General features: G+C 41.4%; 1 protein-coding gene across 1 annotated transcript; it reads left to right on the forward strand.

Moving 5' to 3' along the window:
- Positions 1-488: 488 nt before the first annotated feature.
- SNX18 (sorting nexin 18) lies at positions 489-25,067 on the forward strand. Its single transcript, XM_063086080.1, has 2 exons — positions 489-2,167; positions 23,034-25,067. The coding sequence occupies exons 1-2, from the start codon at positions 550-552 to the stop codon at positions 23,285-23,287; spliced, it is 1,872 nt and encodes a 623-aa protein (XP_062942150.1). The 5' UTR covers positions 489-549; the 3' UTR covers positions 23,288-25,067.
- Positions 25,068-72,089: the final 47,022 nt, after the last annotated feature.

Below are 72,089 nucleotides of genomic sequence, written 5' to 3' on the forward strand. Positions count from 1 at the left end.
AGCCCCCGGCCCAGGCATGCTTTCTTCTGCAATCGCTAACATTCACGGCAAAATCCTTTATGACATGCGCGGAGTAAGTCATTTTAGGAGCACTCAGTGAACGCTCAGAGAGGGAACGTTTATCAGGCATGCAAATACTAACTTACTTTCTAGGAAATGTTTTTTTAACTTAAAAAGGCTTAAAAACGCTCAGATCATTCACTGCTGACTAGAAACCTCTATCCTCAACGCTCTCACCCTGGCGCCCCTCTTCGCAGCACCAACCACCAGGGGGCAGTGGCGGCCGCGGAGACGAGCCGTTCCAGGCTGCGGGCGCGGCGACTCGGCCATCGCTTGCTTTCGCCTGGCACGCGGCTCTCGGCCGTGGATTAGCGCAGCTGGGGACGTCGGAGGCCGCGGGCCCCGCCCCGTCCGGCGGCGGCGTCCCAGCCCTGCAGTCAGCGCTGAGAGCGGAGCGGCGCGGAGGGCGCGACCGGCGGGCAGGGGCTGGGGGGTGCGCGCTGCCTTCGGGGCTCTAGTACGCGCTCCAGGGTTCGGGGCGCCGGGACCATGGCGCTGCGCGCCCGGGCGCTGTACGACTTCAGATCGGAGAACCCGGGCGAGATCTCGCTGCGGGAGCACGAGGTGCTGAGCCTGTGCAGCGAGCAGGACATCGAGGGCTGGCTCGAGGGGGTCAACAGCCGCGGCGACCGCGGCCTCTTCCCGGCTTCGTATGTGCAGGTGATCCGCGTCCCCGAGCCCGGCCCGGCGGGCGACGGCGGCCCGGGCGCCCCGGCCCGCTACGCCAACGTGCCGCCTGGCGGCTTCGATCCCCTGCCCGCCGCGCCGCCCGCCTCCTTCAAGCCGCCCGACACCTTCCAACCGCTGCTGCAACCGCAGCAGGCGCCGCCGCCGAGCACCTTCCAGCCGCCGGGCGCCGGTTTCCCGTACGGCGGGGGCGCCCTGCAGCCGTCGCCGCAGCCGCTCTACGGCGGCTACCAGGCCAGCCAGGGCAGCGACGATGACTGGGACGATGAGTGGGACGACAGCTCCACGGTGGCCGACGAGCCCGGCGCGCTGGGCAGCGGCGCGTACCCGGACCTCGACGGCTCGTCGTCGGCGGGCGGCGTCGCGTCTGGCCGCTACCGCCTGTCCACGCGCTCGGAACTGTCGCTGGGCTCCCGCGGCGGCTCGGCGCCAACGCAGCACCACGCGTCGGGAGCCAAGAGCTCGGCCACCGTGAGCCGCAACCTCAACCGCTTCTCCACCTTCGTCAAGTCGGGCGGGGAGGCCTTCGTGCTCGGCGAGGCGTCGGGCTTCGTGAAGGACGGGGACAAGCTGTGCGTGGTGCTGGGGCCCTACGGCCCCGAGTGGCAGGAGAACCCCTACCCCTTCCAGTGTACCATCGACGACCCCACCAAGCAGACCAAGTTCAAGGGCATGAAGAGCTACATCTCTTACAAGCTGGTGCCCACGCACACGCAGGTGCCAGTGCACCGGCGCTACAAGCACTTCGACTGGCTGTATGCGCGCCTGGCCGAGAAGTTCCCGGTCATCTCGGTGCCCCACCTGCCCGAGAAGCAGGCCACGGGCCGCTTCGAGGAGGACTTCATCTCCAAGCGCCGGAAGGGCCTGATCTGGTGGATGAACCACATGGCCAGCCACCCCGTGCTGGCGCAGTGCGACGTCTTCCAGCACTTCCTGACGTGCCCCAGCAGCACCGACGAGAAGGCCTGGAAGCAGGGCAAGAGGAAGGCCGAGAAGGACGAGATGGTGGGCGCCAACTTCTTCCTGACCCTGAGCACGCCCCCCGCCGCCGCCCTGGACCTGCAGGAGGTGGAGAGCAAGATCGACGGCTTCAAGAGCTTCACCAAGAAGATGGACGACAGCGCGCTGCAGCTCAACCACACGGCCAACGAGTTCGCGCGCAAGCAGGTGACGGGCTTCAAGAAGGAGTACCAGAAGGTGGGCCAGTCCTTCCGCGGCCTCAGCCAGGCCTTTGAGCTGGACCAGCAGGCCTTCTCGGCAGGCCTGAACCAGGCGATCGCCTTCACCGGAGATGCCTATGACGCCATCGGTGAGCTTTTTGCCGAGCAGCCCAGGCAGGACCTGGACCCCGTCATGGACCTGTTAGCGCTGTATCAGGGGCACCTGGCCAACTTCCCGGACATCATCCACGTTCAGAAAGGTAAAGCCTGGCCTTTAGAACACATGGGATGGATTGTATTGTTCAGTCTGAAAGAGATGACTTTGACAGGAGTAGCACAAGCCGGCAATGTGGATGGCTAGGTAGGTTCCCTAGAGAGTAGGGTGGATTGTGGGACAGGTGGCTTTCTCCTCGGCCTGTCTTCCAATCAGGCGGTGAGTACTCTTTAGAGAAGGTTCTGAGAGTGCTTTTTGTGATAGTGCTTCCATTTTAGAGTTTGAATTGTTGGCTAAGGAGCTGCTCAGATCTGTAATTTTGTAAGTAGGGTAGAATCAGAAGGGGTCCCAAACTACGTTAGGCATCCTTTGGAGCAGTGCAGTGCCACTTAGCGATGGGTCTCAGAAAGCAAGGAAATAATGGGAAGAACGAATGTCTGCAAATAAAGGTAAGTCCTGCTTTCATCCTCTAGACCTCCAATCCCTGCTTTGGTTGAGGAATTAGGATCAATTCTCTGGGCTGGGGCAGCTTAAGGACTTAAGGTTGCAAGCAAGAAGCCTTTGTAAAATGAGGTAAAGGCTAACTCTAAATTCAGGAAAAGCTCGGTCATTTTGAGTTTGGAATCTATTAACCAACTGAAATTACGAATATTATTTAGGAAAACGGTGTAGAAACTATGTAGAAAGTATAGCGTCTGAGTATTGTATCTGAGAGCATTGTTTCTGTATCCTAGTGAGTTAGCGGTACAGCTGTCAGTTTGTTTTATTAGTAGTTGTTAGTGTCCCCAACTTTTGTTAGAATTTGCAAATTTTTAAAAAAATAAAATAGTAGCAGTAATGCCTGTCCTAACGTTACTAAGATGTATTCTGATATTTTGCCTTATATTGAGGGAGAATGGGACGGTGCTGGAGTTAGGGAGGTGGTCTTGCCTGTGAAAATCCAGTGTAGGGGGAGGGTGGGAAGAGGGAGTCATCTAATCCAATTTCGTGTGCCAGTGGAAACGTCCTTGGATAATCAGATCTGGCCTTCAGTGATGAGATGCTTACCTTTCTAGGTGGGCCAATTATGAACAACCCTGATCTTTGATACGTTCTTTCTTGCATTGAGCTACGTTTGCCTCCCTTGATTGTCTTCTGTTCCCCGGAACTGCACAAAATAAATCAATATGCCAGGCATTTCAGACATTTGGACACAGCAGTCTCTCTTCCTTCCTCTCTGCTTCTATCCTTCCCCTTACAAGTGTGTGACTAGTCGTCTGACTCTTAGCCTGGGGAAGGGGGTGTGGGAGTGTTTGCAAACGTCTTGAATCTGTCGGTGCTGCTGCTTAAATACAGTACCCTTAAGATCTGTCCTACTAATTTTAGTAGAGAATAGTAACTTTCTTGGCAACTTGCAATTTGTAAATGTAGTGTAAGATTGAATTACCTTTTTGATCAGTCATATTGCTATTGGCCTATATTGAACCTGTATCTACATTTCCTAGCCTTTTTTTTTTTTTTTTTTTTTTTATGAATCCTTGACTTTTTGGCCTGTGCTGGTGGAACTGACTTTTTGAGCCTTTAATGCAGGAACTTAGCATTTAAATTCCATTGTGTTACATCGTTCTGGACCCATGCTGGCTGCCTTTTTACACATTTCTGTGAGTTTGTGCAAATTATTGGTAAGTAGTTAAAAGAGGGCCAAACCAAGTACAGACACCTACAGCCCTGTGCAGGTGACTACTCCAGGTTGGCATCAGTTCATCCACTGGTTTTACTGTCATTCAGGCCATGCACTCAGCCTTTGTCAAGTGCCTTGCTGTTGAAATTATGCATTAGAAAAGGTATGGTGTTTGTCCTAAGGTCTATTTCCAGTTTACAGCAGTAGTCTGCTTAGTCTATTAAACCATCTAGTTTTTTAAATTCTAGAACTGGAACTATCTCCTGTTGCTTGGGATTTGAGAAACCTTCTTTAACACCAGTGTCATTTTGTGTGGTTTAAACAGATTCAAGGGCACTAAACATAATCTCAGAAAGAACACCAGTTGATATTCAATGTACTCTACTTTGTTTCTGCTGTACCCTTGGTATGTAATATACAGGGAGCCTGTGTCCCTAGATGACATGTCTTTAGAATGTACTGCCATTTAAAGCTATAGTGTGCAATACATAAGGCTAAAAGCATTTGCTTACAACCAGGGTTTATCAAGGATGCTAGTGTTGGCGATTTTTAGAACAAAAGAGATGAATATCATAAGCGAGGGTAAAGCATTTTGAGCATATTCAGGACTTGCGGTTGTAAAGAGCTGCCCCGCCCCCCTGCCACTACGCAGTTCCTGCTGGAATGAATCTTTTTTAGTCTGAGCACTTGGGGATTTTGTTTACTCGTTGATTCTTTTCTCCAAGGTTTCCAAAGCATAATCACATCAAAGGTCTTACTGTGACTTTTGAGAAGAAAACAACAACAACAAAAGACAAAAATCTTTAAGCAGTTTAACCAAACTTTTGTTGTAAGTATTTAGTCTAAAGATTATGTTCCAACTTAGGGAGAAATTTAAAAATTCAAAATAATTATTTTCATCTTTCAAGTTCTCATTGTTTAAGAGAAAAGCAGTTTCACTACTTTGACATTTTACGTGTTCTAACGGTATATTAGGAGGTCCACATTGAGATGAGATAGAACATGATTAAAAAGCGCCTTTTAATTACTAAAGCAGTTAAGGAGAGTTAGGCTTTTTTTTTTTTTTTCCCCTTAATTCCTGGGGGAAAGGAAAACAACATTAGGCACCTCTGAGCTTTTTTCTGACTGCTGTGGTCATTCAGCTTTTAAAGTGTTCTAGACCTGTACGGTTTGATGCTGTATCCATGAGCCACATGTGGCTATTGAAAAAGAATTAAAAACCTAGTTCCTCAGCCATACTAACTGTATTTCAAGTGCTTAATAGCAAGTGGCTATTGGACATCATATTGACAATAGAGATATGAAGCATTTCCGTCATAGCTGAAAGTTCTGTTGGACAGGATTGTGTTAGAACAGATGGCTATAGTTTAACGATCAACCCTTTCATAAGTTTCTCTAGCAAATTGGTTATCTTTGAATGTATTTTCCTAACAGTTTGCCTTTTACTTGGTCATCTCATGGCATCTCCTCCTTTCCATATAGGTTTAATGAATAAAAACTGGGAGGGGAAGCAGGTCTTGCTAGTTTCTTCTTCATATTTCTTCCCAGACACTCAGTGGTATGAGCACGTACATCTGCTTCAACCTGTCTTCATGTCCCATTCAGAAAACATGCTGGTCTCTGGATGGACATCTGAGGCCATCCTGGTCAGGAGCCAGCTACAGAATGAGAATGGAGAACCCAAATACTTTTAAATATGGTGGTCTGGCATTTTTCTGACTAGACTCAATACTGACACCATTGCTTAGGCTAATAATGGTTTTAGCGTAAATACTTTCTGCAGAAGTGAAGAAAGCCATATGGTCCTTCAGCTAAAAGAGAATTCTAGAATTCTAATTTTTTCATCAATTAATGGAGTCTTAGATAAACTGACCTATTTAGGTTAATGGAGTCAGGTGAAGGAAGAAGGCAGTTTGCTGTAGTCTGCAGTACATTGGATGGAAATTCAGAATCTGTTTGAATTTTATTTGTATTTTGCTTTGACTTAACAGGAGCCACTTAAATTCTTTGTTCATAGGCAGCTCATTGATCCCTGACTAGGCAGTATGCACTTGTTTATTACTGATTGGTAACTCCTGTGGTCTTGATTTGCTTTTCTTGAAATGGTTTTATCTTCTTCCTCTTTATCATTCCTGCCTCCAGTATGCCTTTATCAGGCTGATGTTGGTGAGTTCGGGGTAGTACGTAGAACATATTTCATTATCAGTTTCTTAGCATATTCAGTTTTGTTTCCAAAGATATGCTTAATTTCTGATGTTTAATAAAGCTAAACCTGGATGATAACAAGTCATTGTGGTTTAAAAGCTTTACACTTTATTTCTTGGGGCCTGTCATGAAAGAGAAAGACGGTGATTATAAGAAATGTTGTTTTCATCTTTGTTTATGAATATGAGCTAGATAGCTATAGGGGAGTAACTTAAAATGAAATCCTTATTCCAGAGAAAAGGTATAAAACCATATTAAATTGGTAAAATCTAGTTTGAGCCATGTGAAACAGGGAGGCAGGACTACATAAATAAGCAGTCAGGCAATCCTATTTTCTGTACTCTTAAATATACTAATCTACTTCACTGCTTTCTAAATGAAGCAGATGGAGGCTGCTTTTCAACAAAAAATAGCCTCAGGACCTCAGGAATGGTACACCAGTAGTGGGCCCATCAGTCTTGCTGGGTAGAATTTCACCACTGTACTTACTTTTACCACTAGGGGGGTAGGTCTATGCCCCTCAGACGTTAACTGAAGATAGCCAGAGTCCCAGCAGGGCACACAAGGTGAGGCTGGGCTACAGTGAGCCCCAGTCTCCTCCTCATTCTCCTCCTGTCTCTAAAAATAGCCCTGAGTGAGTGGTGCCAGGAGTACAGTGAAGAGGTCTGGAAAGTTGGCTGTTTGCAAACTCATCCTTATTTTGAAACCTCTGGATTAGAAATTGGGGCCCTTCATCCTTTTTGGGTTAGCCTTGTCTTAATTAAACCCATTTCTCCTCCCCCCCACCTTCATCCCCAGCTATTTTCTAAAGAGACTTCACCTCTAGCCTTGATCTTTGGCCCAATTTTATATTTTCTTAGTGAAAATAAGGTAACTTTTGGAAACAGATGTCTTGGTTCCTTGGTTAAAATGTAAATGTGGTCTTGGTCAGGAAGCTTAGATGGGGGTACAACTTACATCACCCTGTCAGTGGTTTCTCAGACTTTTTTGAGCTAGGAAGTCCCCCTCAGCATCTCACTGGGCAGCCCAGTTACAGCGAACGTGGCAGAACCGAAAGGAGGCAGAGGACCTGCCCTTCCCCTTACTTCTCCCGGCAGCTCCTGGAGCCTTTGAGCTCAGCTGGACTTTCTTCATTATTCAGGAATGTCATCTCTGGTCATCTTAGGATTTCCAGGAGTGATGGCAGAACCCAAAGAAATAATATCTGTGATCCACTACAGATATGACACTTCCCTCAAACTATGTTTTCTTTAGGCTGAATAAAAATCAGTTGTATTGTCTTTAAGTATTTTCAAATCCAAGTTTAATAGATTTAATTTGCCATCTATTTATGAAGCTTCGTGGTATGATTAACTAAGTGATGATCACAAATAAAAGGGCACAGTGAAATGCTTGGCTTTGTTTGATGAGATTAGATCCTGAAGACAGACCTGTAGTGTTTGTCATCCCACATTTATACAACACAGACTGGGTTCTGGTTACTCTGCCCGTGTCTGCAGAAGGGATGGATAGGAATCTCCTAGCTCCTCAGCGAGTTCTTTGACTAGTGATAGATGGGTCAGCCAGCCGTGGCAGTACAGGGCACCAGGTTGTTGAGAGCCTGGAATATGAGGCTGGCTATCCCTTCAGAGAGCACCCCCAAGGCTTTGCAGAGGGGAAGGGGCTGGTGTGGGTTCAGTGAGGGGGGTGAGTTAGCCATGTGAGTGAAGGGATGGCATGCCAAGCCAAGAAGTCACATGGGAGCAGGCCTTTCTATGGACCAGTATGGATTCTGGCTGGCCAGCGCATGGGTGTGGGGAGCTGGGGACAAGTTATTTTAACCTCTACAAGCCTCAGTTCTCTGGTTGGCCAAGTGGGAGCAGTTCCTCACAAGGTTGTCATGAGAATGAAATGTTATGGTTCATAGTAGCTGTTCACTCAGTGTTTAATTGTGAAAAGTAGACAGGTGCTTTTAAAAGAGGAGGCATTCTCCTTTAAAAGACAATTCTGGTAGTCTTATCCTCCCCGCAGAATTGCAGGCTAAAGTACAAAAGCCCAAGGATTCATCAGTATAGCAATTAAATTTTATATTTTAATTAGGTTGTCCTGTATAGCACATCAGAAGTAATGATGATGGAGGGATAAATGTAAATACAATTTGGAGTCACCAACGTGTGGTCGATCACATTAAAGAGTTTATGTAAATTGTCTCCTGCCAGCTCTCCCCCTCCTCCAAATTAATCGTGTTCGGGTGCAACTCACTGCAACATTGCTAAGCTACAGTTCCCTCATCTGTAAGTATGAGGTTCATGATTTTGCAGGTACCATTTTGTTAGTTGATTTTTTTTTAATAGCATCATTTCTACATTGAAAATAAAATACTCTTGTAAGTATATCGTAAACATTTACACATTGTTTCAGGCTGGTTTCAATCGTGTTCTGTCTGCTTATATGGCTTTGTAATCTGGGAGCATGAAAGTCCTTTATCAGCTTATGTGAAAGCACATTTATGTACGTTTAGTTCAGATTAGCAAACCTGCAGGGAGGGCTTACCCCACCAGGTGCTTTGAATGTGAAAGTAATTAATGCCTGGCCGCCTGCCTGTGGTGAGGGCTCCCAGGTGTTCTGAAGCTGCCATATGGTGGACAGCTGGAGCAAATTCCCTCTGAATTAATAGGAATTAATAGGGCCACCAAAGAGATAAATTGTGTTTTTTTTCCTCCTGCAAAACGAACTTCATTTTGAGTTTTAAATACTGTCTTCTCTCCAAAAGTAGTGGAAAAATGATATTGATCTTATATTTTTATAGCTTGATTAAACTGTAATGTGAGTGAGTTTTAGTCCACGTGTCATTTCTTTCCCTTAGAACTTTTTATCTCTGTGATTTGACTTTCCTCTTCTGCTAAAGGAATTTTATGTATTATTTAGCAGGCAGGGAGACAGTGGTAAGGGAGTGGAACTAAAAATCATTAGATTAATTCCTAGGACCCTATAAAAGATAAACCTGATTTTGTTCAACAAATACATGTGCAGCATAGTCTAGGCACTATTAAAGTTGCTAGGGCTGCATCCGTGGTCAAAAGAAAGGTCACCACCCTTGTGGAGCTTACATTCCAGCAGGGTGGAGACACCCAATGAAAAACAAACACAGTAAGTAAATTATGTAATGTATTTGGAGAGTAGTATATGTTAGGAGAAAAAATAAAAGTGAAGCAGGAAAGAAGGCTTAGAGAGGTAGGATGAACTATTAAAAGGGATGGTCAAAGTAGGTGTCATTGTGAAGGTGAGATTTAAGCAGAGACCTAAAGGAGGTGAGGGAGTTATCCAAGCACATGTTTGTGGGGAGAGCTTTTCAGGCAGTGGGTATAGCTAGAGCAAAGGCTCTGGGGTGGGTGTGTACAAGGCAGGTGGAGGAACAACAAGGAGGCCAGGTGTTTGGAGCTAAGAGGATCCTTGTAGGGGATGAGGTCACAGAAGGTCAGATTTGTATAGCTTTGTAGGTCATTGTCAAGACTTGGAATAAAAGCTCAGGTGAGATGGAAGCCACTGCAGGATTTTGAACAAAGGGATGACATCCAACTGGTCATTTTAACATACTACTCCAGTCGTTGTCTTAAGAATAGAGTTGGGGTGGGTGTCAAAGGTAGGAGCAGAGAGCCAGTAGGAGATTACTTCAGCAATTCAGGCGAGAGATGATGGTGACCTGGACCAGGGTGGAGACAGCAGAGGTGGTGAGGAGGGGTCCACACTGGGTATGTTTTTGGTAGAATCAACAGATGTTTCTGAGGGATCAGATGTGGCCTGTGAGAGAGGAGTCATCAAGAGCGACACCACAGCTTTTGGCCTGACCAACACTAGGAACTGTTGGAACAGGTGTGGAGATGAGCAATCAGGATTTTAGTTGATCTTTTGAATAGATTGCGCTCCTGCATGCCATTCCACATGTCTCCTCCCCAACCCAAGCACAAACAGTCAAGCCTCCAATCTATCCCCTTCCTTGGAGTGTCCCACTTGGAGCCTGATCCTTTTCTGAGTGATCATGAAATGTAGTGCTCAGTTATTGGTTAGTGTGTGGGTCATCTTTCTAAGTTCCTGTATATAGCTGCACTGTTTTATACATACATAGTAAGTACTTAATGCTTGAATTAATGAAGTAGGCACTCAATAACTACTTGAATAAAATCTTGGTTGATTTTGAAATAGATGTTTTCTGTGATTTGTAGGATGTTTTTGTTTTTCTGTTTATATGATGGTAGATAACAGTTTTAAAGTGTACAGGAAATAAAGATAGGATTTATTGACGAAGTTAGCATTTGAGTGATTTAAAAGTCTTAGACTTATGTATCTGTGAAATGACTTTCCAAAATTCTTTGAGGAAATAAGAGGAAGTTTGAAATGCTTTATTTTACGTGTCAGAGAATTAATATTACATACCTCATGATTTCACTTTATATTGGTTCATGGTGTTTAAACTTAACATGCACACACACCCCTTTCCTCTTTGGTAAGATTTAATTGTAATACATTTACTGGGTCTCTATTGCCTAGTTCAGGGCACAAGATCCAGAGAGAGTACATTCACCTTATTGATTGATTTGGATCCATGGAGCACTGAGCTTAGGTGTTGAACAGTGGGTACCTGCCCTCATGGAAGGCTCAGTTCCAGATGGGACGTAGGATGTATGCACAGAGAATTGAAATAAAAAAAGGTAAATTTAATTTAGTGTTGAGAATAAGAAAGTGAACGAGAGCCCAAAAGGTGAAAAGTAATTGTCAATTTGTGTTAGAAGCTTCGGTAGGTAGCATTTGGTTTTCCCCTTTGAAAGATGGCCGTATTTTGATTTTTTGAGGAACAGATGGAGAGTGCACTCCTGATCTTGGAAATGCTTTAAGATAGGTTTGATAAGCATATATGCTGGGTACTTAGTGCTCAGGTCAGTGAGGGGGACTGACAGGTGAGTAGCCATCACCATCCAGTGTGACACGCACAGGTGTGGACATGTGCCGTGATATGGAATAGGACAGAGGAGGGTGTAATTAATGGGGAGTGGATAGAAGGGTGCAGGGGCGGCTTCTACCAGTCCCAGTTAAGAAGAGTTTTGAAAGCAATTGGAGATATGCCAAGCTGGCCAAGCAGGGGAAGGGTATTCTGGGCAAAGGGGACCATATGGACTCAATCCTGGCTGCCTTTCAGAATCGGCTGTGGAGTGGTTACAACTATAACTTAGGCCCCATTGAATCAGAATGTCAGGGTAGTCATTGATGTTCTGCAAAACGCTAGCTCCTCGTGTGCTTTTGATATGCTGGTGCTGGTGGGTTTACAGCCACTGTTGGAAGTGATGGAACATCATGGAAGATTAAACAGGGTATTGTGTGGTCAGAGCTGCACTTCAGACGGACAGGTCCTGGAGGCAGGGTTTGTAAAACATGGCTCAGGGTGAGGAGAAATGGGGAGGTCTTGCAACAATTCAAGCAAAACATGATAAAATCCTGTACAAAGGCATTGTTGTGGGGATGGGGAGGAAGAGACAGAAGGTGCTGCTTGTCTACAGGAGTGGGGTAAGGGACAGGGAGGAGTATAAAGTGACCTGCAGACTAGAGGCTGTGGAGCCACCAAAGAAGGTGGCTAGGAGATGGCTTGGAGCATTGGTCTGCAAACTATAGTCCGCAGGCCAGATCCACCCAGGCACCTGTTTACAGCACTTGAGCTAAGAATGGTTTTCATATTTTTAAATAATTCTGTTTTTAGTGATTATATAAAAGACTCAATTTTGCCTTTTGACCTGCAAAGCTTAAAATATTTACTATCTGGCTCTTACAGAAAATGTTTGCTGGCCCTTGACTTGGAGGACAAGCAGGTTAGAGGAGTGGGAGTATTAGTCACAATAGTGATTGCTAGTGTTTGTTGAGTACTTACTTACTCTGGGACCGGCAGTATTCCAGGCATACTCTGTACATTATGTCTTCATTCCATGCAGGAGTGGGTATGACAGCACGGGGACTGTGAACATGGACTAGAACTGAATGGGTTTGAGTTCCTGCCAGCTTCACTGTGGAACCTTCACGGGCTTATGTTCTGTCAGCCTCAGTTTCTTTGTGTGTAACACAGAGTAACTATCTTGTACGGTATTAATGCCTAATATTTGTAAGCATTATTAGCTATTGTATACGTTTCCAGGGCTTCTGTAACAAATTGCCAACACTGGGTGGCTTAAAACTACAGAAATGAATTCTCTTACAGTTCTGGAGGCTAGCAGTCTGAAACAAAGGTGTCAGCAGGGCCATGCTCCTTCTGAAGGCTGTTGGGGAGACTCCTTCTTTGCCTCCTCCAGCTTCTGTTGGTTGCCAGCAATCCTTGGTATTCCTTGGCCTGTAGACCCATTACTCCCATCTCTGCCTCCATCATCACATGGCGTTCTTTCTGGGTGTCTGTCTCTGTGTCTTCTTTTTAGGACACCAGTCATACTAGATTTGAGGCCCACCCTAATCCAGATGACCTCACCTAAACTAATTACATTTGCAAGGATCATATTTCCAAATAAGGTCACTGTCACAGGTTCCAGGTGAATGTGAATTTTAGAGGAATACTAGTAAACCCAGTACAGTTATTAACTCCCCCAAAGGGGTGTTATCCCCATTTGATGGCTGTGAAAACTGAGGCTCGTGGAAGTTAAGTGATTTCCAGGATCACCCAGGTAAATGAGGAGAGCTGGGATTTGAGTTCATTTTTTTGTCTTGACTTGAGACTGGTGCTTCTTATAAGTGGTATGCTTGCTAGAAAATTGAATTTTATTCTAGAGGCAGTCAGCAACCACTAAAGGTTTTAAACTAAACAGTGACATCTTCATCCTCATCAAAATAGCTAACATTTTGAGGACTTTTTGTATGCCAGGTATGGTGCTTTGTGTATTTTTTTTCCGTGGCTGAGCTGGTAATGGGATCCGAACCCGTGATCTTGGGGTTATCAGCACCACGCTCTAACCAAGTAAGTTAACTGGCCACCCCACTCTATGTTTTATGTTTACTATATCTAAACCTCACAGGAGTTTTCAAGGTAAATACTCTTTTATTAACCCCATTTAGAACTGAGCCATAGAAATTTAAACTGAGTTCTCAGAGGCATCCTTCATGAGTGTGCAGCCTGGCTCCCAGGGGCTGGGCTTTGGAAGGTTCTTCCTATTGACTGTGCACAGAGATGGTGAGGCTGCTAGAGTAGTCCAGGTGAGAGGGTAGAGTAGTCCAGACTCGACACCTGCTGGGTAGAATGGCAGGACTTGGGGAGGAGTTGGCTGTCTTGAGGAGTCTAGTGTTACCTTTGAGGTTTTAAGTTTGGGTGATAGAAAGTGGTGAAACCAGTGAAAGAGATAGGCAGGTTAAGAAGAAGAGCAGGGTTAGAAGGGGAGACAAGGAGTGGGGCTGAAGGGAGTCTTAGAAAATCCTCTTTTCTGGGCCTTTTATTGTATTAAGTTATATTGACATTAGTGATTTTCACGAAAGCCACCTACTGCCTGCAGCAAGACATCTTTAACCAGATACTAATAGATGTCAGCATGGGTAACCTCTAAGATTTCGTTTTGTGACTTGTATTTCATGTATAGTTTGAAACTTGCTTCGTTTTGTCATTAGCTGGTTATTTATGATCTCATACAAGGAAGTCCAGATGTGGTCAGAGTAAAGACTCATAGTCACTGGACACCTGGTGTCAGCCAGCACGAGGAAGCAGGAATACTGCCGGTTGAGGGGTGTTTTTAAGTTTAAAACAGCCAGTTTAGGAATTACCCCCAAAGCTTAGTGATCATGAAGTGATGTGAAGTGCCAGTCATGGTGACCACAGTGGGCAGTGCTAAGGGAAAAGCTGCATGCGTGTGCTGCTCACCAGGTAGTGCCACCCCGGCTTAAGTGGTAATCGGTGACAATGGGGTTTACAATTTCAGTTAAATATTGATGTGATTTGAGAAAAGTACTTGAAAACAAGAAATATTTTCTTTGGTATCAACTGCAGCCCTCTCAGAGCCTTCACACGCTCTGGTGTCCTTCCAGGGTCCTGGCTCTGGCGTGCAGCTCCCATCTCCCTGGTTTCTCTTCTGAAGAGCTGTTCCCGCTTCACACTCTTCCTGCACAATAGAGGTGTTTCAAAGTTCACTCCTCTCTTTGGTACAGTATGCTTATTGTATGTCAAGGGTTAATTAAACCCATAGTACTGGAGCTTGCAAAAGTATCTAATGCTGCTTTATTTGTGCAGACCAATAGCGTTGCACATATATCAGATAACAATTAGGGAACGAGTTATGAACTGCAGACCTCAGGCATCAGTTGTGGTCTCTGAATTTAAACCATTATATGGATTTCACTTTACAAAATCAGTTGTTTTTAAGTTTTATTGTGTGCTCATCATTATCAAGGCTATTATTTCTACCACATTTTATTAAGATCCCTCTGGGTATAAAAATCCTTAAGAAACAATACATGCTTTTCTTTTCCTATTCTCAAATTTTAAAGTCTTCATTTATATTTGTATGGCCATAGGCCAATCAACATTTTCACCATTGTAGCCAAAGACTCTTCTGAAATAAAGACACACTGTGTTTACAGAATTCTCTTGAAACTATCACCCTAGTAATTTTATAACATATTTAATATTCATAATAAGCTGAAACACAAGATCCTTTATGTATACACATATAAAATTTCTCAGCAGTGAATAGCCTTTTTTTTTTTTTTTTACCAAATAAGTCACTAGAGATAAAATGATGTGATTTCCTTCTTCATTTTTGGAACAAGGTGAACTATGAATATATATGCATAGTGAATAAAAGTAATCATAATTTAAGACTTTTCCACTTAAGTGAATTGTTTTCATTCATGCTGAATGTCATTCTGCCCTTCGACATTAGGAAATTGCTGAATGAAGCTACAACTATTCAATTAGGATATAACAAGGCTTTTAGCAAGAACAGACTACTAATTTTATCTTCAGGACCAAACCAAGCTGAGAAGCCTGAATTCTTTAAATGATTAATTTTTTGATCATCAAGAAACCAAGTGTTTTTGGAGTTTATTACCCTTGTCATGACCCTCTTGCCTCTTTTTAAAAATGGTCCAGAAGTTCTCTTTGTCATTTCTTATATTTATGAAATAAAAGTGAATTTTACATTAACTTACCTTTAGTCCCTTCAAAAAATTGCTTTCACCGACTTGAGTTTGGTATTAGTATTTGCACCTTCCAGAGTTTATGAATGTGGTCCAAACCTGGAGTCTGCTTAGTATAACTTGATGGAGGAATAGAATTTCAAGGGCCTCAAGGTGGCTTGTGGGTCACTCATCCAAGAGACGTGGGCTTCCTAGGGGACTTGGCATGCTGGTGTCCTGCGCTGTGTATTGAGGCTGATCTGGGGCTTTGAGATCTCTATGGGGGAGGCAGCCCTCCTCAGACCAGATTGGGCAGGCCCAGATTCATAAGCAGATGAACACTATTAGTGAAATTACTTAGCTTCACTGAAGATGGGGGCAATGATTGCTTTGCTTTTGGGGCTAAAGGGTAGAAAATGAGACCTGCAAAGTGCAGGGAACAGGTTTGCACAGAGCAGGAGTTCCTGTGTGATTATGGCCTGAGTGGAGCCATCCTACCTGTCTGTGTTAGGTGGATGTTGGCCTTTGTTTTTTGAGACATTTTACTCAAAAGAATATCTAAAAGTAAATATTGGAGCAGAGAGAGGAAAGCATAATCACAAAGTGCGCGGAGACCAAAAGGGAGGAAGGAAAGGGGAGGGGAAGAATTTGACGGGGAGTTAGCAGGGAAGGCGAGGGTGTGGACACCAGCGATGAGAGGATAAGAACCTAGTAGGCCAAGATGACCAAATTAGCATTTTCTTTCAACATTTTACATGTGTAGGGGAATGAAGAAAAACAGGCTGTCCCCGTTGCTCTTCAGCCTGTCCCCTGTTCTGTCCCTTGTACTATGGCTTCAGTTTTCTGGGGGAAAGCTCTAGGAAGACAGAAAATCTAGTTAATGTTTTTGGCACATTTATAATTTTAAAATTAAATAAGGCGCTTCCTTTTTTTGTTTTGTTTTAAAGGGAGAAAATGTGGCCTTGGGATTCCTGTTGCTTAGTGACTGGGCCTTTTGTACAATTGGTTTGAGGAAGGACAAAACATACTGAGGATAAGAGATGGGGTTGAGGAAAGGAAGGCAAAGTTCAGGTGCAAAAGCTGGGCTCGGTTGGGCTGGAAATGCTTGGAGCAGCCAGCAAGTGCTGTGGGGGCCTGAGAAGGTGGAAGAGAGGGGCAGAAAGAGGGAAAATTGGAAGGAGGCCAGACATACACAGAGTGCAGGGCTCTCCCTGGTTAAAATGCTGAAGGCAGTACAGTGTATGAGTGTTTTGGGTTTTTTTTCTGTCTCATTTTGTGGATTGTAAGTTTCCAGGAAAGTTGTTTCTCCCTGCACATCAGAAGCAGTACAGTTCAGTATAGTGCGAATACATTCGCTAGTGTACTGATGGAAATAGTTTAATGACATGCTGTGTAAATAATATAATGCTTTTGAAAATGGTGCTAATTTCCTGGATTATAACTAATTTATAAAAATGAGTTTGAGTTTGAGCCCTTTAAGATAGTAATATTAATGAACTTTATCATATGATTAAATTCTTTTGTTTCAATTGTTTTATATTTATTGCAAACTTGAGTAATACAGTCCCTCTAAAATTGAGTACATATGTATTATAAACAAGGATGTAGTTATTTCCTGCTTTGTTCTTTCCAGCCTGAGTGTGTTTTAAAACTATGCAAGATGGTGTAGTTGTTAAGATACAAAGAAAAAAGGTAGGAGAGGGGTGGAGATGAATTTTGGACATTAGGTTTCTGTGGAGCTGGGTTTGATGGAGGAGTGGAGCAAGGTTTCTTTCTTGGAGCCTGGACAATTGCAGTAAGTATGAAAATGCGCTCTGTTAGGAATTTTGCAGTACAGAGTCAGCATAGGAGTCTGGAAGATTTTATTAATAAAGGTCCTAAAGCAAAATAAAAATATTGGTTTAGTTTTCCTATTAACTCTCAAAATATGTGGAAAGGGAAGGACACTTTTCAACAGAGTATATAGCAAGGTTAAGTCTCCATCCTCAGTTGTAATATACGGATCTACTCAGTCTGAACCCACAAAGAAGGAAAACAGTCTCCTGAATGAGGACACCCTTCATGGGACGGAAAATGGGAAGTGCCAGGGCTGGCAGGTAGGTGGGAATGGTGGGTTCTTTGCCTAGTTAGTGGTGGGACTTTGGACCAGAGACTCAGCCTCTTTGTAAGACTGAGAGGATTGTACCAAAAACTCTTCTGAAACCCTTTCAGCTTTAAAAAAAAAAAAAAAAAAAAAAAAATCTGGGAACCAACTGTGCCCTTCTCAGCTGGCCATCAGCTCTGCCTCGCCTTCCCCAGAGGGTGTCTTGTTGGGACTGGAGTGATAAGAGCATCTTCAGTGTTCTGCTCCTCCTTCAGGGATAAGGTCTCCCAGTTACTAGTTCCTAAGTAACTATCCTGTGGAGAAATTCCAATAATTTGCCAAACTAATTTAATAATTAAGTTGAATGCCCCACTGAAATGTCCTTGTCCACACGTAAACCTGTTTCTGCAGGGCTTCCTCTACGTTCTTTTCTGTGTCCTTCACAGAGAGCCCCCGAGGAAGGACACAACTGGAATGTGTCAGGGCTCAGCCTGGTATCCTGAGGGCAGCTTGGGTTACTTTTGCCATTTGGGATCACAGCAATGGGATGTGGTTGAAATATACTACCTGACTTTCAGTAGTACTTTTTCCTTCAAATACATTTTAAGAGTTTATTTTCAGTTTTGTAACTTGGGGGTGCTGTACTATTTCATGTTACCTTCTTATAAGTAGTATTTTCTTCGGAACTAGAAACACTACTACTACTTTATGTGTGTGGTTTTTATTTTTTAAGAATATATTCATACTGCTCTGTATTGTCAGCCGCTTTAATCTCAGAATTAAATATGTGCCTACGTTTTCTTTTCACGATAAAATCTTAATATGTCCCTGTTATTTTAGATGCAGCTAATGTCTGCCTGTTAGTCCAAGAAACAATTTCATAGCTGTATACTTACATCTCCGAAGTCAGACACCTTATCCATTAGGCCACGTGGTCCTTACATCTCCATTCTAAAATATTTTTCCCTCTGATCACTCCTATTATTTTATTTTAAAACTGTTGCCCTAACCTTGGCTATTACGGGATCTGTTGTTTATGCTAACAGTGATGCTTTTGACCTTAGACTTCATTGTATAATTTCTCCCCCTATTCTTTCGTTTCCCTTTTCTGTTTCAAAGAAAAATAAGTGTGGCATAAAGCAACGTGGCAATATGTTGTTTACAAGGGGAGGGGGCTGGCATTTTAAGCCATTTAAAAAATAGAGCTGTTGAAAACTTTGCCTGTATTTTTATTGATTCCATCAGTTAAAAACGTGTGGTCCATTTGTTTAGATTCTGGGCAACGTTTTTAGGTTTTATTTAAGCTCCTCTTGGGTTTGGTTTAAAAAAAAGTAGTACAGCTGAGAAAATGCTTAAAAGATGCTGTAATGCTTTGTTACAGTTTGCAGCTGCTTGTATTGTACCTCTGCAGTTGTTTCTTAAGCAGCTACAAATTACTTTGGTTTTCAAAGCTATCCTGGAAGTGGCGAGTCTCTAATGATCTAACTCTGCCCCTATTAGTTTTCTTCTGCAATCTCCCTTTTCTTCTACTAACTCTTTACATGCTAGACCTGATTAAAATTTTTGCTATCTCTCCCTTTCTTATGATATTTAAAATTTTAAATATGAAAATAGGTGAAGTATAGAAATGTGTACAGATAATTCCCAGTTTGAGAATTGTCAAATCAACTGTGAGAACACAGCCATTGTAACAAACCCAAATTCTAATTCTAACAATACTTCACTTCTAACTAATATTTCACTTCTAACTAATGCTTATAATATTGTTTCTGTTCGTAAAATATGTTCCCACTTTGCTCTTGAGTGAACTCAGGGCTTGTGGGTAGTTGTAGGGTAGAGGGAAGCTTCCTGGAAGCCCTAGAAAGTAGTTCTGTGTGTCAGTCACCAAGTATTTAAAACCTTTGCTGTTTGTCCATATACGTAGCTTTAGCTGCTTAAAAAATATCCATTTTTTTTTTCTGTTTACTTCCAGTCAGTAAAAATTAGCAAATTAGCTTCCATAATTAGTTTATCTTTCATAAGAAGGAAAATACATTAATACTCTTACTGTTTATTAAAATGTAAATAGGGAAAACTAATAGAGGGTTGGCGAATGATTTTTTTTTAAAACAGTGGTTTTCTTGTTAGGATAAATGTATTTTTAAAAATTTTGCAAACTGTTTTATGAAAGATAAATTTTTTTGGCTTAGGTTGTAGAAGGCCCTTGGGGTTGTCATACTGAACTTCAACAGCCAGTCCTGTTCTTTTCTTATAGAAGGAACCAGGCAGCTCTGTCTTTCCACTCAGTATCTATTCGGGAACTAGTAATTTATATTTTTTTTAGTATATTGCTATCAACTTGTCTTATTGTTAATCATCTTTTTTTTTGGAAGGTGGATGTGGGAGAAAATCAATTTAGCTACATTTCAATTAAAGGAGGTTATTGTTTTTTGGTGTTTTTAAAAATTTGCTCTAAATTCATGGGTACGATTTTGTGGAGACATAATCTTCCTTGATTACACATAGCTCTCACTATTCTATGAATTTGTACATTTGTAGCATGTTATTTAATGCCATCATTTGCTATTTTATATAGGGCCTTAATTGTTTCAGGCACATACACCTTGTCACCCAGAAGATAATTTGAGCCCCTTAAACAGGAATTATGCATCCTTTTTTTTTTTTTTTAATGACCAGTAAGGGGGTCTTAACCCTTACTGGTGTTGTCAGCACCACGTTCTCCCAAGTGAGCTAACCGGCCATCCCTATATAGGGATCTGAACCCGTGGCCTTGGCGTTATCAGCACCACACTCTCCCAAGTGAGCCACAGGCTGGCCCTCACGCCTCCTTTTTTAAACACATCACTCCTCATTTCCTTGCTACTGCAATCCTGACATGTCATGCAAATGAATTTGAATTGTATTAAGTGGGTTAAACTGAAATTCCAAGTAGAATTGGCTTCGGGGTGCTTACTCCCCCAAATGGTTTGTTCTGTCTTTTCCAGTTTGCAAAATAAAGTAATTTTTTGCTGTGATGTCCAACTGCACCAAAACAAACACAAACAACACCCATGTTTTCCTAAAGGGATTGTTAATATTTTTGGTGGTAGTTCTCAATCTATATCATCTTCCAATAGTATTGAAGTAGATAGATGGAAAGAAAGAAAAGAAAAAGGGAACCCTCTCCCCAATTTACATTTGGGCTTAGATTTTCAAACTAATAAGCTATGTGCTTCTTTTTCAATATTTTGTTTTGTGGCACCCTCTTGCTATTGTCACAAAGATAAGAAAATCAGACATCTTATAACTATTACAAGGCTTTATAGGCAAATTAGTGAATTGAATGAGGTTAGTAAGATTCCACAGAGAAGATTTCAAAACCTAAGTAGCCTCTTTTGCACACTGTCAGTGCCTCTGAATCACATGTTAGAGCAAAAGGAGGTGGTGGTGCAGGTGCCTGGGGTGGGGCGGGCCACCAGGCAGCAGCCGCCCTGACTACCCAGGCCTCTCATCCCCAGCACCCTGCTCTCGCCTAGGTCCTGCTTTCTTGCCTGTTCAGGCACCCAATTTCTTTTCTAAGTATTTGTAGTGTTTGTTTTGATGTCCATTATACATTCAGACCCCATCTCGGCCTCTTACCTGTTACCTGTGTGGCTTTCAGGCTCAGAGATGTTAAGTAATTTTCTCAGTTTCCTTGTTGTAAAAATAAGAGTGATGTCTGTTGTAAAGTTGTAGTGAGGGTTAGAGAAAGCATATGGAAAATGCCTAACATACGTTATTACTACTTTTGGCAGCTGTCATTCACCATTCTTGTATTCCTGTTCCTTGTCTGCCACCACCCACTGCCATCCTTAACACCATGCTTGGCATGTCACATGCCCCCAGAGCACTTTCAGTTGTGACACAATTTATGTGTTGTTTTGGAGAAAAACATAATCAACCCCCTTGCAGAATTATGTACCTTGTGGCCCTATTTCACTTTGTGTCATGAAAGTGTGCCTGTCCGAGTATGCTTTGCAATATGGCATCCTTGTGAACTTACCATGGGTTGGGACTAGAATCCTTAAGTGTTTGAATCTTCTGGTTCTATCAGTGTGCTCTGTACATGTTAGGCCCTCTATAAATGTTCATTCTAAATGAATTAAAATTCTTGCCCCAGAGCCCAACCTTTTGGGGGCTTTGAAAATAGCAATGTTTCTGTTATTTACTTAATAGATTCCTTATTGGGAGAAAAATGAGTCTTAAATTCTCCTTGGCACCTTTAGAATGTAGACTTAGAAAGCCTAAAGGTATTAAATACGAAAAGGTCCTTAGGCCTCAGAGAGATTTTTATATTTGTTGCTCTATCCAAGAGTTGTGAAAATATATGCTTATGTGATAAGTTGTGAAAACTTCAGACTTGTTCATTTTTAAATTGGTTGTTATAGATGCACGTCTGCAATTTTATATGATAGAATGTAGTTTATAAAAATGTGGTTATCTCATTTGGACTTTGACAAGCTGCAACTTAGTTGATATTCACTCAACCCTGGGCCAAGTTTCAGAGCTCCTCTATGCTTAGGCTCTAGTCTCATGGTGAAAAGCCAGGCACTAATAACTAGAGCAAGTAATACTTCCAGAATGTTACCAATACATACAACAGCTGTTACACAGATGTGTCAGAATCTGAGCAGGGTATTAACCCTGCATGCTTGTTTGAACATCAGACTATGGCTTCCTTGGGTATGTTGGATTGAAATCAGATGAAAAAATAGTCATATCACCTGAGAATTTTCTCTTTTTTTCTGTTCTCTTTTACCACTTTAAACATGTATTTCATGATTTTATATCCTTAGTTCTTTTGAAATTTTTTTTAGTTTTACCTCCTATACTTTTCTGGTCTTTTCAGCTTCAATTTTTGTATGTAAAATGTGAAACATGTAGAAATATAGTGAAGGTAAATGTACTACAAGAAACTTTTTTTGTGTGTGGGTCTTTCTCTCTTTTTTATATGAACTACAAGCAGGCAAGTTTTAGTGTTTGGTATGACTGGTATTGTCATAGCCGTAGTACAAATGTTAAAAGTGCTGTACTTTCCGAGCGACGGCTTCTTAGTAGGTAGAATTGGGACAGGGGTCTTCTGCATGTCCATCAAAGCGCACCTCTCTGCCAGGGGGTTAACTGGAAGTGGTGTGTGGGGGATGCTCAGTGCTTTTGCTAAACCGGTGTGTTCTCCCTGCTCCAGAGTTCTGTTGCTTTTCACTTAATAATCTCATTTAGAATAAATAAATGAAAATAGATGCGTGGGTGTGTACCTACCTACAAATTCATGCATATATGTGTGTGTGTGTGTGTGTGTGTGTGTATACATATAAAGTTTGTTGTGGTAGTTTTTCCATTTCTCAGGTCTTTGTGCAAAAAAAGCACACTATTTTATCTTTAAGGGTTTATTTAATACTGTATTTGTATTATTTTGCCGGAGATTTGAAAAAATTTAGAAATAAATTTTTTTTTTCTAAAGAGGTCTCACATCTTTTAAGCATGTGAAAACTGGAGAGATTGTTGGTTTGTCTTTTTAAGGACAATTCCTTACAGTTTATTATCTGTCATGTATATCATGTCTATTTGGAAGAGAAGAGAAATACTGCAGATACTTGGTTAAGATGGCAAACACTAGTTTTTGATAAAGTTAAATTGTAGCAGTGGAAGTGTTTTCAGAAACTTTACTAAATTTCTTCTTTTTTTTATGAGTAATTACAGTCATCACTTTAAATTCCAAAGGACTTGAAAATAGTTTAGGCAGGTATTTATAACGCCTAAGATTTTGTTTTAATTATTTAGCTGTGTCATTGGGATATGTGTGTATATATTTTTAATTATTATTATTTTTAACTACAGGAGCTCTTACCAAAGTAAAGGAGAGTAGGCGACACGTGGAAGAAGGGAAGATGGAGGTCCAAAAGGCCGATGGCATTCAAGATCGCTGTAATACTATTTCTTTTGCCACTTTGGCCGAAATTCACCACTTCCATCAAATTCGAGTAAGAGACTTTAAATCACAGATGCAGCATTTCTTACAACAACAAATAATTTTTTTCCAAAAAGTGACCCAGAAGTTGGAAGAAGCTCTTCACAAATATGATAGTGTTTAATGACTGGACATTGGATTGTGGACTTTTTTCAGTTCAAGGGTAATTTCTACAGCAGAATAAAAAGTGCTATCAAAGAGCTATTGCCAACTATCAGTGGTGGTACAAGGATGGTTTTATATTCAACTGAAACCCAGCTGAATATATAATTATGTAAGAAATAAACAGTTAATATGGTTATATAATAGAAACAGTACCACACATTGTAACTAAATTATACTATGTATGCCTACACTACCATTGTAACTTTTGGAATAATGATTATACTATTTGCCTTATTGCTTTTTGAAGTATGGGTATTTTAGTGCATACTTTGTAGACCTCAAAACCCATGAAGGGTCTCAAAGAAGCTGGCTGGATAAAAGCCTGCTGTGGATGCCTTTTTACTCTCGTAGATTGGGATTACCTAAATTCAACCTATTCTCTGTTTACAAACTCCAACTAGAGCAGCTATGCGACTTTGTGCCTTTAGACTCTTGGTTTTTCATTTCTCCCCCTCCCCGCCCCCCATTTTTTAAAGAAAGCCGCAACTTTTCTGATTGAAAAAGTGAAAGGCCAGTGCATCTAATGACAAACTGATGATAAACTCATATTGGTGGGGATAGGGGGTGGGGAGGATCAGCTGTCATCAATTTGCACAGCAAGTATTATCTCCTGATAAGATGCTGGCGAGTGCAGAGGAGTGAGACTCAGTGCTCTCTTTGGATATGAAGTCTGTTAGAGAAGAGACGGCGCTGCTATGTTCCCTTAGATGCTACAGTTGCATAGCCTCTTCACGCAAGTGTCCTGGAAACTGGGCGTGAAGATTTCAGCAAACATGTCTTACAACATGGAGGAGGAGGAGCCTAGTCAGTCAAGGGAGACAGAATCAGTGACAGCACACACTTGGTTTGAATTCTTAGGAGGGTGTCCTTTGTTTTGTTTTTTCAGAGCAAAGGTTTTCTTTTAATATTCAGTTTTTTAGAAAATGGATCTACACTGTTAACTGATTGAGACTCCACTGTGATTCACTCGTTTACTTAATCAAAAACTTTTCAGGGATGTCGGTAAATTTCAGTGTTATACGTGATGAAAAGTGGTGTTGGTTGATCTAAGGAGGGACCAGAAATAATTTCTACTATTCCAGATACTGAAGGAAAAAATAATTGATTTATACTGTGTTTTTTTAAAAAAGTATTGATAAGCTCCCCAGGACATTTAACCTTAAAATTATTTTAAATATATTCTTTTACTATTATAAGGGAAATACAAATGGCTGATAAATACCAAAAAGATTCAAAAGTAGCTTAATTAAAAAGCACAAAGAGAGTTAGCCTTAAAATGCTAAAATCTCAATGTTTTTATAGTTGCTCAGCTAAATAATGTGATTCTTGAGTTTACAGATTTAAAAATTGTCACTGAAGGTTAAAATATCTACTGTTTCTATGAAGTCAAACTTATGCTGCCTCAGAAATCCCTGGGTACTGAAATGGTAACAGAAGTAAAGAGGTCAGTTTGAAATATTTGTGAGTCACAATGATTAAAGAAAAGGGTCAGTTTGCAGATAGTCATAAAAAAAAAAGATTATTGAAATAATTACTGAACAGCACATTCATTCTCTAGAAAGTAATCTCATATGGGTTAAATTTTTAAGATCAGATTATCATAATTTTGATCTTTGGTCAAAATTTTGTACCTTAGTTACTTAGAGCCAGATTTAACATCATGTGGATTTTTGTCTTTACTACAGATATGTGGAACTGTAACCAAATACATTCTTCTCTAAAAAATAACTTTTTCTTGTTAATTGCAAAATACAGTTCTATAGACAAAACCCATATATATATATATAAATGTTAATTTTATTGCCGAAGTTTGGAGATTATAACATTTAAGTTTGAGTCTATATTGGGAAAAAAAGCACTATGCTTTTCAAATGATCTGAAAGTCACTTTTATTTGCCTCTTTATTTTGATGGTGGTTTGATTTTCTTTTTTTTTTTTTTAAGCAAAATCACTAAACTTGTGCAATGGTAGCATGGAAATTATCTGAGGTGTCTTGTGTGATTGTGCTTTAGCCAGGGTGGACATAGCTTCAATGATTAAAACTAAAGATTAAAGTACGAGGAAGTGCAAGTTCATGCTGCCTACTTGTAAGAGAACTTTCGTTCTTCATAACTACATAACGTTATAATGCCACTGATTCATAAGGGGTTTAAATTAATTCTGTGGGTAGGACACCAGAATTATTAGTGTTCATTTTCATCTAAGGTTTTTATTCTCTAACGTTCTTGGTCCTATTAAAACATTTCAGTATACAAAAATACTGCAATGTTAATACCCAAGAGAAAAGCCATTATCATGTGTATGCTGGTCATCACGATCAGTGTGGTACAATTTTTAAAAATAAACTATCATGCCCTTTATGCCATTATTTGTGTTTATTTCTATAGTTTTTAATTCTGATATATGATGTATTTATAACACAAGGGTGTACACTTCAGCCTGGTTTTGCTATTTTAATTATAGAATGGCATTGTTTACATGCTGTACCTATAATGTAGTGAGATTGGTTCTACAGCCACGCGTTGTAACCTGGTTGCAGCTGAAGGTCCAGTTCACACCCAGAATGAGGGAACATGTTTGAAAGGAAAACAGAGCCAGTGCACATTGGCTCAAATAGCATAGTGATCGGGATTTTCTTACGCTTCACTGATACAGTGGTCTTTTGTTTATTCATAACAGTACAGCAGATTCTTAAGTGCTGATTTTTAATTGTCTTAAATTTTGCTGCTGTTCTCATAATTAAAGACTTGAATAATGTTTGTCTGTTCAGTCAAGCATGTAAAGTTTATATATAAACCTTAAATGTTCATTCTTCACTAAATTCATTGCCATAGTCATTTTCTCCATTTATGTTTTCATTTTCTCAGAATCAAATACCATGTCTGATACCTTTAAATCCATAAGCATCATCCAGTTTTCTCATTTCCAACTTTATTTTTGGTTAGCAGTATAAGTAAAACAGGGTATTATTTATTTATAGACTATAAATGTTGGATATTATTTTATTGCCTTCAAAATGTTATGATTAGTGTAGATCAGCCATGTTTATCTTTTAAAAAATAAACAAAGGTTGCTTGCTTTATTTCTCAGTTTCAGTGGAATATTATAATTATTTTTTCAACATTTGTCCAGGAGGCATTTGTTTCATGTAAAGACTTACAGAAAAATAGAAGAGCATGTTCTCTGTCTTAAGCTTCCATCTATAGTTGCCATGTAAATTGTTCATGAAACTATAGCTAATTTGATTAACTTAAAACCATAAGCTATTCAAGTAGTTGCATGAGGATCTGCTTGTTAATAACACTAGTAATTAAGCATATCACAGTGAATTGTGTGAAATGTTTTGAAATAATAGCTACCGTGAGTCTAAAACCTGACCACAGTAGGTGATTTAGTAAAGTACTTTACATACCAACTCTTTTGGTTGCCAGAAACAGACCAACTGAAACCCACATAAGCCTAAATGTAGGTACCAGGACGTGGTGGATCCCACAAGGGGCCAAAGTCCCATCTGGAATAAAGCTTGCTCTTTTTGTGGGGCTTTGTAAAATGGTGTCTGCTTATCTTTACAGATCTGTTTTATTATTTTTTTTCTGTGGCATGTCTTTCTTCCAAGAAGTCTAAAATGGCCAAGACATCTTTTAGTTCACAGATCTGCTTGGACCAGTAGCCAGTAGTGGACGTGTTCTCAGCTGGACAAATCACCCATGGTTCGGGGAGATTATGAGTTCTCTTCAAGAGTATGCGAGGGAAGAAAGAAAATGGTTGGTACCTCTTAGTATGAGTTTTAGCTGATAACCCTCACGACAAACCTGGGAGGAACATTCCATCTCAGTTTATAGAGGCGTTAAAAAGATCAGAGAGGTCTGGTGTGTCTTGCCCAAGGTCACACAAACTAAGCAATAGAGCTGAAATTTAAGTTGGGATCTGGCTCAATCTTATTCTTTTTAAACTGGATTTCATTGGATGCCATTTTCTCTGCTTTTCATAAAAACACCTTCCCAGGTCCCCACTGCTGTAATGATATGGATTCTATCATTCTTTGGTCACCGGGCACAAAATCTGCCCTTTGCACCCATTCCTGCTGGGAAGGATGAGTCTGTGCTGCACTGCTTTGTCTTTTCACAAGAAGGGCCAACTGCGGTCTAACGTAGACTGGGAAGCCTGCCAGGTGTGCCCTTTCGATATTGTTAGGAAAGGAAAGAGGGAAAACATCCAAAACTCAACTGTTTCCCCTGCTCTCCAGTTCCCACCTCCATGCAAACACGAGCACATTTTAGTTGCCATAAGAATGGCCTGGGCAGAACCGCAGGCCAAACATTAATTCCCATTGGTCAGCGTTGAAGTTAGCCCATGACTAGTACCACTTGTTACAGGTGGGAGCAACAGAATTCCCCGAGTAGTGAGCTCTGGCAAGCCTGAGAAGTGCTGGTGTAGACCGCCAGGCAGAATTGAGAGGAGTGCTGCTGTACTAGAGCTCCTGGGCAGGAACCAGGAAAAACCCAGCAGTGGAAGCTAGGCCTTGTCTACCTATCCCAGGCCTCTGAAGTGGGGATAGTTCATCTGGTACTGGGTCGTGGCTACAGCCTATTCAGGGATCACAAGTTCTTCCCGCTTAGCGCTGATCCCAGATGTGCCAATCCCATCATCCTGTGGCAGAGCTTCCAAAACTGCTCCATTGGCCTGCATACCTTAAAGGACAGTTCAACTTCATCAGGTGAACTTGTACCAGAAGTGTGCCAAGGGCAAGGCCAGTTGTCCATATGAAGCTACTTCCAAGGGGGCTTAGAAACACTCAAGATGTGTGGCATTGTGTTGCTGTGTATCCCACCAGCCTATTCTGGAAATGATCTCTAAGTCTGAAGTGGCCAGATGCATCAGACTTTATTTTTCCCGTGCTTTAAATTTTTATTCACTCCAGGAAATGGTTTTCAGCACTTACTTCTGAGTAGTTGGGCTTCTCTGCAAGCTGACCCATCATATCAGTGAGAAGCCAGAGACCTGGCCAGATCCATTTCTCCACTCTGTGACCTCAGTCAACTCACTAACCCCTCTGAGCCTCAGTTTCCTCAATGTATGGTGGGCCTGCTGAGATTTTATTAAATTATTGAGGGCATTAGGTTAACCACCATGGACAGTCCTTAACCATTTTGTAATACTCCCTTTCTAAATAACAAACAGGAGAAGTGGTAAAAGTTCCAGAAGTAGGTACTTAATAAATGATAGCTATGTTTCTGAACATTGTGTGACCTTGAGCTAGTCACTTAACCTCTCCAAGCCAGTTATCTCATCTGTAATGGGATATACATCCCCTTCACAGACATATTGTGAGATTGAATGGCAGACGAAAAGCCCTAACGAAGCTCAAGGTGTGACAAGAGTAAGAAACAGTAAAGATCCTCTGTGATTATGTGAGAAGGAATGAGATCAGGGATTTAAATAATAAGAACCGTTGAGTCAGCTGTGCTATGGAAATTAAGGAATCTGTATTTGGGTCCCAGTCAGGAGGGGTTCCTTCTACAGCCCTGGACTTTCCCCTTCAGCCTGCCTGGCCTCACCAGGCCACAGGACCAACCCTATTCCAGTTTCCTGTCCTCCAGAACCCCAGCACAGCATCCTTCCGTATTCTGCCTAGAAGCCTAATTATCCACCGCTTCTTAGACTCACCAAACTCCTGTTGGAGTGGGGAGGGGCTCAGGTCTCCAGAGATTACCCCTTTGTAGTAAGGCTCCCCTTGGTCTTCAAGAGCTAAGTGCCAGTATGTTTAGGAAGTTGTCCTGAAGTTTTAACCAGGAATATCTAAAGAAGACAGCTCAGAATTCTCTTTATTCACCAAATTAATAGTGCTTTCATTGAATTTTTTCATAACTTAATAATATGTACTTGAGATCGGGACAAAGAGGGGCAGCTTACCCAGTGTTCAGCATCTCAGCCATGACCTCATGCTACACACAAACATTTAGAGTGAAAGGTCAATGCGTTCACTCTGGGAAGTGGAATTTACTGCCTCCGAGTGGCTTTTGGAGCAACCATGCCTTGAATCAAATAAGATATTAGTGTAAACCAAGTTTGATTAGACAACCTCTTCCACTTTTGTTCAACCTAACAGTTTTAGAAAATATAAAGTTTTAGTTTTTGATTCAAAATTGTTCCCTCGGGAAGAAAAGTCTTTTAAAAAATTGGAATATAGTACAGAATTTAGCAAATTAGGTTCAGCTTAAAACTGATAGTGCTTCAGTGTATTCAGAATCTTTCAGGTGCTTTGGTGTTTAGAATCTGTATATTTAGTGGCCCCTGTTGTGAGCTCTCATGTAGTAGCTAGGTGCTAGTTACAAGTTCAGTACAAGATTGCAATCGTGTGAGAATATCAAGTCCATGAGTCTGTGTTCTTTTTATGAACCAAAACACCTATGGGAAAAGTGAAACCTCTAACTCCAGAGAAAAGGGGCTGGACAAATGGTGCTTTTATAAGGGCTCTTATCCTAGAATCTGTGGAAAGAAAATTTGACCTCTTAGGTACTTGTGCTGATAGGTGGTATTATGATAAAATTCACAGTTATCTGAAGGATTAAAAATTAAAGGTGTCAGTCATTTAAAAAAACAAACAAGGGACTGGTTGATTAGCTCAGTTGGTTAGAGTGCAGCTTTATAACCCCAAGGTCATGGGTTCGGATCCCTGTACTGGCCAGCTGCCAAAAAAAGAAAGAAAAGAAACACAGATGAGGAAGCTCTTTATATACCAACATAGAATTTTTCTAAGAAAAAAAATTAAATGAAAAAAAGAAAGGGGCAGAATATTTCATATGCTACGCTTTGAGTAAAATAGAAAATAATTATGTGTGCTCTTACATGTACAGATTATTTCTAGAAGTAGATACAAAAAATTGATAGCAAGGTAATACTGCTTTGGGGGCTGGGAACTGGGTGGCTGGGGGCAGGGGCAGTAGGGAGCCCTTTTGTTGTATACCCTTTAATATGTCTTGAATTTGAATAATTGAATGTATTTGCTATTTAAGATATAAATATAGAAATAACTAAAGATAAAAAAAAGAACGTCAAAAGATGGGAGTTACAGCTGTGTGCCAACTCCTTTGACACCTGGAAGCAAATTGTATAAGACACAAGACAAACAATCTTATCTGGACAGTGGACTCACAATAATGACCAAATCTATCTTCATTGTTACTCTTTGTTGAAATTCAACAGCATTAGGAAGTGTACTGTTAGTAGGATGTATAAAGTGGACTGTAAAGACTAAATGAGTAGACCGTAGTCTATTTTATATGGTAGAGGTTATTCTTTTATCTTTTGAATCAAAAACCCATCTCTTCCTCCCTTTCCTGTGAAGCCTTCCACAATACTCCAATCCCAGTGTCTTGTCCCTTCTCTGCACTCTTATCACTTTTGTGATGGCAGTTAGCAACTAATTATTACCTATAGATCCTGGGCTAACGATTTCTTTTTCCTACCGCTTATATATTGAGTGTTTATTTTCTTCTAGGTATGGTACTATTACCTGCCATTACATCCATTATTTTATCTACAGAACTCCCCTACAAACCATCTTACAAAAAAGGAAACTGAGGCTTATAGACATTCCATAATGATCACATAGTCAGAAAGTGGCAGAGCTGGGATTTGAATGCAGTTCACCCTACTTCAAGGTCACCTGACTCCACAGCTCGTGTTCTTAATCACTTTCCAACTTACTTACGACCATGTGAACATACATGAAGTGATTAGAAGGTGACAAGGTCATCTCCTTGAGGACAAAGCCTATCCCTATCTCACACTTTTCTTGGGGTCCCAGAAGCACACTAGGCTCAGAGCAGGAAATAACAGGAGAACCGTGGTTTCAGGAACAGAAGACCTTTGTGACTTACCAGGTTTGCGAGTAATACTAGATTGCACTTTAAGAAAATGGCGAAATACTAGCCCTCAGCAATGGCATCACCAGCACATGCAGTCGGCCTTCTTATGAGAGCAGTCTTTCACAAAGACAGACCTCTGTTCTAGTTCCAGGAGAATGGAGGAGTCGGCTATAGGAGAGGACAGCCACAGTGCCAGCTTTGTTCGCTGTGGGCGCTGCGTCTGTACACCAGCCTGTGGGATTCCCATTTGTGCCTCAGCAACGTGACGTATTCCTGCACATCACGCCCTCCTGAGCCATTTGTGAATGGCTGTCGCTTTGATTGTCAAATCCATGTGTGCCAAGTTGCCGCTGTTGGTTCTCCCTATTGGTTCTTCCTGAAATACAACTAGCACAGTTTGAAAGAAAGGGAGGGCTGAACTCCAGGTGTCATGAGGAAGGCTGGCCCCTGAGTGAGTCTCAACCAAGAGGCTGAGACCCAGGAACTCGCCACTGCCAAAGCTTTTGGAGTCAGAAGCCTAAATAAGATGAAAAAGTAATAACTCGCCACATCTGTTTTTCTACTCCTTGAATATGAAAACTTTCAATGAGACCATACTTCTGACCAGCATATTCTCCCCTGTGGACAAATGCCGTGGGACACCAAATCATCACCATCAAAAGGTTGCTGTGAAAAAGGTAGTTATCCCAATACCAACACACATTTGAGTTCTTCAGCTTCATAAGCTTGATGAAACCATTGGCACAGTAGACATATCCTGGACACTGTGATTGATGGATTCCTTCATTCATTTGACAGATATTTCTGAATGCCTGTTATGTTCCAGGCACTGTTCTAGGCACTGCGAAAACGGTAGTGAACAAAGCTAACAAGAATTTACGTTCTAGTTGGGGGAGAGGCATAATAATTAAATATATTAGTGAAATTGATATTTAGAAGGTAATAAGTGCTATGGGGAAAAATAAAGTGGGGAAGAGAGGAGGGAGCATGAACATTGAGGGGTTGGGGGATTTGTTATTTCAAATGAGGTGGTCAGGACAGGCCTCCCAACCTGAAATAACGACCTGAAGGAATGGAGAGTGAGTCATGTGGATAACCCAGGAAGAACATTCCAGAGCATCAACAGCAGGTGTAAAGGCCCTCAAGGCAGGAACACACCTGGCCTGTTTGAAGCACAGCAGGGACAGTGTGGCTGGAGTGGGGGAAGGGCAGGAGATGGGGTGGTGGTGGTGCGGGGCTGAATGTGGGTTGGTCCACATCGCAGAGGGCCGTATAGGCTGTTATGAGGACTTTGGCTTTTTGTCTGAGTGAGATGGTAAGTTTCTGGAGGGTCTGAGCAGTAAAGAGATGCTACCTTATGTTTGGCTCTCTGGGAGTGGGCAAGGGCAGAAGCAGAGAGACTAGAGAGGAGTCTTTGTGGTAATGCAGACACGATGGTGGCCCACACCAAGAGGGAGGCAGTGGAGGCCGAGGACGTCGGGTTTAGTCCCTTGACCAGGGCACCGTGCCCCCAGTACAGAGCTCAGCAAGCACAGGAGCAGCTCCCTCCTTTGTATTCTTCGCTTCTGTGGCTGAAGGCTGCCCCCTTTTGATTGATAACTTCTTACTCTACAGTCTAATAGTCATCTTGTTCTAATTCAAGAATCATTTATTCTCCTTAGAGTGATTCTTATGACCTATTAAGTACTGGTTGTATAAGTTCTCAGAGAATAATCTTATTTGTAAATTCTTGGAGCCACCTCACCCTGTCCCCAGGTACTAGAGGTGACTATAGGTCAGACACAGAAAACTGCCCTCTAAGCATCTGGCTGTGCACATCTATGTTTTAGCAATAGACTGGCCATCCTGGTTATGTCCTGAGAACCTTGTCTCTCTGTGCAGTTATGTCTGCCGGTTGCCATAGGGACTACCTCTGGTCAGTTCTGGTATCTCCAACATAGGGGTCGAGGCCCAGTGTGGTCACCTCTCCATCTACTCTGGGGACCTCATAACTGCCTTGTCAGGATGCTGCCAGATGACATTTGCAATGGAATCAGCAAACTTTAACAAACTGCTCACAATTCTTGGGGATTCCTTCCCACTCCTTAATGTGCAAACATTGACTCATTGCTCTCTGTGGTTGGGCCACTCTTGAGCTCTTGTGCTCGGCTTGCTTGTCGGGGCTCCTCTGCTCTTTACCACCAGACTGTCCTGGGTGAGGCCTGCATCGCCCCTTCCTCTTGTTTGTCTTCTAACAAACATCTGCAAATGAGCTGGTAAAACTTTAAAGGATTCTTATCGCAGTCTCTCCTACTTTTGGCTATGGAATTTTTGGACCCTGACTTTATATAGTATCACCTGGGGAGCTTTAAAAAATATATGATGTCTGCACCCCACTCTAGACCAACTGAATCAGAATCTAGAGGGTGGGGCCCGGGCTTCAGTATGTTTTAAAAGCCCCCCAGATGATTCAGATACACAATTTTGCTTTCTTTCCTCAAGTGGATATAAACAGGGCCTGGCACCACAGTCTATGTAGGCTTCTCATTGACGAGGGTGCTCAGAGGTTCCCTCTAAATGAGGCCTTATAGAGAGTCACAGAGTCAGTGACGGGATTGAAAGAAAACATTCATTATAGAAATTTAAATCTCTATTCCATTACGCAAACACATGGCCTATAATGAACTATGAATTAATACAGTTTTAGCCTGTAATCCATTTTGAATAGCAAGATTATATTTCATTTTATTTCGTATGCGTTAAAAGCGATGATTTGTTAAATATAATGGTTTAAATATACCACAAAATTTTCTTTGGTTTTTGTTTTTTGTGTGTGTGGCTGGCTGTGTTTTTCATTCTTTAATGCATCAAGGCTTTAAAAACATCAGAAGTGGCCCTTGCCTGCCTGGGCAGAGGGCCCTTCCTGGGGAGCAGCCCTAGCCTGGAGGAAAGAGTACAGGGCAGGGATTTCCAGAGGCTGGGTCTTGGCTTTTCTAGCTCTGAGACTCTGGGCAGATCCTTTAATCCTACCCTGAAGGAAGGTTTTATGATTCTCCTCTTGCAAAGGTGGGGAAACTGAGGCTTAGAGAACTTTAAAAAGGTAACTATGTAAAAGTCATTTGTGTATCATTTTAGGGCTTACTGGCCTTCTCATATGCCACCCTACCCGCACCCCCACATTAGACATCAGGCCAACTAGCCTCTTGTGAGCCCTTTCCTCCTCTGGTTTAGCCCTCCAACTCTTCTTTCTCTGGCTGAATCCTATTCCTCCTTTGGGACTGGGTCAGGCATTACCTCCTCCTGGCAGCTGTCCCATCTTCCCCCCATCTTGGTTAGGTGTCCTTCCCTGTGTTCCTGAGGAACCCAGTGCTTTCCTCTGCCTTGACGTTTGTCACACTTAGTATAAGTCTTTTGCCTGTTTCTGTTTCTCCTTCTCTAGTCAGCTGACTTTTCTCTTTGTTTTCCAGTGTTTAGCACAGTGCCTGGTGCATTTATAGATTTATTGTAAAGAAAAAATTAAGATTGGTGACTCGAAAGTACTACAGTCTCAGTGCTGTTATATTTGCTATGCATTTACAAGCAGGACAATTTATGAACTGGACTTTCTTTGCTATAGCTATAGTTTCCCTCTGATTTGAAACTGGTTGGCAAGCCCTAGCCAAAAGCACAGAGAGGTTACTACCAGCAGTTTTCTCTTTGGTGAAAGGCTAAAATCTTCAACATCCATATTAATGGCACAATATTTGATCGAGTTCTTATTAGTAAGCATTTAGGTTGCTTGCAATATTTTATTACAAATGGTGTTGCCATGAACAACCTTGTTCATATTCGTTCCCTATCATTGCCGTAACAAACTTGGTTGCTTAAAACACAAAAGCATTACTTTACAGATCTGGAGGTCAGAAATCCAAAATAGATTTCGTTGATCTAAAAATCAAGGTGTCTGCAAGGCTGCATTCTCCTCTGGATGCTCTAGGGGAGAATCCATTTTCTTGCCTTTTCCAGTTCCTAGAGGCCTCCTTCATTCCTTGGCTCTTGGCTGCCTTCTACCTTTAAAGCCAGCAAAGGCTGGTTGAGACCTTCCAACATCACATCACTCCAACATAGACTCTTCTGTCTTCTTTGTCCACATTTAAAGGACTCTTGAGATTACATCGGGCCCACCTGGCATTATCTAGGAGACTCTTACGTGGAGGTCAGCTGATTAGCAGCCTTAATTGCATCTGCAACCTTAATGCCCACATGCCATGAACATAGCATATTCATAGGTTCTCAGGTTCTGGAGATTAGGATATGGACATCTTTGAGGGGCCATTATTCAGCTCACCATAGTCCCATATCGTTGAATACTTGTATGATTATTTCTGTAAAATAAATTAACTAGAAATGAAATTACAAAGTTGGGGGAGGTATGCACAAAAAATTTCAATTGCTCTCGTAAAGGTTAGATTTCTGCTAGGACTATACGTGAGCCCCTATTTCCCTCACTGTGACCAGTCTGGAATATTTTAATCTTTCAAATCTTTGTCAGTCCTACTGTCTGGCTAAGGCAATTGTCAGAATCCTGCCGACATAGCCAATTGTATTGCTAGGGTTAGGGCCCACAGACCCTTCAAACCCATTGTACAGACTGGGTCACAGACCCCTCACGTGCCTGGCTGGGTCACCAGACCCCTCACACGCAGGTCCACAAGATAGGTAATTGGGAAAGATCCCGGGAGCCACTGGCAGATGACACAAGCTCAATCCTCAGCTTCCTCAGCAGCTGCCGTGGCCTCTTGGAGGGTCCTGGGGACCCTGGCAGCAGCCTCCCCATGACCTCCAAGGGCGGGGGGCACTGTGGATCAGAGCCACTCGTCCTTTATACTTAAGTCCGATAACCCAGGACACCTGAGCATATATGCACTATTATGTTAGACAATAACCAAGGAACACTTGGGCACACGTGCATATTTACATCAAATGCTTGGCAAGATTCTGAACATCTGAGGGAGTCCTGACCATTTACTTTCTCTTTTCCTTACACCTACTTTTAAAAATAAGTTAGTACTCCAGAATTTGAAAACTAAACAAATCTGATATGTCCATTTACAGTAAGAAGCGAACGGGACACAGAAATATCCATGATTCAAAAATCAGTTTTGTTTGTCTTTCAAAGGACTCACAGTGTTTTTCATCTGCTTTATCGTCTAAACTTTGTTTTGCTTAGGTTAATATTCAAATAATTTACGTTCTCTAAGTACCATCAGTTGGTGAGTAAAGATGTGGTACAGAAACAATAGCAAGGCAAACTCCTTACAGTGAATATTTTCTTGCCAACAATTCATAAAGTAGGATCTGAATCCATTGATTTATTAATTAGTCTATTAGTATATATCATACACCTAATGCATGCCAGGCACCACCTCACCTCCAAGAATTTACAAAGCAGTAAAAGGGATAAGACGCAAGTGCCAAAACATGGCAGGTGATTTGAGGATTACTTCTACTTGTGTAAAATCCATCCATTGCAACTTATATGATCTAACTTATCACAATGGATCACCTTTATTTTGGAAAACTTCATGTTTTTAGCTAAATAGTTGGATAAGTATGCAATATAATGATATAACATGAAGTTGCCAAAACTTTTCTTTGTGTGTGAAAATTTGTTAAGCCTCAAAGAATAATCTAAAAAATTGATTATCTGAAATAAGCCAATCCCCAAAAGACAATATTGTATGATTTCCCTTATATGAGATCACTAGAGTAGTCAAATTCATAGAGACAAAAAGTAGAATGGTGGTTGCCAGGGGCTGAAAGGAGGGGGAAAAGAGAGTTGTTTAAGAGGTATAGATTTTCAGAGTTTCAGTTTTGCAAGATGAAAGAATTCAGGAAGTTGATTGCAAATCACTGTGAATGTACTTAATATTAATGAATTGTACACTTAAAAGTGGTTGAGATGGTAAATTTTATGTTACGTATATTTTACCACAGTTTTTAAAAAATCTAAAACAATAGTTATCTTCTAAGCAGTCTTGGGAAAAAGTTACTGCGAACATCTCAAGTGCTGATTATGTCAGGCACTTCCATGAGTCATCTTGTTTAATCTTCCCAACAAGCCTATGAGGTAGGTGAGCCCAGTTTATCTTTCTCCTGTGTCCTCCTCATGCCTGATAATTAAAGGTGCATAAGTGAGGTTAAAGTGATTTACACTATGAAAATCACCCCAAATATTCTCTAAAGTAGAAATGCCCATATTTAAAATGGCACAAGGACTTAATTGCTTAATTAGAATATGAAGTTTCTAGGAACAGTCACTAGCTTCTCCAGGTAGTTTATCTTACTAAATATTAGGTTTTTCTTCCTACTTCCCTCGCTCCTATCTCTTTTCTTTCCTTCTCTCTCTCTCTCTGTCCCTTTATTCCTTTCTCACTCTTTTTTTCTTTCAATATTAGAGTACTATCTAAATCACAGTCAAACAGAGCGGTACAACCCACATTGGGGTAACATAATTAAATTAGCCCTGACCATACCATTCTCTCATTCAGAGGGGTGGAAAAGATCTGTAAGGGACTAAACAAAAGACATGCCCCACCTGTTCCTCCTCTGACGTGGGCCCTAGGTGACATCATAGAAAAAGTCATTTCCTGCTTGGTCCTTATCTCTAATGCTGACTAAATTAATAGTTTCACTTCCTTTACTTGTGTGTATAGAATTTGGGAATGAAAATAAAATTACTTTCTATTGAGGTTTACACTGAGGTCCCTTAAAGTTCATGTACTTAAAGTTCATGATTTTTTTTTTTTTCTTCTCTGAGGACTACAGGTTGTTTGATGATGCAGGAAAAGAACGAATCATAAAATATGTCATACTGAAATTCAGTGAGTCATTACCCACGTTTTGGTGAATGTATTTCCAACCCACAAACTTGCTGCAGATTTGGAATAAATAAAACCTGATTCATACTCGTAGAGAGGTTTTTTAAACTAATTTTAAAAGGTGGCTGTCATTACTAACTAAACCACTTTGTGTGGCACTTTGAAGAAGATGACCTATGCAGTATAGGACAGTGAAGAGATCACTGGACTTATATTTCCACTTTGGCAACAGAATCCAGAGCCGCCTATCCCAAAGCAAGGCCCCAGCACTGAGTGGCAATCGTGTGTGAAAGTGCTCTGAACCACCAAGCAGATTCCTTCAGGGTCCCAGGCCCTTAAGGAGAGATAATGACACCCAAATCTATGCTCCTCATGAGGGGACCAGGCTGGAAATTGAGTAGCCAACACCAAAGACATTTACATTTAATCAGTTATCACTGTCCATATTTAGATCTCTCTATGGTCAAATCAACAGTCAAACTAGTAAACCAAAATTCGGTGAAAACTGATTGCCACCTACCCACTTTTTATTGTCATAAATGCTCCTTCTTTATTCCCCCAAACATTGAGGATACCCTCTTATTTAATTCATTGTCAAATGCTAAAATAGGGTGCTTTTTATGCAATAGATTGAGGGTGATGTTTGTTGCATAGAATTAATGGCCATGAGACTGAAAATATTCAGGGCTTTTTCAGTCTCAACTTTTAAATAAAGTGTGTATGTTTTTATTATTCCTCTTATCAATGGGAAGCAGATATACAACAGACAGAACCTGACGCAAGACAACAAGTTGTAAAATTTGATATTTTTAAAATCAGACCAATTTTTAAAATTTGATATTTTATTTTGGGGGGAGAGTTAACATCTAGCTTGGATTTTTCTAAAATGAGGTTTTTGGTTTTCTGATGACAAAATTAATACAAGATAAGTGATACTTGATAAGTGTAGGAAAGTATTATAAGCATTATTAAGTATTATAAGTATTTTAAGAATATTTATTGAGCCGGTTTTACTTTCTGGGGCTCCCTGCTAAGTGCTTGGCCTCGGTTATCTCTTTCAGTCCGCAGACAGCCCTTGGGAGAGGCACCAACGTCACCAGTCACCGCCTGTTACTGATGAAGCTGCTTGGGTGCCACGAGTGAGGTGACTTGCCCGAGGCTGAGCCACGGTAGGAAAAGGATGAGCTGGATTTAAAACTCGGTTGGCTGACTCCAGAGATCTTTGTTCTTAATGACAATGGATTGTTTGGTGTTTGTTTTTGGGTTTTCTTCTAAAAATATTACAAATACGGAGTTAGAGAAGTGTCGTGGTTAGATTTAAATACTCTTTTCACCACGTGAGTGGAGGACTGTACAGTGGTTATGAGAAAGAGAGTGGTCAAAAAAAAGGGACCATCTCCTCTCCACTGCCTTTTTAATGTATGTCCTCAGGCTAGTGACTCCACCTGATCTCCCACCTTTTGGATCCAGGTAGAGGTAGCTATAACCCTGGCAGTCTGGTCTGACCTCTCAAGAGGCTCCTTGAGAACTAACTTCTGCAGTTTTCTTCATGTTTTGTATGGATCTGATTCTTTATATTTCCCTTTCTTTTTGAAACAGCTCAAGTGATTCATCTTTTCCGCAGCTGAACCTTGACTGATGCAACATATATATTATATGAGTATATAACTTTTATAATTGGAATGAGGATTATAAACTGCTTTTAAGTTAATATTTTCTTATAAACATTTCACAAATTTTAAAATCAAATGTTTACTGAATGCATAATATGTCTTTATATGAATGCAGCATCATTTATTTCCTATTCTCTTATTATTGGACATTTAGATTCTTTCAATATTTCTACTTGTATAAATGAGTAATTCCTTGACATAGTATATTAGTTTTCAGTTGCTGCTGTAACAGATTACTATGAACTTGGTGTCTTAAAACGGCATAAATTTATTATCTTATAGTTTGAGAACTCAGAAGCCCAAAATAGGTCTCACTGGGCTAAAATAAAGATGTTGGTAGGATTGCATTCATGCTGAAGGGTCTAGGAGAAAAACCATTTCCTTGTCTTTTCCAGTTTCTTGAGGCTGCCTGTGTTCCTTGGTTCATGACTTCCATCCATCTCCAAAGCCAGCAATGGCTTGTTGAGTTCTTCTCACACTACATACTCACACACTGACTCTCCTGCCCCCTTCTGTCACCTATAAGAACCTGGTGATTGTGTAATACCTGTATAATCCCATACCTGTATAATCCAGGATAATCTCCCCATTTCAGTCTCCTGAGTAGCGACCTCAATTCCATGCAACCCAATTCCCTCAATCATGTAACATAACATGTTCACGGTGTTCAAAAATAAAAAAACTTTAGACAAATTAAACTTAATAGAGTTTAATTGAACAAAGAACAATTCACGAATTGGGCAGTAGCCAGAACCGGAATAGGTTCGGAGCAATTCCAGGGCTGCCACATGGTCGGCTAAGATTTACAGACAGAAAAAAGGAAAGTGATGTACAGAAAATGGAAGTGAGGTACAGGAACAGCTGGGTGTTTGACTTATTTGAACGTGGTTTGAACTGCTGACTGCCTGTGATTGGCTGAGACTTGGCAACTTGTTACAAAAGTAGGTTACAGTCTGTTTACTTGTCAAGTTTGTTTACAGTTCACTATGTCTGAAGAAACCTTTAGGCCAAACTTAATTTAACAACAGGTTCCAGAAATTATGGCATGGGGGACCATTCGGGGGACCATTATTCTGCCTCCCTCACACAATAATTCTGCTTTTAGGAGTCCATCCTGCAGAAAGGATCAGAGATGCAGATATAGGAAGTTTTTCAAGGCTTCTGACATGTCAAATATAATTGTAGCAACTTACATCCCATTTGCAAATTTAAATAATTTCCATCTCATTTTCACCACACCATTACTAACACTGAATATGTTTCTTAATATATTTCTGGCATAGAAGCTAGCACAATACCTGCATGTGGTAGGAAATTCAGAGTACAAGACAGTACACAGTGGAAAGTAAGTCTCCTACATATCTGTATCCTCTAGTCTCTCCAAGAGGCTACCACTAATGCTAAGTTTTATATGTCACTGTATGAGCAGAGATATTCTGTGCCAATATAAACGCTCATATGAATGTGTCCCTTTTCTTTACACAAATGGTAGTATGTTATACACATTATTCTGACATCCTTGTAGGTTGATGTGGGTAAATAAATACACTGTCTCTGATTTAGAAGTTCTACATATTATAAAATAGCCACAATGAATTATGATTTATTTTATTTTAGTGAATGATAGACACTATAGAGACTATGTCATCTTTTGCTTAAAAGCATGAATGCATTAGGACTCTACTTTTTGTAGTTGTGAAGTTTCAATGTGCAAAGACATATTGAAACAAGTTCAATCTTAGAAGAAATATATGTGACTTCATCACTAGATCTTAATGTGTTTATACTATGAAAATGAATGGTGTGCTCTGTTATAAGAAATCTACTGTTTCTAGCTGAGAAAAACTTATTGCGTAATATATCAAACTGCAAAATAAAGCAGATTTCACAACTGTGAATTAATATTTTCATAATTACACCATCACTAGAATTATACTAATAATCACTTCTGAAGCTTGGTAGCATTCTTCAGCTGTGTTCTGATTCATAACAGTTGTGATGGGGAAAAAAAAACTACGATGAAAGATATTCAACCCAGCTTTCTCATATTCAAATAATAAACATTAATACAATATTAAGGGGAAAAGAAGCCATCATTCACAGTAGTAGCAAAAATTGAACACTTGGAAATAAATTTAACAAGTAGTATTAAACATAAAATAAGCTATGAAATTTTATAACATTGAAGAGAATAAATAAATGGAGAGACATAATTTTTTAAAAGGTAGATGCAACATTTAAAAAGATACAAATTTTCCCTAATCTCTAATCTCTAAACAAAAAATAAAAAAAACCCAGAAATTTTTGTCGGAATTTACCAAAACACTGCTAAGTTTTATCTAGTAACTTTAAACAAATTTTTATTTTATCATTATACAATGTAAACATTTTTTGTGGCCCTTTATTATCTAGCAATTTAAAGGTACTACTCTAGAGGAGAAAAGTAACAAAGGGAATTTTTACATTTTGGCTCCGTGATATTAAGCCATATTAAAAAGTTACAGTAACTAAAATAGTATGGTACTGGGGCAGGACTAAAAAGATCAGTGGAACAAAATATAGAGTCCACAAATAGATCTTTATTTATATCAGAGTGTAATATATACAAAATGATGTTTTCAAGTCATTGCAGAAAAGATGTGATTATAAATAAATCTGGGGCCAGTTAGCTTCCTGTTTGAAAATAAAACAAAGTAGAATTCTTACAACAAAATAGTAAATCCTATGGATCAGATTTATTTATAAAACATAAAACCATTAACATTTAAGAAGAAAATTTGCTGAAATGCTTTTATAATCTTTGGGGGAGAAAAGAAAAGGCCTTTCTAAGTACAAAATAATAAAAGAAATCACAAAGGAAAATTTTGATTGCCTTAACAGTCTAAAACTAAAGTTTTATGTATGGCAAGACTATTATAAACAAAATAGAAAAGAATTGAAAAACTTGGAAAAAGCTATTGCAAAATGTTACTGATACTAACCTTTTATTTTTTATTTATAAATGACAACTACACTTTAATAAGAAAATGACAACTCAAAAGAAAATTAGGCAAATGATATGCCAGTGTGTCATATGTGTATATATGATATATAATGTCATATATGTACAGTATATATGACAACTCTAAAAAAAATGCAAAAGAAAAATAAATATAATAAAAGGTGATCATTTTCAATAAAGAACTTTAAAAAATCTACTAAGATAATGAATTTATAACCTGTCAGATTTGTCAAAATGATGAAAGTGTCAATAATCAATATTGGTAATTGTGCAAAGATATAAACGAAATCATGCAAGTCATACGCTGTTCATGGGAATATAAATTAAAGGGTTATTTTTGGAGGGCAATTTGCAATATTAATACAGATTTAAGTTTACTTACCCCCTTGCACGTTTGCATGAGTTAACCTGCTAAAAGTGGAATTGCTGGAACAAAGATAGTTATAAATGATGTTTATTTTAACATTCTTTATCATTTTAAAACATTGAATGGTAAAAATAATGGTACATGCAGAAATTGGAATTGTAGAAAATTTAAAAAAGAAATGTAGAGTAGATATTTTCATGTTTATAAATATATGTTTGTGATACTGTTCTGTAACCTACTTTTCAAAAATTATATCATCCTGTGTATATAAAACTTCATATATCTGTTTAAAAGGGGCCTGGAAGGTCATATTTCAAACTGTTGACAGTAGGGACTTGAATTTGTCAACAGTGCAGTGGGAAAGTTGGGGTTGGGTAGGGTAAGGGATGGATTTGTACATTTAACTTCATACAATTCAAGTCTGTTTGACATTTTGCTCATCAAATGAGCCATAGTTGTATTATAAAAATTAACCAATGAACATGTTCCCATTCAGGAAAAAGAACTCAGTGACCCTCTCTCAGCCACACCCAGAGATGCAGAAGTGTGTGTGTTGCCTGGGACAGGCTGGGCTGACTGCTTGTTAGTGCGCTCACCATGTGGGCTTCCTCACCCGGTGAATCTACTATGTCCATGGCCTGCCCTTCAGCCATGGCAGAAACCTGGCACAAAGCTGGTTTCGGTCAGCCCCTGGAAAGCCTGGACATAGTCTTATTAACCAAAGTCAAAGGTCCAATGGATACGATCAAAACGAAGAAATAATAGCCACATGGGCTGGAATGGTTTGCTCCATCCTCAAATTCTCTTTCGCCAGGCTGATCTTCAAAAAGTTGAGGTTAAGAGCGATTCTGGAATTCAACATACCTGTCTGAGTTCAAATTCTGACTCTGTCAGTTACTGTGATGTAGAATGGACGAGCTATTGAACCTATCTGAATCTCAGCTTCCTCACCAGTGAAGGTAGGATACTGAAATTGCTTCATAAGATGTCGTGTGAATGAAATGAGATGATGAACTTGAAGTATTTAGTGACTAGATGCCGACTAGTACAGGGTGTCTCTATAGTTGCTGCATCTGCTTCAGCCGGTGAGGACAAAGTGAGTGGGGCAGGTTGGATATAGTAAACACTGGGGTTCTTGTTGCAGAAGCTTAGTTGGCATGGTTTTCACATTGCATGTGTGTGTGTGTAGGGGAGGAAGGAGCAGTGAAGGGAAGGTGTGCCATGGTCCTCAGGAATTGTGTGTGAGGACAAAGGTCATGGGCAGACGCATCAGAGTGAGATTTTTCTGGCCCAGGAAAAGTTGTGGGGGGCGGAGTGTGAAGGATCCTGTCGGAGCTTTACACACAGTGAAGACCATCAGAAGGGGTCCTGGTACAGGCAGAGGGTATCGTGTAAATTTTAAAGCTGGAAAGTAAGGACCTGGGAATTGATGTTTTATTTTGTTCTTACAAAAACCTCAGGGAGATGTGGTGGGAAGAACAAAAGGAGGGAGCTGGCAGGAACTGTTGCGATGTCCACTGCATGTCCCCTCTTCCTGCAGAATCCAGCGCTGCAGAAATCCTTAACTCCAAGCAACCAGAGTACCTGCGATAGACAAGCAGGTACAGACAAGACTGCAAGTGCATCACGAGCGGCTACAGGATGTAACTAGAGCGACGGCACCTAGGGGATGCTCAGAAAGTATCTCTCATGAGCCCAGGTTCTCAGAGTGCCCTGGCACCTGCTTCTCTACTGCTCCCTGGGGACTCGCTCCACCTCTCTGGAGGGCACTGTGTGCTGATTGTGCCTGGGGCCCCTGATTTGGAAAGTTCTGTAGAAGCGGGAAGGTGCTGCTGCTGGAAAGGACAGTGTTGGTCCCTGGGTTTGGGAACTTGTACCCTGTTTAGCGAGTGCCTGCCTCACCGGTGCACTATTTGCTTTTAAAGTTTCCTTAGAAACTGTGTACATAATGCTTAACTCACCCTTGGCTCTATTAGGACACATTTTTTTGGTGGAAGTCACAAGGTCTGTTCTTTTCAGTTATGGTCTTTTGCTTCGCCCTGTTTTCCCTCAGTTTCTAAAGTGTGACCATTCAAGAGGGCCAAGGACTATTTGTCATGCCAAGATTTGTGTTTGTGCTCTTGGCAAGACGTGTCGTTAACCTTTGAATACTTCATCTCTGAAGGAAAAGATGTGCTCCAGTGACATGTCCCATGTCAGGAACTTTGTGAGCAGTGGCAGAGATAACCTTGGTAGCATACACACCCAACTCTTGACAACCCTTTGCCAAGCTGTGGGGAGGCACAGGCTGTCCCTCTCCTTGCCAGGGAAGGGAAGCCACAGCACCCTGGCTCTACCTCCTAGGCCTGCAGTGAGCACTCCCATTTCTCTCATTGCCATTCCCACCTTCTCCCCACCAAGCTGCTGCACAAATACTGTCCTCCCCCATTTCCAAAGGAAGGGGTGGTTGTCTGAGCTCTGGGCCACCTAAAGGAGGACAGTGCCTGAGAAAGTGCCTAAATCTCCTTTTCAGTCACTGCTGCATCTATATGACCCAGCCCTGAGACTAGATTCAGTGCTCTGAGCCCCGGGGGACTTATTTAGCTAAAATGAGTGTTGGTTGCAAAATCATTTGTGTATTGATTATGGTTACAGAACGGAGAGGTCTCAACCATCATTATGAGTCCTTCATTACATGTGGCTGGAAACACAACCACCATATTTCAGTGGTACCATTTTTTTCCCAAATGAAAGTTGCTTTCTTTTCTTCCTGATTATTTAAGTAATATGAACTCATTGTAAAGAATTCAGAAAATGTAGAAGGTGTAAAGAAGAGAGTTAACCCCACCCGAACCCCCAAATAATCACTATTAGCAGTTTTGGGTCAAACCTTCTAGGCTTTTCCTGTGCATGCATGCATGTACATTCATCCTTGAAAAAAATGTCACTGTGCTATTCATTTTGACCAACCTAAAACTTAGAGGTGTAAATAGCAATCATTTAATTAAATCTCATGAATTCTGTAGGTGAGAAGTTTGGACAGGATGCAGTGGGCATGGTTTACCTGGGCTCTATCAAGTCTGGGGCCTCAGCTGGTAAAACTCAAATGGCTGGGGATGACTGGAACGTCTGAGACCTGGAAAAAAAGAAAGCAACTATCATTTGGAGAAAAAAAAAGTACCACTGGAATAGGGTTGTTGTGTAGAAACTTATCTGGAGGCTTTTTTCTTTACTCACATGGCTGCCATCTGGTTTGAGTTAATTGGAATTCTGAGCTTGGTTGGGATTGTTGACTGGAGTGCCTGCATATGGCTTCTCCTTGTGGCTTGGGCTTCCTTGCGACATGGTGGTCCCAGGGTAGTGGGACTTCTTATATGGTGGCTCAAGGCTGTAAAGGTAAGTGTTGCAGCGAACAAGGCAGAAGGTGTGTGGTCTTTTATGACCTAGCCTGGGAAGTCATATGACATCACTTTTGCCATAATATATTGGTCAAGACAGTAACAAATCCACACAGATTCAAGAGGGGGACGAGACCTCACTGTCTGTGGGAGGAGTGGCAAAGAACTTGCAGCTGTGTTTTAAAACTCTGACAATGTTTTATTATTTTTTATATAACATAGTGTACTAGATTGAATTGTGTACTCCAAAAAGATATGAGGGGTCTTCAAAGAAGTTCATGGAAAGATTAATATTACCTTTTAATTCCATTTTTCCATGAACTTTTCGAAGTATCCTCAAGTCCTAACCCTTAGTACCTGAGAATGTGACTTTATTTGGAAATAGGGTCTTTGTAGATGTATCAAGCTAAAATGAGGTCGTGTTGGATTAAGTTGGGCCCTAATCTAAGGGCAGCTGACCTTATAAGAAGAGGGAAATTTGGACACAGACACACATGGAGAATGCAAACATTGGAGTGATTCATCTGCAAGCTGAGGGACTCTAACAATTGCTAGCAACAACAGAAGCTAGGAGGAGCCAAGAATGGACCCTTCCCTAGGGCCTTCAGAGGGAGCATGGCCCTGCCAACTCCTTGATCTTGGACTCCTAGCCTCAGAACTGTAAGAGAATAAATACCTGTTGTTTCGAGCTGCCATAGTTGTGGCAAGCACTGTGTTGCAGCAGCCCTAGGAAACAAATACAGTTATCCATATTATATAGATCTGCATCATCATTTCATAGGTGCACAGAATCCATTGACTGCCTAATCATCACATAATTAATCCATCTTAAACAGGTCTCAGACACGTAGCCCGATAATTAGCATGAGATTATATTTTATGCAATTAAGTGGATGACTCATGATCTCTTTCATAGACTTCCTTGGTTTCCTCCACAGGGCTTAGCACAGTTAGCATAGAGGTAGCATTCAGTAAACATCGATTAACTTGTCACTACCAACAAGAGAGTCAAAAAACACAAAGATGCATCACCTACAAGCATTATATTAAAAGATTCTGAAAATTAATGATATTGAGGATTTAAAGAAAGTCTCATTCTTTCTGGAAACCTGCTTGGTTAGATGACTTAAGGAACAGGTAAAAGCTTTAGCCTAAAGAAGTGTTCCTGTAAAACTTCAAATATTTTTAAATAAAAGTGATTATATTACAAAAAGGTTAAAATCCGTTGTTGTTTATCCATGTAATACTTCCAATTCCCCAGCCACAAAAGGAGTTTTAAACATCCAAGCCTCTTTGCCAAGAGTTAAGAAATGGTTCAGAAATGCAGTGCTGGCAGACGGTGCGGAAACATATCCCATGCATTATAGGCCTTGCGTCTCTGAGTCTTTTTCTCCTGTTCCTTTATGATTTCTGGGTTCGATGAGGCCTTCTGTGTTTTCCTTCTCGAGTTCAATTCTCCCTTTTCTTTTCTTGGCCCCATTTGTGACTTCCTCTACGCGGAAGGGAGGGCACCAGGCAAACCTGGGAAGGAGCCGCAGTGCCCCTCCCTGTCTGGGGTGGGAAGCCAGAGCCGAAGCTGTTGGCTCTGTAAGTTAGTAGACTGCAGGCTCAGCTAGGCATGCTGTTCCTTCTATACACCATGAATCTTCCAAAAAAGTGTCTGTAGGAAAAATAAATCCTGTTTTAACTCTAAGACACTTGGCAGCACTTTTGCCATTTTAAAGAAATCTTTAGCTGCTCTGGACACGACTGTCTAGACAATTGGAGTGTGGTAAAAACTGCTGTCTGAAGTCCTAGTTCTGATTCCATACAGACATCCCAAGAAAACTGTGTGCCGTGAGTAGATGCTTACTGAGGACTGACTGGAGTGGGTTGAGATCTTCACGTTTTCCACATATTTAAGAGCTGATGTCCTGGAGAAATGCCTTCACAGAGACCTACCGCTTTCTCTTGGGGTGAATGGAAATACATTTCCTACCTGGATGAAGAGTTTTTGTTGTTATTTATTTATGTATGTATGTATGTATTTATTTATTTATTTATTTATTCATTCATTCATTTTTGGCTAGTCCCTGAGCTGGGTTCTGTGCCTTGGGCTCTGGATGGTGCTGGGTCTCAGCAGGCTGGAGGTCCTTGGCATGTGTTTGGGTGGCTGGGGGGAGACTGTGTGTACTGCACAATGGCCATGTCTGTTTCCCCACAAATGATAGCAAATTGTTTTGTTGGACCTACAATATGTGTCAGCTCTAGGATCAACTGGAAAACCAACCTGGCTGAAGCGGAAGATATGTTGCAGTCACGATTAAGTGCCTCCCTGAGATCTAGTTCCCTTCTTCTTTGCTCAAAGAACCCCGGTTATTTTATTTTATTTTTTGTCTTGTTTTGTTTTCTTGATGAGTGGGGAGCTACCTGCTCAGCCCTAGGTGATTAATTTACTCACGGTGCCAGCCTCCTTTTCACCCAGATGTGGCCATGTGACTCCTCTGGCCAGTGAGAGTTAAATGAAGGTCTCCTGGGGGTTTAGAGAAGGCTTGTACTTTGCCTAATAAAAATGGAATATGGGACGAGCAACAGTATTCTTTTCCATTGTCTTTTACCTGCCTTGAACGTAGGGTTGATGTCTGGAGCTTTAGCAGCCATTTTGTGACAGCACGAAGAAAAGTCCAAGGAAATAATCTATGTGAACAATCATGAAGCAAGAGCTGCAGGAGTCTTACAGTCACTAGCTCTGATGTCATGGAGCCCCTGAATCAACAGCAGTCAACTTCCTAACTCCTCATTTCTTGCTGCTTAAGTTACTCTTGACTCTGTTAACCACCACACAAACTGCATTTCTTTCTTTTTTTTTTAATTTTAATTTTTTTTTTAAAAGAGGACCAGTAAGTGAATCTTAATCCTTGACTTGGTGTTGTCAGCACCATGCTCTCTGAAGTGAGCTAAACAGCCATCCCTGTATAGGGACCCGAACCCATGGCCTTGGTGTTGTCAGCACCACACTCTCCCAAGTGAGCCATGGGCTGGCCCTCAGACTGCATTTCTAGGCAATAAATGCATGCTTCTCAAATTTTATACCAAAGTACCTTTATTACTAGAGGTGTAGTGACCTGCAGCCAAGGATATAACTTAACTTGGTCTTCCACCAGCAAGAAACAACCTCATAGTTTATCTGAGACCAATACATAACTATCACATTCCATTTCATAATATATTGATGTTTATTAATTTATAAAAATATTTACATTGTCAGTAAGCAAAAAAGTGTTGAACCCTATCTCCTCCACGTTGTAAAATTGATGCTCTGGGAAGAAGCCGTTTGTTTTTCCTGGGACTTTGATTTATCCTGACACACTGCCCCTACCCCCAGGGATGCAAACACCACAATTTGGAGAAATACAAATAAAAAAAGTGGTGGAGATAAAGACAAAGGTAGGTAAAGCTGAGATAATAATGACCTTGGGGTGTCAAGCTAAGAAATTGTACTAAATTCTTTTAGAAATGGGACACACCACAGAAGACAGAGCATCAGGGAGATTATGCAAAGCTGAATTTTGGGAGGATTAGTGTGGTGGTAGGATTGGCACTGAGTAAGACTGGAGGGAGGAAGAGCAGGCAAGAGACTGTTGCAGTGTGTCAGGTAGACTAAGTACAACTATGAGTGATGGACAAAATAACAGCTGAAACAAAGTTGATTTTTATTCTTTATTCAAGAGATAGGAAGGAGCCAGGAAGCCAGCAGTGCAGGAAAGGTGGCACATGTCCACTTAAAGTTATTCCAGTTATCAATGGCTGCAGAACCAACCATCCCATTTTAGTGAGATAAAACAACAGTAATCATTTATTTTCTTCATGAATCTGCAGTGTAGTCAGTGTGTGGAGGGGACAACTCATCTCTGCTCCCCACAGCCTCAGCTTGAGTGGTGCAAAGGCTGTAAGGATCTGAAATCATCTACAGGCTTGGTCACTCACACACCTGGTGGTGCTGGCTGTCAGCAGGGACCTCATGAGGCTGTGGTTGAGAGTATCTACATGCAGCTGCTCCACGAGACTGCTTGGCTTCCTCACAGCATGGCGACTGGGTACTAAGGGGGATATCTCAAGAAATAGAAAGTGGAAGCTGCCCATTTCTTAAGACTTAATCCAGAAATGGGCACAGTGTCACTTTTGACCAAGTAATCACAGAGCCTATAGGGTCTATGGGGACACAGACCCCACCTCCCAATTGCAGGATCATCAAAGGATTCTGGGGTCATGATTTAAAATCACCATACATGTCATTAGTTAGAACCGAGAGTCCAAACCACTCCTATTGACAAAGGAGGCTGGAAAATGTAACCTTTATTCTTGGGAAAGGGGGTACTATGCCCAGCTAAAAATGAGAGATTTATTACTATGGGAAAAGGATAAAATGGATGTTAGGGACAATTAGTAGTCTTTGCCACTGGCGGTAAACCGGAAGTGGCTTGAAGACAAGAATTAGGGTGGCAGGTTTGGAAACAGAAAAGGAAGGGGTGTGAGAGAGATGTTAGAAACAAGAGTCAGTAGGATTTGAGATGACTTGGCTGCCTTGTGGGGGGAGGGGGGGAGGGGAAGGCAGAGGGGCATATTAGTTCATTTTCTGTCACTTAGAATACCTGAAACTATGTAATTTATAAAAGAACAAAATTTATTTCCCACAGTTTTGGAGGCTGGGAAGTCCATGGTCCAGCGAGTGCAGCTGGTGAGGACCGCCTTCTGGGTGGGAACTCTCTACAGGGTCCCGTGGCGATGCAGAGTTTCACATGATGAGAGAACGGGAATAACTCTCTCATGTGCTTCTTACAAAGCCACCACTCCACACCTGTGATAACTCATTACTCCATGAATGGATTAATCTATTCACAAGCACACAGTCCTCATGATCCAATCGCCTCTCAAAGGTACCACCTTTCCAATATCATAATCAGATTTGCCAACCTCTCAACACTGTTACAATGGGGATCAAGTTTTCAACAATGAATTTTGGGGGGACACATTTGACCCATAACAAGGGGGTATGGGTGTATGTGTGCATTTACACGTGTGAAGGGGTAGAATCACTGAGGCTGTCTAGAGGCATCCAGCCAAGTAGGACTGGGCAATGACTTTATGAGTAAAACTCCAAAAGAACAGGCAATGAAAGAAAAAATAAACAAATGGGATTATATCAAACTAAAAACTTCTGTGCTGCAAAGGAAACAATCAACAGAGTGAAAAGACAACCTGCAGAATAGGAGAAAATATCTGCAAAGTATGCATCCAACAAGGGATTAATATCCAGAATATACAAGGAACTCAAACAACTTAACAGTGTAGAAACAAGTAACCCGATTAAAAAATGGGCAAAGTTGCTGAATAGGCGTTTCTCAAAGGAAGATATGCAAATGGCCAACAAACACAGAAAAAATGCCCAGCATCACTCAGCATCAGGGAATGTAAATCAAAACCACACTGAGATCTCATCTCACCCAAGTCAGACTGGCTATTATCAAAAAGACAGAATAACAAATGCTGGTGAAGAGATACGGAGAAAGGGGGACCCTCCTGCACTGTTGATGGGACTGTAAATTATGGCAGCTGTTATGGAAAACAGTATGGAGGTTCCTAAACCTACAGATAGAACTGTCATACTATCTGGCAATCCCACTACTGGGTTATATACCCAAAGGAATGGAGATCATCATGTTGAAGGGATACCTGCACTCCCATGTTTATTGCAGCTCTATTTACAATAGCCAAGGGTTGTAACCAACCTAAATGTCCACCGTCAAATGACTGGATGAGGAAAATGTGGTATATTTACACAATGGAACACTACTAAGACATAAAAAAGAATGAAATTCTGCCATTCACAGCAACATGGATGAACTCAGAGAAAATTATGTTACATGAAATAAGCCAGACACGGAAAGAGAAATACCACATGTCCTCACTTATAAGTGAGAGCTAAAAAAATAAATAACTAAACATATAAATTTTTAAAAAGAAAGAGAGAGAAATATACAACAATCACAATAATATGTTGAACTTTCCAAAGGAGAGAACAGAACTGAGGTTACCAGAGGTGGGGGTGGGAGGGGTAAAGGAATTGGTAAAGGGCGACGAAAAATGACTACATTGTATGCTGTTGAATATAGTAATTATCCTGATTTGAGCATCACATATTGCACACAGGTATTGATATTCAACACTGTATCCCACACATATGTACAATCAATTATGCTTCAATTTAAAAAAAAAAAAAAAAAAAAAAAAAAAAACAGAGACATCCAGCCAGCCACAGAGTTGAAAACTGTTGCATTCACTCCAATTCCAAGGCTATTCTGATATCAGCTGAATGTTTTAGATATTAGGACAAATATCACCAGGGCATACCCTTCCAGAGCTCTGGGCCAGACTCAGAAGAATCTTGATCTCAAGTACAGCAGACTGTAGTTTTCATAAATGACCATGGCAATATCTTCAGTCCTATCTGCTGCTCTAGCACCTTGCCACTCCCTCTTCAACCTCGTGACTGCTGATGAACAAAATGTGATGAAAGCCACTTCTGAGGCTGGTCAGAAAGTGCTCCAGCTTCTACCTGGCTCTGGCTCTGTTGGGACACATGCCTTTGGAGTCCTGAGGTGTCATGTGAAGAGTCCAGCTGCCTTGAAGCCACCATGCTGGACAGAGAGAGAGAGATGCTCAGGGAGCCCTGGTATACAAGTCCTCTTAGCCCTGGTGCCAGACGTCTGAGTGAAAGAGCCTGCACAGGATCCCAGTCCCCAGCCTCTGAGTGCTCCAGTTGAGGGGTGTATCACAGACAAGCCAGGGCACCCCACTGCCCTGGGGCCTGTGTATAATTCCTGATCCATGGAACCCATAAGCAGAATAAATGGTTGTTATGCCACTAAGTTTTGGGGTGATATGTTATGCAACCACGGTGGGTGAGAGTCCCTCAGATGCTAGTTTAGATCTCTTTCAGCCGAGTGGCCAGAGGGAATGAAATTCTTGGGGAGTTTAACACCTCTGAATCCCAGTCTGAACTAAATGGTTGAGTTCAATCACAATACACCTCAGCCCCTGTGATCTGCAGCCTTTGCCTTGATGGTACTGGTGGGGACTAAGGACAGAATATCTTGGCTCTGAATCTTCATGGTGACGACGTATGACTTTTTAACTGCCCTCCTCTCTTCCAGATCCTCCTGCCCTTCATCTAATTCATTAGGGCAGCAGTGTGAACTTCAAACCACAGTGAATGTTACAAGGATCATTCCTCCCCCTCCTCAAGTGGCCACAGCAACCTTGGAGGCCTCATGTTTATTTGGTGTGGAGCAAGTAACTGTGTTGTTGTAAACGACCAGTGGATTCCAAGCTTGAGTTCAAACCTTCCAACCTCTGACTCCATCAATTCCTAGCCATGACACCCTGCCAGCTGATTATCTTCTCAGAAAACCCATGTTACAGGCTTATGTCATAGGATTTGAGGATAATGAACCCAGAGACGTTTCATGAATGCATATCGGAATATCACCTCTGTCCTCCCCTCCCCACTCCCTCACCTCAACCGCTCCAGCAGCCATTAGGAGAAAACGTCAGAAGGGATGAATTCTGGAAAGTATAAATCGAAGCCAGCTCAGGGGAGACCGAGCAGAATCCCAGGTCTAGGGCTTTTGCTTCTGCTAGGGCCTCATTTGTATGGAGGAGAAAATTGAAGCCTAGAGAGGTCAAGCAACCTGCCCACAATCACATGGCCAGTTCATGGCAGAACTAGGATTAGTATATGTGTCTGTGGTTCTTTCAGCTACATCAAGCTAAACAAAGTAATTCGGGAGAAGGTACTAAACAGACTGAAACAGATGTAGAGATGGAGTGAGATTCAGTAAAAGCCGAGGGCTTGGCCTTCCTGAAGGCATGTGAAAACTGACAGTGGGTGGCTGAAGCTCTGTCAAGGCCAGAGTCACACACAGTCGTTTCCCTTCATCCGGTTCTGGGTGCGTGTGCAGAAAGCGAGGAAGTGGCTACACCACCACATGGTGGGGTTTGGAATGCCTAAGAATTGCGAGTCCACAGTGTGAGGATGTAAACTGAGTCAGACCCAAACCTGACACAAAGCAAGAAGAATGCCGTGGATTTTCAAGTTAGGTTGCTCATTATTACACAAAAATGCCCTGTTTGCTCCCAGGCTGGCTGGGCCCCACCTCTTTCCCATCTGTAATTACAGTTCTTCAGCAGGCGTTCCTCCTGTAGCTGTGGAAGATTCCAGGCAAATCAGTGCACTGTTTCTGGATATCAGATGAGTTCAATGACTCACCACTCCTCAACCCTGACCCACGAATCAAGTCTGATGAATTACTTTACTGTTGAAACAAACATGCCGATTGCCATATGATCCATCACAAACATTTCTACTTTCCAATTGCCATGGGAGTTACCTCTGGAGGAGAGAGCAGAATTAAGCCTTTCTCTAAACAAATGTACTCTCCATCTGTACAACAGGACAAGAGATAGGATCTGAGCATGTGTTCACTGTCTTCTGTGCTGGAGATGCCAATCACTCCCTCCTTGTTCCCAAACCCTGCTTGGAGAACCCACCTACTCACAGCCCTGCAACAGAGGTCTCATGGCCCTAGAGACCCTGTCCCCAAGGCAGCAGCAGCTGGCCAGCAGTAAGTTAGCTAACAGTCATGAAGATTGAGTAGCTAAAGCTGCTGTCATGGGGTGCCATTTTGACCTGCTCTCCAGACAGCCTAGAATGAGTCAGGTGGACAGCAGCAGTGAGAGGTCCCACTGCCCCAGGGAGAGATGGTGACAGAGACAACAGGCGAGCTGGTTCCAGATGCTTTCCTGTTGTCTGCATGAGACCAACTATACTTCCTGCTCTGGTCCTGAAAATGTCCCTGGGCCCTTAGAATAATTCCTCTCACTTCTGTGAGTTTGAGGGGTTTCTATCTCTTGCAACCAAACACTTTTCTTGAAGATGCCTACTTTGCATAATGCTAGGAGGTACAGGGAGAGGTGAGAATGATTGATATCAAGCAGCTACTTTATCCTTTTGAAATATCCTCCCATGTTTTTTTCCCTTCATACTCATACCCACACTTATCTAATATTCCATATCACTTATAAGATACTTTAAGCACTATTTATTGGCTAATTATTCAAAGTGTGTTAATCTTTCCTTTCTAACTAGACTGAAAACACCCTGATGTCGAGAACCATGTCATATATATTTTATGCAACCTCTAACAGTGCCTGGGACAATATCAGACATATTTTAGCCAACAATTATATTAAAATTTTTTGGTAAAATAGCAAAGAAAGTGAATATAGAATTAGGAGCCAACACAGTTATTTACTTTAATAAATGCAAATTTCATTTATTCCCTTCCTCATTGATATGCATTGTGTCTCATAAAACACAAGTTTTATGTACTAGTAGCTTGATCCCCACTGTGACTATTAAGAAGGTGGGAAATCCTATTATGGTAATTGAAAGGATGACCCTTGAAGACATGATTAGATTCTGAGGACTATGCCTAGTGAATTCATTGAAAATGGTGGTCATGGGTGTGGTTCTGAGGGCTTTAAACGGAGAGCACCTGAGTTGCTCTCTCTCTCTGCTCTGCCATTTTCTACCATGTAAGTCTCTTGTGTTGCTGTAAAGCCATGACCAAAGAAGGCCCTTACCATAAGTGTTCCCTGGACTTTGGACTTCTCAGCCTCCAAAACTGTAAGCAATAAATTGCGTTTTCTTACAAATCACCCAGTTCCATGGATTTTGTTATAAGCAACAGAAATGGACTAATATGCTCATCCATCCATTTATTTGGTCCCTGGCTCACCTGAAGTTGGGGAGAAGCTAGAAGAGTTCAAGCTTCTTGTGCTCACCCCATGTAAAATGATGTAAGAGTCTAGTAAGTAGGAACAGAGGAAAGCACCCATGTGAGGCTTTTAGGAGTCAACAGCACTCAGTGACTGTTGTCTGCTGGGAAAGGGAAGTTCATCAAAGATGAGAATAATCTTACTTAGTATGTTTCCAAGAGGACTCATGTAGCAAGGTCCTGGGGAGGGTATGGCTGGCTTTAGAAATATTGCAAAGTGCATTTTCTTCCCTTTCAAGGAACTTTTCTCTTGAAAACAAACAGTTTTTAAACATAGGAGTTTGTTTTAGTCTGTGTTGTGTTGCTATAACAGAAATACCTGAAACTTGGTAATTTATGAGGAAAAGAGGTTTATTCGGCTTGCGATTCTGGGACAGCTGCATCTGGCATGGGCCCCAGGCTGCTTCTACTCATGGCAGAAAGTGGCAGGCTGCCAGTGGGTATGAGCAGATCACATGGTGAGAGGAAACAAGAGAGAGAGAGAGGAGGTGCCAGGGTCTTTTTAAGCAAGGAGCTCTCGTGGGAACTAATAGAGTGAGAATTCACTCATTAATCCCCCCTCCCACAGGGAGAGCATTAATCCATTCATGAGGGATCCGCCCCCTGACTCAATTAGTTTCCAACACTGCCACATTGGAGATCAAATTTCCACATGAGTTTTGGAGGGGACAACACATCCAAACTCCATCAGAGTTGAACAAAAGAAATATATTTTCCTTAAGAATAAGATATGTTTTTGCATTTGTCAGTGCACTCAATATTTGCCTATCAATAATGAGTTTTTCCTTTTTCTTTTTGTCCACATACAGACACATTTAATGAGTCCATATGGTCTGGCTCAGGTTACACATTAAGATTTTTTGTAGGGGGTCGGGGTGGGGAGGGGAGAGAATTCCAAGTGAAGCGCTTGCCTGATGGAGATCATCCAACTGGTCAATAAAATAAAAAGCCTTTACAGAACAGCTTTGCAAAGGCCAACCTTAACAAATACTAGCCTCTATCATCTCCCCTTTTTAAGCTTGGGTTTATATTTGCATTTTACATATCTTTTGTAGGATTGCCACATTTAGCAAAATGTTTTGAAAGGTATGTTTTGATGGTACTTACAAAAAAAAAATTGGGTTTGGATCCCTGCACTGACCAGCTGCCAAAAAAACCCCCCAAAACCTGAAATTTATTATTATTAGAGATTGACTATTAGCTTTTTATTGGGAGTGTACTCTCTCTCGCTCCCTCATTTTTTGATTTTTTTGTTAGATGGTTTCTTTTACAATTTCACTTTCATTATTTTAAGGCTCCTAAAAGCCAAGCAGTTCTAGCCCTAAATTATTTTATTCATTCAATAGCTACATAAAACACACACCTATTTAGCTAAATACTGGGAATATATTTTTTAAAGTGTGCTAAGATTTCAAGCCTATTTATGTATAATCTCCAGGGCTCCTTGCAAGTGTGCTTCACTAGATTTGTCTACAATTACAACTGCAGAAAGAGAAAAAATGGCCATTTTAAAATTTTTTCAAAAATATTGATTGGGAAGATTCTATGTACCAATTTGTCCCAGACCACATCTGTCTGGGAAGAATGAAACACAGTTGCTGACATCAAGAAACTCACAAGCAGAGGCATTTCTTCTGGGATGGAAACATGATATGTTTCTTGGGCAAATTAAAAAATCAATGTCGCATGTCACAGTAGGAGATAGAGTAGGAATTTTGACCTTGAGGAAACTGCTCGAAAGAGAGCACTGACTGTTGTAGGTGGGTGCCAGGGGTTCCCAGGAAAGGGCAATACAGGTGGGCCTGATGGAGGAGGTAGGACTCGGAAAGGTGCTGAAGAAGTGTTGGAGTTAGAAGAGTAGAGACAAGGGGTAGAGGCTGACCGACCCCCAATCCCAAGGAAGCAGAGGGTTGCTCAAAGAGCCCACATTTGTGGGGGAAGAGATCGGAGGGGTCTGTTTGGCCAGTGGGGCACTTCTGAATTTCATGACTGGGAGCAGACCTTGGTCCTCTTTTATGTCCTTCTGTGTCAAGGGGTAACATGAACAAATCCTGAATAAATATATAGTTGCCAATATGCGTAGTTATATTTGCGAAGATTAATTTGGTTCCACTGTGTGGGAAAGATTACGAAGAAGAAGAAACTAAAGGTGGGGCAGGACCAAGTTAGGAAGAAATTGTCTAGGAAAGAAATAAACATTTTAGGAATTTAACTGGGATTGCTACTGCTCTGGGGTTATAGATTCCAGAACAACATGAAGGGAGACTTAAAAATTATGACCGGAAAAAAAAAAAAAAAAAAAAAAAAGACGACGCCTGGGTTTCACCTAGTAGAGAATGAGGATAAACGTCAGGCGCTCTCCTCCGACTTCTCCTGGGCTGGGCTCCTCCCGGGTTCACGCCCCTCCCCTGCTCCCACGCTTTCCTTCTTCCCTTGTACCAGGCACTGGAGCGTCATGTTTATCATCAACCAACAATCAACAAAGGAAGATTTCCCTTTAGCAAATGTAGCAAAGGCTAGCAAGGCTTGTTGGCAGCTGATCATTTCTGGGATCTCTCGTCCAGATGGAGCCTCTCCCAAACCATCCTCCTTATCAACGTTCTCCATGTGGGTGGCGGTTGTTTTATTAAACTCAATCTTTGTTTAGTTAATTATTGCAATGTAACACAACATCTGATTGCCAGTGCCCATTCAGGTCTGAGGAGGCTAAGCCTGCTATGTTAGGGGACAAACCCAGAGATACCTGTGCCCCTCCCCAGCTGGCCCTCACTCGCTAGAATGAGCTCAGGGCGTTCACTTCCAGCCCTTCGCAGAGCATCATTTGGGACTCTGAGTGCCAAGAAAGCCAACACATCCTGGTTGTCTGTGAAAATGCTTTGCTAGTATGGGCTGCTGGAACCAGGCATCTTGATCCTTTTTCCTTTATTTTATTTCTAAAAATCTCTCAGATGGGGGCAGATGCCTGCATCCTAAACTGAAATTATCTGTGACCCAGCCAGAACACTTAGGAAATCACAAGACATCCCATGAGCATTGACCAGAAAAGTTCATGACACAATGTTAGATACTTTCAGTGGTAACATGTTTTTAAATTTTGTGTTTATACTATTTTTTTAAATGTCAAATCTGTTTAGAATTTTGGGAGGAAAAAAGCTAAATTTATAATTTACTATCAATGGCTTTAAAAGAAACAAAGCAACCATGTAATTTGTTTGGCGGGAGAGGGTTAGTAAGTATGTTTAAGTCTCTTCCCTTATCCAAATCCCACCCATCCTTGAGAGTTTGGTTCAAATCCCCCTCCTTTTTTTCTAAAAAAAAGATGACTTGTAAGGGGATCTTAACCATTGACTTGGTGTTGTCAGCACCACGCTCTTCCAAGTGAGCCAACCGGCCATCCCTATATAGGAGTTCAAACCCATGGCCTTGGTGTTAACAGCACCACACTGTCCCAAGTGAGCCATGGGCTGGCCTTCAAGGCCCTTCTTTATAAAGCCTTCCCCGAGTCAGTACAGCTCATATTCACCTCTTGTCTGAGCTACTATAAAAGTTGTAGCCAGTAATATATAATTCAGTCCTTCATTGTAAACTGCCTTGTATTATTCATCATTAGATGTACTGTTCCTGTTTCCCCACCAGATAGTGAGGTATGTTAGAAACCATGGATCCTTCTAGACTGCTTGTTATCTCCTAAAAGCTGAGCACACTCCTGAGAACACAGGTATTTAATAAACACTTACTGAATGAAAACATTGAGCATCTAAGTGAGGCTGTTTTCAGGAGCCAGATCTAGCTCTGGGTCTTCTCTTTACTGCAGGAGGAGCTCAGGCTCAGTGTGACCCAGGGCTCACCACATGGAGAAGGTGTGCCACGATGAAGTCAGTCACTTGCTGTTGACAGCCATGAGTGGCATTGGACATACTGGTTAAGAACAAGGGCCTTGGGGTCAGCAAATCTGGGCTGAGATCTTGCTTTTCTCACTTATTAGCTGTGTGACATTGGACAAGTTGTTATAGGGAAGCTTAGTTTCCTCGTATATAAAATAGAAATCAAAATAGTACTTCATAGCATTTTTTTTTTTTTTTTTTTTGAGGAATAAAAGGAGTTATGTAGAACCATATGTCCCACTTTCCCAGCTGGGTATTTGAGTAATGTAATTCCATTGGCTGTCTCAGAAAATGCCATTTAAGAGCCTACGTGCCCAGATGAGGAAAGTTCACAATCCTGCTCCTTCCTTGTGGATCCCCTTCCATTGTTCAGCCTGGAGACCCAGAAGACTTACTTAGTCTCAAGGATTGGTCCTGGATCTTCTTACCTTGCTGGGTGTTCCAGGCTCTGACTTGAGCTGTAATCATGTTGTTGTCATAGCCTGATGTGATGTTGTTGCTAGATCCAAAAGCACAGCCATTGTCAAAGCTGCAGTGGTTCCTCAGGCCAGGAGGGAGGCTGTTTCCGGCTTTCCAGTGTTATAGCTTTTTAATAGAACTTAGCTTGGGTTTACTCTGGGTCAAGAGGAATAATAAGTCCATATATTGCCCCCAATGTGCTTATGAAGACTAATAGGGGAGGCTACGTCAGCTAAAAAAGTGATCTGACTCAAGGTAAAGTTTCAAGCAGGTCTTTGTGTAGCTGGAGTGTGGCCATTGGGGTTCATGGCCTTGTTGTTTGAAAAGATTAATAAGAGTGGCTTTCTATGCACTGAATGCCCATGGGGGATGGTGCTGACCACAGAAATATGAACAACAATTACAAAAAGCTGTCCTTATCTTATGTAATTACAGGTCGGGAATTGTTATAGCTTATATGGCATTTAGGCAAAATGTTTCTCTTTAAAATTGGGAGGCATAGCTTTGCCTCACACGGATGGGTGGTCTTGAAAGAAAACGACCCTGGAGTACCAAGATCTATCTGGGCTGTCCTGTGGAAATGCCTGGGATGGAAGGGACACACTGGGGGGCCAGCACATATCTTTCATTATGTGCCCACAGTCTTCGTCATTTACTCTGTGGATAAAATGTAAAAAGATGGTCAAAAGATAATATGATGATCTACATGTCCTGAAAAACTCCTTGCTTTCTGCTTGGGAGGACTGAGCAGGGAATTGGCAACCCAGATCCATGCCTCAGGTGGGCTCAAAGGACGTGCCTACAAAGCAGCCTTTTGAACTGGGTAGGTGGGGTTAAGTTCAGCCTCCTCAGACCTCCTCACTACTCCTTTTTCTTCCCTCCCCTGATGTCCTCCACTCTCTGTCTCAGAAGCAGAGCCAGCTTCTACAAATTAGGGAAATATACACCTAAAAGTGCCACCCTTGGCCACCTTCTGGGGGAGATTTGACCTAGAGCTTTGGATACAAGTGCTGGGCACAGGGCCATGCTAGGAGAGGTGAGCAGGAAAGCCTGTGCCATTTGTTGATGGTGTTGTGAGCTCTCGGAAAGATGTCTCCCTTTGACTACTGTGGTAGAGATTACTAATGTTCTCCTTTACCTCCTGGTACACAGAGAATTATCCTTTCCTGCCCTCCTGAAATTGGGTGTGGCCATGTGACTTGCATTGGTCAATGGAATGTGAGCACAGGAATTGAGAGCTGAGATGCGATTTCCCACACGCTGTTCCCCAATCACTGTTATCACAGCTGGGCATAGAAGTGTGTGTTTAGATAGAGGTGCAGCAAGATTGAAGAAGCCTGCATTGTTGAGCTGTCACGTAAAGAGAGTCACCGAGACCCGCAGTAGACTTTGTATGTGTAAGAAATAAATATTTGCTATTTTAAGCCACTATGAGTTTTGGGGATTGTTTGTTGCTAAAGTATATCTTGGCCTATTCTGACTGATATAACTACCTCCCATATTTTTCTCCATCTGAACACGATATTTCAATTGCTTATTAAACACAAAATGTTCTGTGAAAGCAAAATCAAGCTATGGCTTTTTTTATTATGGTCTTTAACAAATGTAATGGCAACATATCACTTTCAAAATTGTTCAAAAGGCTTCCATTGGGAAATGTGCCACAGGAGAGCAACTGTTTTCCTTGATCTGCACCCCAGCTGTACTCTTTCCTTGCCCTTCACTTCCTACTGTGGTGGCCCAGAGCTCCGTATGTGGGATCTGCTGTTGCTGGCCTCCACAACTCCAGAATCAGCCTTCCCTTCTCATTTACCTCAGCACACTCTTCTCAGCTGGATGTCTATAGAAGAGAGAGAGCTGCCAGGGGTTTCCCTGGTGGTGAGTAAGTTAATTCCTAGAACCTGTGAAATCAGAGCCTTTAGACAACAAACTGTTTTCCCTTCCTGGACACATGGCTTTCCTGAAAGTGCAGAAGAGATCTAATTCTCAATAGTTGCTTGCCATTGGCTAACTTTGGACCCACAGCCACTTTCACTGGTAAAATTACCAAGATGATAATTATGAGGCTTAATGAGCAAAACATGACAAAGTTAACTCATGGTCAGTCAACAGCTCAACCTAAGGACACTGACACTCTCTCACAATTGGTTTGATTCTAACAGGGAAATGCATGAAGAACATAGGGAGACCGAGCTTTGCCTTTGGATGGATGCTCTACATTTGCCAACAAAAGAGAGCAGTGGGTTTGCGAGATAAGATGATAATGACCTGGGTTTGTTTCCATTTCTGCCTCAAGATAAGTTCTCACCTTGGAAAATGACAAATACATTCTTGATAGTCAGATGCTCTATGATAAAATTCTAAGGGTTCTACCTTCAGGAATAGAAATATTAGCATGAAAGATGCCATCTTCTCTGGCAGGAATTTTAATCACTGACATTTTGGTTATACTAAATCACCAATTTTTTTTTTCTTTTCTGTAATTCACTGTATAAGAGATTGTCCTTGACTGATCCTGGAAATTGGAATGGGGAAAAACTACAGTAAGTTAAGAACAGAGTCTGGGCCTTGCTAAATGGAGAGATATATGGTGTTCATAGATTGGAAGGTTTAATATTGTTAAGATGCCAATTCTCCACAAAATGATCTATATATTCAACTAATTCCCAATCAATTTCAGCAGACTGTTTTGTAGAAATTGACAATCATGTTCTAAAATATATACGAAAATGTGAAGAACTTAGAAGAGCCAAAACAAATTTGAGAAAGACAAACACAGTTGGAATATTTACACTATATAATTTCCAGACTTATTAAACCTACAGTAGTCAAGAGAATGTGGTATTGGTAAAAGGATAGACATATAGACAATTGGAAAGACTTCTTAATTTAGGCCCATTCATATATATACTTTCTTAATTGATTTTGACAAAGGGGCCAAGAAAATCCATAGGGAAGTTAAAGTCCTCTCCACAAATGGTGCAGAAACAATTGGATAGCCATATGGGAAAAAAATGAATCTCAGCCCTCATCTCTTATATAAAACTCAACTTGAAATGGATCAAAAACATAATCATAAAAATTAAAACTATAAAACTTGTAGAAGAAAAGATAGAAGGAAATCTTTGTGATCTTTGGTTAGGCAAAGATTTCTTAGATACGCAACAGAAGAATGAACCATTAAAAAAATGGTAAATTAGTTAAGCACATCGTTGCATTTTCATACAAAGGAGTATTATCCAGCATTACTAAGGAGCAAATTACTGATATGTGCTACAGTACAACGAATCTCCTTACAGGTGAAGTGAGTCTCCTTGTAGGCAGCATATAGTTGTTGTTTTTGTTTTTTGTTTTTCATTTGTTTTTAAACTCCTTTCAGCCACTATGTCTTTTGACTGGAGAATTTAATCCATTTGCATTCAAAATTATAATTGATAGGTAAGGACTTACTACTGCCATTTTATTATTTTCTAGCTGCTTTGTAGGTCCTTTTTTCTTTATTCCTCTCATTCTTTTCCTTCATGATTAAGTGATTTTTCTAGTAGTATGTTTTGATTCCTTGCTATTTATTTTTTGTGTATCAACCATCAGCTTTTGCTTTGATAAATCTCAAAAGCATGATGCTAAGTGAAAGATGCCAAATGCAAGAGGTTATATGCTATATTATTCCTTTACATGAAATTTTATTTTTTATTTTTTTATTGTTTTCCTTTTTTTTTTTTTTCATGGCTGGCCTATACAGGCCATTTACATGAAATTTTAGAAAAGGCAAAACAATATCAACAGATCAATGTTTGCCTGGAGCTAGGGCAAGAGGACTGACTGCAAATGGGCACAAAGAAACTTTTTGAAAATATATCTTAATTGTGGTGCTGATTACATGACTGTATGCATTTGTCAAAACTCATCAGACTGTACCGTCATATACAGAAAAGAGTTAACATAGTAGGCCCAAGACTGCTATTCTTAAAAAGGTTGGCTGGTTACAAGGTTGGCTCTTGGCTGTTAACTGGGAACTTAGATTTTGGGAGTGTTCTCACTATTCCCTAAATGATGAGGGTGGTTTGCTGTGCCTAGACTGTTCGTGCAAACAAGGTGCTTCATGCTGAACACTTGCATTCCTTCTGGAAGTATGGAATTTTGGAACATGTTAGGCAAGGGTGCCAGCCCCCAGTCAAAACTTTGGGTGCTGAGTCTTTAAAGAGATCTCTGGACAGAAACATAACACACATTACTTAGTGTCTTATAGCTGCTGTAACAGGAGTCCAAAATAAAGGTATTGGGTAAGGCTGAGCTCCCTCCAGAGGCTCTAGGAGATTCTGTTTTTTGCTTCTTCCAGCTTCTGGTGTTTTCCTAGGTATGTGGCTACATCACTCCAGTCTCTGCCGCCATGGACACATTTCCTTCTCCTTTTCTCTGTGTCTGTTTCTCCTCCATGTGTCTTATCATTGGATTTGGACCCATCCTGATAATGTAGGATGATCTCTACATCTTGAGATACTTAATTACATCTGCGAAGACCCCCCTTTTCAAATATGGTCACATTCACAGGTTCCAGAGATTAGGATGTGGATATATCTTCTGGGGGCTACACACACTACACAGGTACTGCTGCATTTTTGTTGCTGGGGAGACTGTGTCCTGTGTGACTCCTCATGGGAGGGAGAGAGCATAAAGGATGCAGGCAGGAAGGAAGGAAGGAAGGAGAAAGAGAGAGAGAGATAAAGAAGAAAGAAAAGAAAGAAAGACACAGAGAGAAAGAAAGACAATCAGAAAGAAAGAAACCCAGAAATCCAAAAATTTAGAGAGAGAGAGAGAGAGAGAGAGAGAGAGGAAGGAAGGAAGGAAGGAAGGAAGGAAGGGAGGGAGGGAGGGAGGGAGGGAGGGAGGGAGGGAGGGAGGAAGGAAGGAAGGAAGGAAGGAAGGGAGGAAGGGAGGAAGAAAGGAAGGGGTGGGGAGGGGAGGGGAGGGGAAGAGAGGGGAGGAGAAGGGAGGGGAGGGGAGAGGAGGGGAGGAGAGGCTGCATGAGAATCCTCCAGACTCCACCTGCTGCCTTTTCTGTCACGATCTGGCTGTGTACATCACTGTGATAAGTTTTAACCTACTTAGCTTAGAATACAACTTTATGCTGAGTTCTGTGAGTACTTCTAGCTAATCTTTGTATGTAGGGATGGTCTTGTCTCTCCCTAAACCTGACACACCTTAAAATGGGGAATTTTGTTTGTTGCATGTAAGTTATACCTTGACAACGTCAACTAAGAAAAATAGTGAGTGGGGTAAATAGACCATGTGCTGGCCCCTCATCGTCATTCCGTATAACTTAATTATGACTAAATGTTCTTCGTTCTGAACTAGAATTCCTAATCCTCCCTCTGCCCCCACTCCTGCCCGACCACTGTGCAAGCAACATTTGAACATTGTCTTTATTGCTTTGGGTTACATACACATAGGCATTACTGTTTTAGGATATATTTGCCAGGGACTTAAAATAAAAGAAATGAACCAGTGCTCCCTTAGCATTTTTGATGCTGGGCTATTGGGAGGGAAAACCCCCAAATGGCCCACAGGTCCAGAGTCAGACTGGCCAAACTTCCTCAGCTTCCTTTTGAAGCTAAGGTTTCTTCTTGGGATATGGCCCAATCAGTACTAAAGGGTGTCTCCCAGAATGACAAATTCTTAACTCCCGAAGATAAGTGGGTCAGTTCTTCAGCCTGGCAAATTAGCTGGCTTTAGGGCCTCAACTATCCTAATAAAAATATTCAGTGACATAGACTGAGCTGTCGGCCAACTTTATGCCAGTGAAATATTTATCCCTGTCTCATTTTTGTTGGCAGCACATGGTACTAAAATCATAGCAAATTTCATAACAAATCCTGTGAAGCAGCTTGAAGAAAAAGCAAAGAAAACTGACTTGTGGAGCAGGCAGCAAGGGACCGACAGGCTAGCCACCGGCTTGAGGTGCTGGCACTCTCGTCTCTGGCTGGGGGTGGCCAGGGGATGGGCAGTGGGTGGGAGAAAAGGACCCATCCCTGGGACAGGCATCTATCTAGAAGAGGACTGTCCTCCTCTCCAAGAAAGGACTTTCCTCAGCAGTATGTATTCCACCCACTTCTTGTCAGGAGCCAAGAACTGTGAAAAGCACCTGCAGTCTCTGGAAGTGGGAGATGAGATAAGACATGGTAAACAGCCTTGGGAGAGCTGGAGGAGTGAAGGGGAAAGAGAATAACCTGTGACTCGGCATCAATCCAAAAAAAATCAGCCACTCACAGCCATGTTCCATTTATTTCCTCTTAACTGAATGTTATCCACTTTGGCTTTGAGTTTTGATTTACGATAGATCCCCTGACTTCTCTTGAACTGTTTTTGCTCCTCTCTGTCTGTCTCACTCCACACCAGGATCCATGCTGGAGAGATCAAGTGGACAAGACCCCTGCCTGGTGCTTCTCCCAGTGGAAGCCTTTTTCTCTTTCCTCCCTCCCAAATCTCTTCTTGGCTACTAGACTGGCCTTAAAGTCAGAGTGGGAGACCACCAACTGGAAAGACCTCTGTCCTCCAAAGTCCCTTGTCACTCCTGGATAACACCAACAGCACTGCTACGGAAGACAGCCATTCCAGAATCTTAGTCTTCCCCTTTTAAAATGCAAATAGCTGTGAAAAAGAGAATAGAATCATGTACACAGTTGCAGTGGATTGAATTGTGTCCCCCCAGTCTCATTCCCCACTATAACTGTTGAGGGTGGGAAATCCTATTATGGTGATTGAAAGGTGGGGCCTTGAAGAGGTGATTAGATTATGAGGACTGTAAACTAGTGAATGGATTAATGATGGTGGTCATGGGCATGGTTCTGAGGGCTTTAGAAAGGTGAGCACCGCAGAGTCTCTTCCATGTGAGATCTCTGCTTTACTGCCCAGGAAGACCCTCACCAGATGCGTTCCCTGGACTTTGGACTTCCCAGCTTCTGAAGCAATATTTTTTTTTCCCCACAAATCACCCAGTTCCAGTTATATTGTTATAAGCAACAGAAATGGACTAATACAACAGTACAAGACTTCTTTCAGTATGTAGTCCCACTTTGAAAAGGAATTGTATAACAACACGAATGTGGTTATTGGTGGCATCCTTTTGCCTGAGGGCCAGCACTCTAGCTCTGTACCCCTCCCCAACTATCTCATCTAAAACAGACTCTTCAAGAATAAAGACAGCATCTGTGATGGAGGAAATAGGACCTACTAGAGGCTGACGTTTTTAAAAAGGCCTTCACTTACATTGGGATTTTGTTCAAAGCTGGCCTGTTTAGCTAATTTGGTTGCTGTGTGCCCACTTTGGGACAACAAGCAGGAAGGAGCTCTTCTGCAACTACTCAACTAGATGATTAAAAAATGGAGACATGAAGTTCACACTCAATGCTAGTGGGCAACAGACACCAGCTGTACCAGAATGTTCCAGTTTAGGGACCAGGTGACCTGGGTTCTCAGACCTTCCAAAGTCACCAACTGGTTGTTCTGTGACCTTAGCAAGTCATATTCTGCTTTTTATGTCTCAATTTTCCTATCTTTCAATGTGAGAGATAAAACCTACTCTGTTCTCTATACAGATTTTTATAGGACTGCAGCCATCACAATGAGAGAACTTACAGTAGGAAGAGCTATGCCCCTTTCCCCCTCCCTCACCTACAGATTCCGTGGGCAGCATGTACATAGTAGTGAGGAGCTGGGACTGGTAAACAGGTTCGTAGGCCAGATGCAAGTTGGTGGATCCAAAAGGGATGATCTATGGAAATTCCTATTGTCCATGAATCATCCATCTCTCCATCCATCCGTACATCCATCCTATCCAGTGTTGTGCTAGAACACTTCTTCCCAACTTTGCATCCAGTAATAGCTTGAAATTAGCTATGGTGAGAGTACATCATGAAAATCAAATTGGCAACCACTATAAACCATGGCTTTTTTTTTCACAGAGAGCTTATTGTTAAACATTTACCAGTGCATCACTGATCCTATCTGTCCATCTCTTCTATCTATCTCTACCTGTCGGCCCACCTGTCTGCCCATCTATCTATCTGTCTACCATCTATCTAATATTCAACACATATGGATTGGGTACCCAGGATGTGCCAGGCACTCTGAGGCTCTTTGCATCTCTCTTCTGGGCCTGAATATTTACTAGACTCTAGCAGTGAGAAAGCATGAGAACAGTCTTTGTTTTAGCTCTTTCTTTGGGACATCCTGGGAGGCATTTTTGTCCCAATTATTAGGCCAGAAATTACATGAGGCCTGGGGCAGGAGCAGTCTGGCCTGCACAGGGGAGCTCTGACCACCTTTTCTGTCCTGTTCTCATTAGATAGACTTTGCTCCAGGACATCTAGTAACCAGCAGCAGCACTTGGTTTCCAACTCTGCCTTCTACTTCTCTTGACCCTTCTCTCTTAATCTGCTCAGCTCTTCCTCACTGATCACTCAACTGAATTGTGGTTGACTTTCCTCCTTCTCATTTCTCACCTGTCTGCTCCAGTCTATGAGGTAATGACACATGATTGTGAAAATAATTGTGATCTATTTTTTAAAGAAAAAATAGGACATTGGAAACTAGGGATTTGGAGACAGATTTTGGGTGTGGTTTTAAGGCATGTCTGAAGTTTTTCACAATTCCTGATTCCCTCTGTTGCCATTTGCTAACTTTCTGAAACCAGCATTTTCAATAGATGGTAACCTCACACACCTCCCTGCACCCACGAGTCAGATAGTGCTCCCTAAATGTGCAAGGACCCTGCAAGAATCATGGCCCTGCTGGAATGGCCATCACCAGAGGCAGAGCCCTAGCAGTGATAAAGTCTTTTTAAATGCAGGGAGAAACAGGATTAGAGGGCTTTAATTTGCATTTCCCTGATGCCTAGTGATGTTGAGCATTTTTTCATGTATCTGTTGGTCATTTGTATATCTTCCTTTGAAAAATGTCTATTCAGCTCCTTTGCCCATTTGTTAATTGAGTCATTTGCTTTTTTACTGTTTAATTGCTTGAGTTCTATGTATATTCTGGATATTAATCCCTTATTGGGTGCATAGTTAGCAAAAATTTTCTCCTGCTCTGTAGGTTGTCTTTTCACTCTGTTGATTGTTTCCTTTGCTGTGCATCAATGGATGATTGGATAAGGAAACTGTGGTATATATACGCTATGGAATAATACTCTGCCATAAACAAAAATGAGATACTCCCATTTGCAACAACATGGATGAACCTGGAGAAACTTATGTTGAGTGAAATAAGCAAAGCACAGAGGGATAAATACTGCATATACTCACTGATATGTGGGAGCTAAGAGAGAAAGGAAGGAAGGAAAGACCACAGTAGTGGGTTGGTCTTACAGAGGGAGGGAACATTCCTAGGGCTACAAAGTGAAGTGGGGAGGAGTGGGAGAGGGGGAAGGAGGTTGGAGGATAATTGGGTGGGGACACGGGGTACAAAAGTAATTTCTGGTAATGGTATGTCCCCAGTATGAATCTGAGCCTCACATCATGGGCACAGGGGGTGACAATTAGCTTTGTATCTCATGAATAGTCTTAATAAATAAATAAATAAATTTTTAAAAAGGAATTAGAGGGCTGATTGCAGCCCCATAACCAAAGATTGAAGACCTGAGGCTGCCTGTCTGGGAATCACACTGGTAGCGGAATATGGAGGCAGGAGCTGTGTAGAGGTGGGTGGCTCCGATACAGAGGGCCATAGATGGATGGGAGGGCTGGTGGGGGTCACGGGGAGAATGGCCATAGTCTGGCAGGGTTTTGGAGCCTGTGAATGTTGAGACTCTAGGAGTTCTTATCACTGTCCTTTGCCTCAAACCCTGCTGGCTGACATAGAGTGTTCCTAATAGTAAAGGAGACTGTCAGAACTGGGGGAGAAAACTCCTGCAAATGATTTCAGGTGCCATTTGGGCATTTTTTTACTTGGGTTTTACTATCTCCATTTGATAACCAATTATTACACATAAAATGCAGTATGTATAATTTATTATATATAATATAGGGTGGTAAGTATATTATTTACCTTATATGGCATGCATAAGCAGAATTACCAGGCTCAATGTTGTTTGAAAATTATTTTAAAATAAATCTTTAATCCAAGGACTGTTACCTAAAATTTTAAGAAGGCTCAAGAAATCAGAACTTGTATTCTATCTGAACCTAAGACTCAAATCCTAATTGTTTTTCAGTCAAACCCACTCAGCATGCCTCAATTCCCACAGGCAGATGATGTAATTTAATAGGTCTTTCAGCTGTTTGTGCTTCTTTCAGTCCTGGTTCTGGTAAATGCTAGAGTCCAGGAACTAAAGGGAAAAGGATAAGAGAAAAGGAGAGGCAGAGATGCCCCAGAGGCAACCGTCCCAGGGGCCTCATGGGGCATTTCTCTTCACTTGCTGAAAAACCAGAGAAAAGTCCTTCATTCTTACTCAGGCATAATCTTCAGGCTGGCCCTACCAAGCTTGGCTGAGAAAACCAAACTACAAGCAGAGAATGGGGATTTACTTCAACTCGACAAGGATTTATTGAGCACCTTCAATGTGCTAAGTACTGAGGCTACCCAGGTGCATGAGACCTATTCTTTTTCTCAGGGAGTTTGCCATCTATTTAAGAAGAACAAAGAGCAAAGGGGAAAGAACACTAACAATTACTGAGGAACTTCTTCATTCATCTAACAAAAACTTTTGAGTGTCTGTTATGTGCCAAATATTATTCTAGGTGCTGGGATGCAGGGATGGAAAAGACAGATGTGTTCTCTGCTCTCATGAAGGTTTCATTCCAGTGAAGTGGACATTACAAAAATGCCAGGCTGACAGTATGGTGCTTTCTCAAAAAGTTAAACATAGAATTACCATATGATCTAGCAATTCCACTTCTAGGTATACACCCAACAGAATTGAAAGTAAGGATTCAAAGTCATATTTGTACACTAATTTTCATAGCAGCACTATTCACAATAGCCAAAAGGTAGAAACAACCCAGAGATATATTGACACATAATTGGATAAACAAAATGGGGTGTGCCCATATAATGGAATAGTATTCAGTCTTAAGAAGGAATAAAATATTGATGCATGCTTGAAAACATTATGCTAAGTGAAATAAGACAACACAAGAGAACAAATATCGTATTATTTCACTTATACGAGGTATCTAGAAGGGGCAAATTAATAGAGACAGAATGTGAAACAGCAGTTACCAGGGGCTGGGGGAAGGGGGTAATGGAATTACTGTCTAATGGGTACAGAATTTTAATTTGGGGAGATGAAAAAGTTCCTATGGATGGTATGATGGTTGTGCAACATTGTGAATATGCCTAATGTCACTGAATTGTTTACTTAAAAATTGTTAAAATGGTAAATTTTATGTTATTTATATTTTATTACAATAAACA

This window comes from Cynocephalus volans, chromosome 2 (genome assembly GCF_027409185.1).
Source record: "Cynocephalus volans isolate mCynVol1 chromosome 2, mCynVol1.pri, whole genome shotgun sequence".
Taxonomy (NCBI): Eukaryota; Metazoa; Chordata; class Mammalia; order Dermoptera; family Cynocephalidae; genus Cynocephalus; species Cynocephalus volans.

Coding starts and splice junctions, on each gene's coding strand:
- SNX18 (XM_063086080.1), top strand. CDS start 550: ATGGCGCTGCGCGCCCGGGCGCTGTACGACTTCAGATCGGAGAACCCG. Junction 2,168..23,033: donor CATCATCCACGTTCAGAAAG/GTAAAGCCTGGC, acceptor TTTTAACTACAG/GAGCTCTTACCAAAGTAAAG.